General features: G+C 47.3%; 1 protein-coding gene across 4 annotated transcripts; it reads left to right on the top strand.

Moving 5' to 3' along the window:
* Window positions 1-612: 612 nt before the first annotated feature.
* Window positions 613-47,791, top strand: MICALL2 (MICAL like 2). Of its 4 annotated transcripts, none has more exons than XM_077918705.1 (17): window positions 615-1,386; window positions 14,409-14,457; window positions 22,889-23,030; window positions 23,912-24,090; window positions 24,684-24,805; window positions 25,503-26,183; window positions 29,207-29,475; window positions 30,887-30,965; window positions 31,856-31,995; window positions 33,714-33,866; window positions 35,985-36,049; window positions 36,981-37,104; window positions 37,916-38,006; window positions 39,842-39,915; window positions 41,537-41,651; window positions 44,087-44,133; window positions 44,850-47,791. In XM_077918705.1, the coding sequence occupies exons 1-17, from the start codon at window positions 1,244-1,246 to the stop codon at window positions 44,927-44,929; spliced, it is 2,553 nt and encodes an 850-aa protein (XP_077774831.1). In that variant the 5' UTR covers window positions 615-1,243; the 3' UTR covers window positions 44,930-47,791. The 4 variants fall into 4 exon arrangements, with proteins under 4 accessions (XP_077774832.1, XP_077774831.1, XP_077774830.1 ...); XM_077918704.1 differs by having other exon boundaries at window positions 29,204-29,475; XM_077918706.1 differs by lacking the exon at window positions 33,714-33,866 and having other exon boundaries at window positions 613-1,386; window positions 29,204-29,475.
* The last annotated feature ends 13,157 nt before the right edge of the window (window positions 47,792-60,948 follow it).

The raw sequence follows: 60,948 nt of genomic DNA, 5'->3' as shown, positions 1-60,948 counted from the left end.
CGCCAGAAGCGGCTTAGTCATGCTGGCCACATGATCCAGAAGCTGTACGCCGGCTCCCTCGGCCAGTAAAGCAAGATGAGCGCCGCAACCCCAGAGTCGTCCATGACTGGACCTGATGGTCAGGGGTCCCTTTACCTTTACCTAAGAAGCAGGAAGCCAAAAGTAGGAATAAATGGACAGCTCCCCCAAGCCGAGCCCTGTGTTTAAAAAAAACCAATCATAAATGATCTAGATCGTTTTCCTGTTGGAAAACAGGATTGGGCTGGACGTCCTACAGGACTCTAGGAGCTTACTTTTGAGAAAGTGCAATCAGGATCCGACCGCTCGCCCCACCATTGGGAATCCTTTGCAGGGACCCGATCCTCTCAACTGCGCCAAGCGCGCCTTACTCCAGAGTAAGCATGCATAGGATCAGGACAGGACACCCCACTGGACCACTCCGGAGAACACCGGAGAGTAATCACGCAGAAGATCGCCGCTGGAGGCCCGACAGCAGCGAGGAAGGGCAGAGCGGGGAGGTCCGGGAGGCGGAGTTCGGCTCGTCTCGTCCCGCTCCCCGCCCTCCTGCGCTCCAGGCTCGGCCATTGGCTCCCCGGCTCCCCCCGCCGCCGAAGTTTTCCTTTCCCTCCCCGCCTCCTCTTTCCCACAGATCCGGAGGCTGGAGTTTCTCCGGCTTTCCCGGCAGAGCCTCCCCGACGCGATCGCTCCTTACGGGGCTCCCTCCGCCCGGCCGCCCGCCCGCTCCTACGGGCGCCTCTGGGGTACTTTTTGGAGAGGTCGCGCGTCTTGGCGCACGTCGGAAGCGCCGCGGCCGCTTTCCGTTCCACCGATCGGGAGCGGGGCTGGATTTGCGCCGGCGCTGCTCTTCCCGGGCGCCGGATTTGGGGAGGGTCTCTCGCACAGAGTGCCCGCCCCGCGCCCCACAACAATTTGGCACATTTTGGAACGCGCGACGTGGCTGGCCACCAGACGTTGCCCCGCTGCTAGACACGTGTGCCTGGGATTTCAGACAGTTTCGCCTGCAGCTTTCCTCGCCTCGCCTCCTGCTATGGAAAAAGGAGGGCGCGGGGCGACTTGGGGGGCTGGATAGGGGCGGGGAGAGCTTTGGACGGCGGCGCGCTTCGGAAGACCGCCAGCGTCTCCAACCCTGCGCTGAGCAGCCCAGAAGCCAAGGCGAGCGGCTCTGAACCGCTCTCTCCTCCTTCTCCATCGCTTCCTCGTATTTTCATCGCCCCCCTCCAAGATGGCAGCTATCCAAGCTCTCCAGCAGTGGTGCAAGCAACAGTGCCAAGGATACAGGGATGTCAGCATCACCAACATGACCACTTCTTTCCGGGACGGCTTGGCCTTCTGTGCCATCCTTCATCGCCACAGGCCGGATCTCATGTGAGTTCTACAGAGAGAGAGAGAGCTGGGGAAGGGGTTGTCTTAGGGTCTCACCCCCTTGCAATTAAAGACTTGGTGTGTGTGCAAAGAACCCTTGCAACGCGCTGGGGGCGATGAGGGCAGGATGGCAAGTTTCTGGCAGGTAGAGCTTTCAGAGGGGGGTCTGCTGGAATAGCTAAGTGGAACACGGGTGGCGCTGTGGGTTAAACCACAGAGCCTAGGACTTGCCGATCAGATGGTCGGCGGTTCGAATCCCCACGACGGGGTGAGCTCCCGTTGCTCGGTCCCTGCTCCTGCCAACCTAGCAGTTCGAAAGCATGTCAAAGTGCAAGTAGATAAATAGGTACCACTCCGGCGGGAAGGTAAACGGCGTTTCCGTGAGCTGCTCTGGTTCGCCAGAAGAGGCTTAGTCATGCTGGCCACATGACCCGGAAGCTGTATGCCGGCTCCCTCGGCCAATAAAGCGAGATGAGCGCCGCAACCCCAGAGTCCGTCACGACTGGACCTAATGGTCAGGGGTCCCTTTACCTTGACCTTTACCTCCATGGACAGATGCAGTCTACCAGAGACTTAAGCCAGCATAGTGCAGTGGTTAGAGTGTTGGACAAAGGCCAAAGTGACCAGGGTTCCCTTGGCCATAAATCACAGAATCATAGAGTTGGAAGGGACCCTGAGGGACATCTAGTCTAACCCACTGCAATGCAGGAATACTCAGCTGTCCTATACAGGGATCAAACCTGCAACCTTGGCATTACCAACACCACACTCTAACCCACTCTCAACCTGGTCTACTTCACGGGGCTGTTGTGAGGATTAAATGAGGAGGCAGGGAGAACCATGCAAAGGCAGGATATTTAAAGCAAATAATAATAATAATAATAATAATAATAATAATAATAATAATAATAATATAGGTGGTGTCAGTTGGAGGCAACTTCTTCATGTCTCCAAAAGGCAGGATCAGCTGGGGTTTGTGGTCCAAAGTTGTTCCTACGTAAGATGAAATGTCAAAGTGCTCCGATCAGAAAATATGATGCAGGGATATCTCTCTCTAAGTAGTAGTAATTGCTGATGTTTTGGGGACCACAACTCCCATCACCCCCTGGCCATTTGCCATGCTGGCTGGGGCTGATGGGAGTTGGAGCCCAACACCTTATGGAGGGCAGCAGTTTGCAGGAGGCTGCTTTGGCCCATAGAGTTTCACATTCATTAACCTGTAAACATCCAGGTTGATCCAATAAGCTTCCTTATCAATCTGCCTTTGCTCTGAAATCATGTTCCAATGTCCACCTCTGTTTGTGCCTTCCCTTTTCAAGCGAAGTGGGTGGCGCTTAGTGAGAGAAGCTTTCTTCCTCTGTTATGGGATGCCGTCCCCTGAGGCTCACCTGGCAGCATCACGGCTTTCTTTTAGGCGCCAAGTAAAAAAACCCCACACCTTTTTGTTTGCTCAGCCTTTTAAAAAGTTCTTTTGCACTTTTAAAGTGTACTTGCCTGCTCCTTCCCCCTCAGTTTCGTCTTGTGTGCTTAAAAACAGACAGACAAACAAACAAGCCTGTATCCTGCCCTGGAGTCAATCCGGATGAAGGGAGGTTTTAAAAACATGCTCATTCATTTTGTCCTGACAATCCGTACAACAACCCTGCGAGGTAGGGGTGGTATTAGTGCTGGCTGAAGCCCACAGGGTGGCTTGCCAATTCAGGACAGAGGTGAGATCTGAACAAGTTTTTTCACCTAAAAGCAAAAGTGATAATACAGAGTTGTCATTGCTAGTCATTGCTGATTGCTTTTACCTTCATGGATTTCTGCAATCTTCTTTAAAAGCCTTCCAAGTTAGTGGCCGTTATCACATTTTGCAGTAGGGAACCTCACAATTTAACTATCCGCTATGTGGATAAATTATTTTTGTCTGTCCTGAACCTTCCAATGTTCAGTTTCTCTGGATATCCTCTAATATTCTGAGAGAGGGAGCAAAACTTTTATCTATCCACTTTCTTCATGCCATGCATAGTTTTTATAAACTTGTATCTTATCCCCTCTAACTTGCCTTTTCACTAAACCAAAAACTCCCAAATGCTGTGCCTTTCCTTGTAAGGTTGTTGATCCATCCCCTCGATCATCTGCATTGCCTTTTCCTGAGCTTTCTCCAACTCTTCCGTCTCCTTTTTGGGTTGAGGTGACCAGAACCCTACACGGTATTCCAAATGCAGTTGCACCTGAGATTTGCATCATGGTGTCACGATACCAGCATTTTTCTTTTAAGATCTTTTCCCTAATGATCCCTAGTGTGGAATATCGATAATTTTGGTTGCCCTTTTCTGAACCTCTACAATCCCCTGGTTGGCTCAGTCGGTAGAGCACGAGGCCCTTAATCTCCGGGTCATGGGTTCAAGGCACACGCTGGGCAAAATATTCTTGCATTTCAGGGGGTTGGACTAGATGACCCTCATGGCCCCTTCTAGCTGATGGTCCAATCAGCTGATTGGCAGTCACAGCAAGCCCTGGTGAGATCAGCTGCAATAGGGAGTGCCTGAGTGGGGGCTGCACAGCACAGCTTGCCTCTCCCATTTCAGCAAGTTCACCCCCCCTGTTTTGCCCTAGATTCACACTAGGGTTGCATGCATTCCCCCAAAGCTAAAAAGTTCACCGTTTGTCTCCCGAAGCTTCAAAATTAATTCAGATTGGCAGTTGCCGCCCACAAAAAGCAGGATGGAATTCCAAATAATAAATAACAAAATTCAGCCCCTCCTCCTCCATTTATTCCAAGTAAGTCCATTGCAGGAGCAAAAGGATTAAGAAGCAAAGGAAAAGGAACTTTCTTCTCTTGGGAGTTAAGAAAACTAAGAGGTTTTCCACAGGCCTGTCGGGGGTCCACTATATCACCCTCCACTCCTGCAAAACCAGGGCCAGACAAAGGAATCGCTCACAACCAAACTTCGCCCACCGGATGACGCTATCCCTGTTGAAACCCCAAACACACATGATGAATGAACTCAGAGGTTATGCATGACTGTCTGAGCCACTGTGGCATAATGTGCCCTTGTCCCACTTCCTTCCATGTGGCTGACTCTGACGAAGGAACTGGTGGGAAATGAGAAAGGAGACAGCTGAGCGGTTGAGCTGCATCGCTGCTTCTACTCAGCCCTCTCCTCTCTGCCTTCAGCACCAACAGGTCAAAGAATCGTAGAAATGTTGAGTTGGAAGTGTAATAAACAAAAATCTGCCCTTATTCCCTTATAGGGAACGCAAGAGCCCTTATAGAGTCCTTTGTAGGTTCTCCATAGGCCGGAGAAAAGAACAGAGGCCAGCCAGAGAATACTGAGAAGCAAAGCAGCTCGTAAGCCTGAGCTTTATTGATCTGTTGCAACAGGGTGCTCCCCTCACACGCAGGAGGACAGAGGAGGAACCCAGAACAAAGGTGTGCCCGCCCTTATATAGACAATTTAAATTGCCTTCCTGGAGCTCAAGACCACCCCTCCATACATCATACCTACATCACAGAAAAGGCGGTCTACAACAGAAATCGGAGTGTGTTGTTTATCTCCTGTCTGGCAGGTTATCTGATAATGCCTTATCTGGTTGCCTTTCCTGGTAGTCTGGCCATTCCTTTGAGATGGTGATTTCCCAATTCCTGAGACAATGGGAATGTTCTCTGATCCCCTCTCTCCTTGCAGAGAAAACATTTGGTCAGTTTGGGAGTCAAAATGGTTTCAGGACTGTCTTCCTGTGCTGATCTATGTACGTGCTTGGTTGGTACATTTATGAACATTTATTATATATATAAGACCTTAAAGTTTTTATTTCAGAAGGGACCCCCAAATGTCATCTAGTCCACCCCCCTGCAATGCAGGAATCTCAGCTAAAGCATCCAGGACAGATGGCCACCCAACCTCTGCTTAAAAACCTCCGAGGAAGGAGAGTTCATCACCTCCCGAGGGAGGTTCTGCAGTCAGACATCTCTCACTGTTTAAATCCGCAGATGGATTCAATAAGTTTTGCTCTGTTCTTAAGAGCCCATCTGATTCTGGACCTTTGCAATGGAGCCTTCCTGGAAAAAAGCCAGGATTCTTGTCCCATATCCTTTCTCTTGATTGCATCTGTGTTTAAACAGTGTTTATTTCTCAGCAAACAGACGCTAAACTTACCCCTTGGAATGTGGAGGCTAAAGCAAATAGTTTAGATGGAAAGCCTGCCCGCCTGTTATTGTTTTGACTTGCTTTGCTCACAGGTCTGACACATGTTTGGCTGTTTATACATCATCCACATCCTTCTCAGGAAAAGCAGGCGAGAGGGTGAGGGGTGGAGGAGTGAAACGGTGATTTGCACATAACATAATTAAAAACTGTTAAAAAAACACAACACGATTAAAATCCCAGTGAAGCATAGTGTAAAAGGCCCCTTTATCTATCTGTCGGATCAAAAGTGTCTTCAGCTGTTTCTGGAAAGTGCCTGTTGAATCTTGACAGGAATACTCTAGCCGAGTAAGATTGTCTTCCATAAACGCGGTTTTAACAGTGAGTCCGCAAGTGACTGTGGAGGCCAGTTCTGGATCCACATGTCCTTCCACAGTGGGGACATAGGTTTCCGGACAGGAGTTGATCACAGTGAGGGTTTGCCAAGCGTGCCTTCCTCTTAGCACGTTTCTCCCTTGCGTCCTGAGTTCCAGCATCTTCAAAGCCCATGACACCTTTGGTAAAGGCCGTTCTCCAATTGGAGCGCTCGCAGGCCAGTGTTTCCCAGTTGTCGGTGTTTATACTACATTTTTTTAGATTTGCATTGAGAGAGTCTTTAACCCTCTTTTGTTGACCACCAGCATTACGCTTTCCATTTTTAAGTTCGGAATAGAGGAGTTGCTTTGGAAGACGATAACCAGGCATCCGCACAACATGACCAGTCCAACGAAGTTGATGTTGAAGAATCATCGCTTCGACACTGGTGATCTTTGCTTCTTCCAGTACACTGGCATTAGTTCGCCTGTCTTCCCCAGTGATGTGTAAACTTTTTCGGAGACACCACTGATGGAATCTTTCGAGGAGTTGGAGATGGCGTTTATAAGTGGTCCGTGTTTCAAAAGCATGGGAACTGAGCGCTTCTCGCCTGTGTGGCTTCTCGCCTGTTCAATACGACCAGCAGAAGCTGAGTCAATTCTGCCCACTGGTCTGATTTGCATAATGGATATAGAGGGCAAGATATATATTTTTTGTGGGGAGGAGACTTTTGGGTGAACTTGAGCAGGATTTTGATGCACGCATATCTCTGGTGTTAATAGGGAGTGGGCTTTGGTGGGGCGGCTTCTGTGACCCTCTCTATGCTGTTTCTTAAGTTGCGGTAAAAGATCATTTGCCAGCTTGCTGCTCCCCCAAAAATCGTATTTTGTTCTGTTACCTCCCAAAAGCTCCAACAAGCACGGGGGGTGGGGTGGGGTGGGATTTGTGGTCCAGAGCACCAGGAGGGCACCAGGTTGATGAAGGCACCAGGTTGCTTTGTAAACAAGCATTTTGGTTTCCCTACGAATGTCCCAGTCCTCATACACTCTGCACTTCGATCGGAAGAAAGCTGTACTTGCATAGCTGAGGTGATCATAGAATCATAGAATCATAGAGTTGGAAGAGACCACAAGGGCCATCGAGTCCAACCCCCTGCCAAGCAGGAAACACCATCAGAGCACTCCTAACATATGGTTGTCAAGCCTCTGCTTAAAGACCTCCAAAGAAGGAGACTCCACCACACTCCTTGGCAGCAAATTCCACTGTCAAACAGCTCTTACTGTCAGGAAGTTCTTCCTAATGTTTAGGTGGAATCTTCTTTCTTGTAGTTTGGATCCATTGCTCCGTGTCCGCTTCTCTGGAGCAGCAGAAAACAACCTTTCTCCCTCCTCTATATGACATCCTTTTATATATTTGAACATGGCTATCATATTACCCCTTAACCTCCTCTTCTCCAGGCTAAACATGCCCAGCTCCCTTAGCCGTTCCTCATAAGGCATCGTTTCCAGGCCTTTGACCATTTTGGTTGCCCTCCTCTGGACACGTTCCAGTTTGTCAGTGTCCTTCTTGAACTGTGGTGCCCAGAACTGGACACAGTACTCCAGGTGAGGTCTGACCAGAGCAGAATACAGTGGCACTATTACTTCCCTTGATCTAGATGCTATACTCCTATTGATGCAGCCCAGAATTGCATTGGCTTTTTTAGCTGCCGCGTCACACTGTTGGTGATGCTGAGTTTCGTCATGAATGTCGGCCCTTGTGGAAAGTTAACTCCCCAGGCAGGAGAAGTGACTAACACTTTCCAACATTACACCATTGCGTTGGATTTGTGACACTGTGGAGGGGTTGTTTTGTGCTTGTTGGTGCAGCACTTTGGTTTTTGGATGTTGAGCAATAGGCCAAGATTTCCATAAGCTTCTGCGAAGATATTTAGGATGGTTTGGAGGTCATCCTCTGAGTGTGCACACACTACGTTGTCATCAGCATACTAAAGCTCTATGACGGAGGTTATGGTAACCTTATTCTTTGCTTTCAGCCTATTCAGCTTAAAGAGCTTTCCATCTGTTCAATATATTATTTCTACTCCGGTGGGGAGTTTCCATTTGACAAAGTGTAGGATCATGGCGATGAAAATAATAAATAGAGTTGGGGTGATAACACAGCCCTTTTTAACACCTGATGCCACCGTGAATGGTTCACTGAGAGCTACTGTTATCTGTGATTGCTGCTGTCATATTATCATGGACGAGCTGAAGTCATTGCCTCCAATGTTTGACATGCACACACTGCAAATCTACCTTAAGAGCGGAGTACTGGGAGCAATTCACATACTTTTTCCTGATAATCTTTACAGCGACCCTGCGAAGTAGACCAGTATGATTATTCCCATGTAGCAAGGGAGCTTTTTAAGATGCTCATCTTGCCAACAAAGATCCGTATAGTTAAAGCTATGGTTTTCCCAGTAGTGATGTATGGAAGTGAGAGCTGGACCATAAAGAAGGCTGATCGCCGAAGAATTGATGCTTTTGAATTATGGTGCTGGAGAAGACTCTTGAGAGTCCCATGGACTGCAAGAAGATCAAACCTATCCATTCTGAAGGAAATCAGCCCTGAGTGATCACTGGAAGGACAGATCCTGAAGCTGAGGCTCCAATACTTTGGCCACCTCATGAGAAGAGAAGACTCCCTGGAAAAGACCCTGATGTTGGGAAAGATGGAGGGCACAAGGAGAAGGGGACGACAGAGGACGAGATGGTGGGACAGTGTTCTCGAAGCTACCAGCAGGAGTTTGACCAAACTGCGGGAGGCAGTGGAAGACAGGAGTTCCTGGCGTTCTCTGGTCCATGGGGTCACGAAGAGTTGGACACGACTAAACAACAACAACAACAAAGCAAGGGAACTACAATTCCCAGATTTCCTTGGGAAGAGGGATTGGTTGTTGAACCACTCTGGGAACTGCTACTTCTTCTTTCTCCTTTGGCGATCACTCGTAGCCAATTAAGATTGTCTGCAGCTGTGCGAGGGCAATAGAGGGGTCTCCCAGCGACTCTCAGCACCCTAAAAAACCGCAGCTCCCAGGATTCTTTGAGGAGCTGACCTGAAGCCGATTTGTGAGCGGAGGAAATAAAAAATCTATTGTGCTGAGGATCTAGAAGAAAAGTGAGTCTTCACTGAAACCGTAGAGAAGGCAAAGAACTAAGTACTTTCCTGCCTCTGTCCTGGGTCAGCGGCGCCTGACCCAGGAGAGGCGGCTGAGCTCCTCTGTATCTCCATATCTTCATAACCTTCATTGGGGGTTTTTAATCAGAGGTTGGATAGCCATCTGTCCTATAAGATCGAGTTGAGATTCCTGCATTGCCGAGGGTTGGACTAGATGACCTTTGGGTTCCCTCCCCAGTTCTAGGATTCTATGAAACCACAGCTGTTTAAAGTGGCATCAGGTGCCAAGTGGCCTTTGTCTCTTCATTATTTACCCTCCTTTTCCCCTTCTCATGTATCTCTTCCTGCTTCCTGCCAGCCCCACCCACCTCCCTCAGGCATTTCCTTGAACTTCTCTCCCTCCTGTTCTCTTCCTGGCCAGGGAATCAACTTTCCTTTCAAACTGTGGCAGCGGGAATCCTTTTTTCACTGCCCTGATGTTGTTCTGAGGATACGGGATTCCCCTCCCTTCTCCCTGCTTTCCCTTCATTTCCACTCCAGTTTCATTACTAATTGCCTCTGTTAATCTAGCCAGTTCAATATACTCTAACAGTTTGTCTTGCCGTTCCTTTTTTGTTGGCACAATTTCTTTTTTCCAGTTTTTAGCAATTAGGATCCTTGCCGCTCCTGTGGCATAGAAGAATATTTTCTGATCTTCTCTTGCTATACCTGTTATCCCTGGTAGAAAAGCTTCTGTATTTTTCATAAAGTTTTACTTAAACATTTTTTTAAGCTTGTCATATACAGTGGTACCTCAGGTTAAGTACTTAATTCGTTCTAGAGGTCCGTACTTAACTTGAAACTGTTCTTAACCTGAAGCAGCACTTTAGCTAATGGGGCCTCCCTCTGCTGCCGCACTGCCGGAGCCTGATTTCTGTTCTCATCCTGAAGCAAAGTTCTTAACCTGAAGCACTATTTCTGGGTTAGCGGAGTCTGTAACCTGAAGCATATGTAACCTGAAGCGTATGTAACCCGAGGTACCACTGTACTATATTCCAGAAGCTTTTGATTTTTTTCACAGGTCCACCAAACATGTATAAGTGTCCCCTCTGTTTTACCACACCTCCAGCACAGATTTGTTTTTGTCTTACACATTTTAGCTATTTTGGTAGATGTTAAGGACCATCTATAAAACATCTTAGGGATGCAGGTGGTGCTGTGGGTTAAACCACAGAGCCTAGGACTTGCCGATCAGAAGGTCGGCGGTTTGAATCCCCGCAACGGGGTGAGCTCCTGTTGCTCAGTCCCGGCTCCTGCCAACCTAGCAGTTCGAAAGCACGTCAAAGTGCAAGCAGATAAATAGGTACCGCTCCGGCGGGAAGGTAAACGGTGTTTCCGTGCGCTGCTCTGGTTCGCCAGAAGCGGCTTAGTCATGCTGGCCACATGACCTGGAAGCTGTACGCCGGCTCCCTCGGCCAGTAAAGCGAGATGAGCACCACAACCCCAGAGTTGGTCACGACTGGACCTAATGGTCAGGGGTCCCTTTAACTTTACTTAAGGACCATCTATAAAATATCTTGATTAGATTTCCACTCCAGTTTCATTACTGCACCAGGCAGGTCTCTTTGAACTCCCGTGCCTTTAATAGTTGTGTAGAATTTGGAGGGGGCACTTTTATTATGTGCTGCTTCTCCCCTTTCCTACAGCGCTTGCAAAAATTTCCTTTTTTAAGCAGCTGTGAAATGATAGAGGAGACCGCATGCCCTTGAGGAAATCGCTTGGCTTCTACTGAGTGGGGCTTTTTGCATGACAGGCAGAAATCAACAGGTCAAGCCTTTCCCAGGATGTTGATATGGTGATGCTGGAAACTTGCCACAGGAATGTGGGGGTCAGTGACTCAGGGTCAGCCTCAGACCCCTTGTCCTTCCTTGCCCTGAGCTGAGATGCGAGTAGGGGCAGGATCCTTCGGGGAAGCGGAGGACAACCGAGCAACTGTTTCCAGCTTCTCTTCATCTGTGTTGTTTGCATGTACAGGAAAGGATAAACTCACATTCCAGCAAAGGGCAGTTCAGAAAACTGGAGAGCAACAGTAGCAATGTGCAAACGTCAAGTAAGATGGACTAGTGAATTCAGTTTGTGCTCTATGTGGGGCGACCTTTGAAGGTGACCTGGAAGCTACAACTCATCCAGAATGCGGCAGCTAGACTGGTGGCTGGGAGCAGCCGCTGAGACCACATAACACCGGTTTTGAAAGACCTACACTGGCTCCCAGTACATTTTTGAGCACAATTCAAAGTGTTGGTGCTGACCTTTAACACCCTAAACGGCCTTGGTCCAGCATACCTGAAGGAGTGTCTCCACCTCCATCGTTCTGCCCGGACACTGAGGTCCAGAGCAGAGGGCCTTCTGGTGGTTCCCTCGCTGCAAGAAGTGAGGTTACAGGGAACCAGGCAGAGGGCCTTCTTGGTAGTGGCACCCGCCCCGTGGAACGTCCTCCCAGCAGATGTCAAAGAGAACAACAACTACCAGACTTTTAGAAGACATCTGAAGGCAGCCCTGTTTAGGGAAGCTTTTAATGTTTAATAGACTATTGTGTTTTAATATTATGTTGAAAGCCACCCAGAGTGGCTGGGGAAACCCAGCCAAGTGGGTGGGGTATAAATAATAAATTATTATTATTATTATTATTATTATTATTATTATTATTATTACTATTATTAACATACTAGGACTGCTATTTGCTTGTCATTATGGTTTCATTTACTATATTTGTATCCCACTTTTCCTCTGGACCCTTCTCTGTTTTGTCCTCAACAACAGCCCTGTAAGGTAGGATAGGCTGTGACGGAGCAAATAGCCTGAGGCTAGTCAGTGAACTTTGTGGCTGAGTGGGGTTTTGAAGCAGGATTCAATCCTCTAACCCAGGCTTTCTTAACCTTGGCCCTCCAGATGTTTTTGGCCTACAACTCCCATGATCCCTAGCTAGCAGGACCAGTGGTCAGGGATGATGGGAATTGTAGTCTCAAAACATCTGGAGGGCCGAGGTTGAGGAAGTCTGCTCTAACCATTGCACAGCCGGTCAAACTATTGGAAAGGTCCTCCTGATTTCTGATTCTTCCGGTCATTTTAGCCATTTCGGCATAGTCCATCAACTTCATCCGCCATTCTTCTCTGGCAGGGACTTTATCTTCTTTCCATCTCTTCCACCTCTCCTTTTATCGCCCTACTATCCTGCTCTAGTGTGCTTATCTGTGGCTGGACACACAAGCCAGCAGGGGACTTTCCTCCCCTGCCCAACCTCTGTGTTTGCATGCCAAACTTTGCACCTGCCAGGTGGGTCTTAAGGTTAATGCCCAGGTAGAAATGAAAGAGAAAGCGAGGGCGCTGCCTCCAAATTGCAGCAGGATTATAAACTTAAAGCTCCGGTGGTGATGATTTCCTTTCAAGTCTTGAGCCGGAGTAATAAAGAGCAAAGATCAGCGTGGTTTTTTTGGCTGCTTTGCGGCGTCTGCGTTGCCCAACCAGCTATGCCTTCGGAGGAAATGTGTTCTCAAGCTGATTTTTGATGACTCATCGGTCCTGAGTCATGCCTCCCTAAAACCGCCGTGGAAAAGGCCTGCTAGCTCTCAGTGCCCAGTTCTTCCCAGTACAGTGGTACCTTGGTTCTCAAACCTAATCCGTTCCGGAAGTCCGTTCCAAAACCAAAGAGTTCCAAAACCAAGGCGGGCTTTCCCATAGAAAGTAATGCAAAACGGATTAATCCATTCCAGACTTTTAAAAACAACCCCTAAAGCAGCAATTTAACATGAATTTTACTATCTAACGAGACCATTGATCCATAAAATGAAAGCAATAAACCATGTATAGTGGTACCTCTAGTTATGAACTTAATTCATTCCGGAGGTCCGTTCTTAACCTGAAACTGTTCTCAACTAGAGGCGTGTGTTCACTAATGGGGCCTCTTGCTGTTGTTGCGCTGCTGGCACACGATTTCCATTCTCATCCTGAGGCAAAGTTCTCAACTTGAGGTAACTCTTCCAGGTTAGTGGAGTTTGTAACCTGAGGCGTTTGTAACCTGAAGTGTATGTAACCCAAGGTACCACTGTACTCAAAATGGAAGCGTAACCCTCAAAACAGAGCATGTTCAGCTTCTGAAAAAGGTTCGCAAACCAGAACACTTACTTCCGGGTTTGCAGTGTTTGGGTTCCAAGTTGTATGAGTGCCAAGGCATTTGAGAACCAAGGTATTCCTGTACAGAGTCACCCACCCGCTCAGTGGACAATTGGTTGCTTGTGGCTTGGTCTGAGATCAGAGGCGAGTGCAAGCCAGCATTCCTCAGGCTTAAGGGAGTTGTAGTTCAAGATCTCTGGAGATGCCTGGAGTTGGGGGTGGCGGTTATAGGATTTGGGGGCGGCTGCACCAGTTCATGTTCCTCAGCAAGTCTGGAAGGTGCTTTTAATAAACGTATCTACCTGCTTCTCTGGACACGCGTGGCGCTGTGGGTTTAACCGCAGAGCCTAGGACTTGCTGATCAGAAGGCCGGCAGTTCGAATCCCCGTGACGGGGTGAGCTCCCATTGCTCGGTCCCTGCTCCTGCCCACCTAGCAGTTTGAAAGCACGCCAAAGTGCAAGTAGATAAATAGGTACTGCTCCAGCTGGAAGGTAAACGGCGTTTCCGTGTGCTGCTCTGGTTCGCCAGAAGCGGCTTAGTCCTGCTGGCCACATGACCCAGAAGCTGTACGCCAGCTCCCTCGGACAATAAAGCGAGATGAGAGCCGCAACCCCAGAGTCTGTCACGACTGGACCTAATGGTCAGGGGTCCCTTTACCTTTACCTTTACCTTCTTCCTTGGCCACATTAACAGCATACATTTAAAACAGCACCATGCCGTTTTAAACAGGCATGGCTTCCCCCCTGCAAAGAATTCTGGGAGCTGTAGTTTGTTAAGGGTGCTGGGAATTCTTAGGAGGCCCCATTTCGTACCCTCCAGTGCATCAAAAGGGAAAAACCAGGACGCCATATTCTGGGGTGTCGTATTCCCTTTTTTTCCTAGCGAGAACATGAGGGCCATTTTGGGTGCTGTGATTTCACGCTGCAATCTCTCCCTGAAAAAGTGCTTTTCAGGCATGGCGCCTCAAAATGCACAAGATCGCAGCCGCGGGGAAAACGCTGAGGAAATAGTGCAAGATCACGGCGCCCTAAATGGTGAGCGGAGCTGGCGAGCTGAGGGTTCGATCCTGCTGGGTGCTGCTTTGCCTGCGACAATCCCTGCAGGGATTGAAACTCAGGTCCCTGCACCTGGCAGGATCGCAAGCTCCACTCTCCAGCTGAATAAAGTTCTCGGTGCCCGGTCTCACTTGTTTGGCTTAAACCTCCCTTCTCTTTGACCTTCTTTTCCAGAAACTTCGATGCTCTGAGCAAAGAAAACATCTACGAAAACAACCAGTTGGTAAGATTTTCCAGTTCTGCTTCCTGCTGTGACGTCATGTTTTCTGTGCCCTCAGGGTGCCTCTCTGCCCCTCCTCTCTGCCCCATGCTTTGGCCCTGGACAGATTAGATCAAAACAAACGGACCATAAATTAAGACAGCGTGCCAAGAAACTTAACCCTTCTTCCATTCTGCCTGCATCTGGCAGCCTTTGGGTCAATTCAAACACTCCTCCATCTGTACCTGTTTAATCGACGTTTGCCACTTTGTACAAAAGGCTTGGCAATGTGCCCTGAATCGAACCAAAGGCTGCCGCTCGTTTGCCATGTTGCCAGAGAAGAAAATCAGGAATTTGTTTGAGCCGTGGGCTAGTGTAGAAAATATCCTTTACTGTTCAGGACATAGAGTGCCGCCCTTTTCTGTCCGAGCTCTGAAAAACCAGTTCTGCAATATTTCCAACGTGGTCAAGTGCAGCGAGGGAAAAGCTAGACACCAGGGGTGTCTATTGGCCAATGCCTGTGCCGTCACCAACACTCATACACACCCAGATCCTCAAGGCGGTTTTGCAAGTTTATAATTTGTTTGAGGGGGAGAGGTGAAGGATTGAAGAATAAGCGTATCCACGTGGATTTGGGGAAATGTGTCTCTGTGAGGCAAGTGGAGAGGCCGGACTAGGACCTGGGAGAACAGGGTTCAAATCCCCACATGGCCATGAAGCTTCCTGAGTGACCTTGGGGTTCAGTCACTGCCTTTCAGCCTAACCTACCTCACAGGGATGTTTTGGGATTAAATGAGGAGGTGGAGAACCATGCATGATACTTTGAGCTCCTTGAAGAGAAAGGTGGGGTGGAAATGCAATAAACAAACAAATAAAAAAATACTACACACATACACCTTTTTCTGAGGACTGTGGAACAGCATAGATGGCCCTCCTTCCTGTTTTATCTTCACAGCGGCCCTGTGAGGTAAGTTAGCCATAGATTTGCCCAGTAGGCTTTGAAGACAGAGGTCCTTTGGCTGGGTCGGGACGATATGGGGGGCAACTACCATCTCTTGCGGGGGCGCAATTAGTGCCAACACCATCTGTTAAGAGTTTGGGTGTAATCTTCGACACCTCCCTTTCCATGGAGGCGCAGATTTCAGCTATACTATAACGAAGGCAGCATTTTTTCATCTCTGCCAAGCTAAGCAGTTGGCTCCTAACCTCTCTCGCCCTGACCTAGCCACTGTGATCCACGTGACGGTCACCTCCAGGCTTGATTATTGTAACTCGCTCTACGTGCGGCTGCCCTTGAGACTGACCCAGAAACTCCAGCAGTTGCAGAATGCCGCGGCGAAACTCCTTACGGGGTCCTCACCGCAGGATCACATTCACCCAGTGCTATACCAGCTGCACTGGCTCCCGATGGGATACAGGATCAGGTTTAAGGTGCTGGTTTTAACCAGCCCTATACGGCCTAGGACCCTCATACCTACGGGACCGCCTCTTCTGGTATGTCCCACAGAGGATCTTACGGTCTTCAAACAAAAACATATTGGAGGTCCCAGGCCACAGAGAGGTTAGGCTGGCCTCAACTAGAGCCAGAGCTTTTTCGGCTGTGGCCCCAATCTGGTGGAATGCTCTGTCACAAGAGACTAGGGCCCTCTGGGACTTGACATCTCTCTGCAGGGCCTGCAAGACAGAGCTGTTCCACCAGGCCTTTGGCCAAGGCACAGCCTGACCCCCTCCTTTGGTAATTCTTCACAGAACTCTAGCCCAATAGTTGCTATTAATTTGATTTGAACCAATTTTATAATGAATGGATTTTAGAATGCTGTGGACGCGGTCTGTTTAATGGGGGACGCGGGTGGCGCTGTGGGTAAAAGCCTCAGCGCCTAGGGCTTGCCGATCGAAAGGTCAGCGGTTCGAATCCCCGCGGCGGGGTGCGCTCCCGTTGCTCGCTCCCAGCGCCTGCCAACCTAGCAGTTCGAAAGCACCCCCAGGTGCAAGTAGATAAATAGGGACCGCTTACTGGCGGGAAGGTAAACGGCGTTTCCGTGTGCTGCGCTGGCTCGCCAGATGCAGCTTTGTCACGCTCGACACGTGACCCAGAAGTGTCTCCAGACAGCGCTGGCCCCTGGCCTCTTAAGTGAGATGGGCGCACAACCCCAGAGTCTGTCAAGACTGGCCCGTACAGGCAGGGGTACCTTTACCTTTACCTTTATTACTTTAATGTTGTTAGCCACTCTGAGCCTGGCTTCGGCTGGGGAGGGTGGGATATAAATAAATTATTATTATTATTATTATTATTATTGGCTTCATGACTGAATGGAGAGGGTAGGATTTGAACCTGGGTCACCCCGGTCTCAAACCTTTATTGCCATACAAACAAAATTCTGAAAGGTTCGGTACAACAGAATCACTCAGCAAAATCTGCATCTAACGATTAAAATACTGTTGTGCAACATTCGCGAATCCTCACTGCGTGTTGCAGAAACCTGGCTACTGTCTGCAAGATCACCCCAGTCTCCAATCTGACCCTGCTATCCTTGCACCTCGCTGGCTTCTATATTTTATTTTTTTGCAACCTCTCCCTAGACTCTGCCTTCCCATTTGGAAACTGGACCGTGCCCTGCTCATTCGCTTGTGTTTACCGAAAATTGCATTTCTGGATCACTGCATGCATGGTGGTGGGGGGAGGGAGCTGTTGTCTTGCACAGATGTTTCCCAACAGAGGCACGGCATTCGGACCACCCATCTGGCTCTGTGCTGGCTCCAGAAATCTGAATGTGGGCTGGCTGGATGAATGAATGAATGAATGCATTCAGAATGGAATGTGCCTTGTGAAGAAGACGGGCTTCAGATTTTGCAGCTTCTTCAAGGAGAGCTTCCTTGGCCTCAGCCCAGAATCAGTTCAGCACGAGCCTCAGAAGCCTCATCCTCAGCCTGCCCTTGCCAGAGAATATTTCCATGAGGACTAGTGACTTGACCCTCCGCTGAGCGCTGGGATGATGCCACAAAGAGGCCACTCTGACATCCCTTTGCCTCTGGGCTTGTTTTGCCTCTGATTCCTGAGCCCCGAAACCAGGCCTTAATTCAGCTAAGCATGGGGGTGCTTCATTCCCTTGTGGGAGACTTTTTGGGGGCCTCATGCTTGGACTGGGCTGGGCCAGAATAGGCAGAAAGGCATCTATACAAACAGACCCCATACTTCCTGCTGGCAAGGAAAATACATTATCATACTCCACAGCAGGGTGGATTTGTTTTAACTCAAATCGATTTAAATCAAGATTTAAATCACTAGTCAGTAAGGCTTGATTTAAATCACTAGTCAGTAATAATATAATAATTTATTATTTATACCCCGCCCATCTGGCTGAGTTTCCCCAGCCACTCTGGGCGGCTTCCAATCAAGTGTTAAAAACAATACAACATTAAATATTAAAAACTTCCCTAAACAGTAAGGTAAGACTTGATTTAAATCTCTCTTTTTTTTACAGAAAGACTCATTCTTGCTGGTATTATCTTAATATTCACAACCAGATGAAGGTTTCATTTTTGAAATAATAAATTTTCAGAGTAGTTTTTACAGTTATAACAAAAATTGCTGATTTGGTTATAATACATAGATAATTATGAAATTATTTATAGGTAGGTAGCCGTGTTGGTCTGCCGTAGTGGAAACAAAATAAAAAAATTCCTTCCAGTAGCACCTTAGAGACCAACTAAGTTTGTTATTGGTATGAGCTTTCGTGTTCATGCACACTTCTTCAGGCTTGTTTGCCTCGATTGACTACCATCTCCAATTTTGTTCATACAATATTCATTTATTTTATTAGCTGTATCTCCACCATATGTTTCTATTCAAGAACTTTGAAATAATACAGGTTTTATACACACACACACAGAGCATATTTTTCACTCTATATGATGCACCAGAACATAAGATGCACCTAGTTTTGGGAGGAGGAAAACAAGAAAAAAAATATTCTGAATCTCAGTAGCCAGAACAGCAAGAGGGATCACTGCGCAGCGAAAGCAGCAATCCCTCTTGCTGTTCTGGCTTCTGGGATAGCTGCGCAGCCTGCATTCACTCCATAAGACGCACACACATTTCCCCTTACTTTTTAGGAGGGAAAAAGTGAGTCTTATAGAGCAAAAAATACGGTATATATGTTGTTAGAACATTATTAGCCATACGTTGCCTCTTACTGCTTAAGTTGGTCTGTGTTTGCAACACAGGGTATTTTTTTTGTTACATGCAACCTTGACCAGCAGATCTCTTCATTGCCTCCTGCGGTTTCCTTCATCCTGACACCCTCCAGCTGTTGTTGAATTCCAGCCCCCATCAGCCTAAGCCAACATCTGGAGAACATCAAGCTGGGCTGGGCTAGCCCACTTGCAGTATAGCCATTAAGGGACGCCTCTCATCCGTCCGTACCTGACCCTGCTGAACCACAGCAAGACGTGGTTGCCGGGGCTGTGGGAGGTCTCTCTTCTCACCCAAAGTTCTTATTTTCTGCCCCCCAAAACATGGTGGTCACCCCATTGCCGTAAGCCCTGTATATTTACATTTTGTTCTTTAAAGCAGTTGGGTGAAAGCAAGCTGCTGTATCTGTGACTTGCCATTAAAGCCTTAAAAAGAAAAAGAATGCAATAAGAGATAAACCTAAAAAGATGGTGAAAGAAGAATGGGAATGTTTAAATAATGACCTAGGGGGTAAGGGTTCATCAATAAAGACCTGGTTATGTTTAGAATGATACCGCATAGGGAAATGTTCCCTGATACCAAGATGAGGGATTCTTTGGAATGCAGATAGAGAGAATTGATAATAATAATGATCTGTTGTGACCTTGACGGAAGCGTACAATAGACGAGCCTTCTTGTGTTTTGGCTCATTTTCCTCTTCCCCCCTTTTTTTTCTTTCATTTTTTCCCTTCCTCCTTCTTCTCCTCCTTTCCTTTTTCCTTTCCCATAATAGCTTATGTTTTATGCCATGTACAGTGGTACCTCTGGTTATGGGACGCAGGTGGCTCTGTGGGTTAAACCACAGGGCCTAGGACTTGCCGATCAGAAGGTCAGCGGTTCGAATCCCTACAATGGAGTGAGCTCCCATTGCTCGGTCCCTGCTCCTGCCCACCTAGCAGTTCGAAAGCATGCCAAAGTGCAAGTAGATAAATAGGTACCGCTCCGGTGGGAAGGTAAACGGCGTTTCTGTGTGCTGCTCTGGTTCGCCAGAAGCGGCTTAGTCCTGCTGGCCACATGACCCGGAAGCTGTACGTTGGCTCCCTCGGCCAATAAAGCCAGATGAGCGCCGCAACCCCAGAGTCGGTCATGGCTGGACCTAATGGTCAGGGGTTCCTTTACCTTTACCTACCTCTGGTTATGTACTTAATTCATTCTGGAGTTCCATTCTTAACCTGAAACTGTTCTTAACCTGAAGCACTAGTTTAGCTAATGGGGCCTCCCGCTGCCATCGGAGCACGATTTCTGCTCCCATCCTGAAGCAAAGGTACTATTTCTGGGTTAGCGGTAACCTGAAGCGTATGTAACCTGAAGCGTATGTAACCCGAGGTACCACTGTAGATTTTTTTAGCTTTCCATTATTATTATTATTAAGGGTTTTTCTTTTGTAATTTTGGTTGTTTATATTTATATGTATTTGTTTAAAGCAAAATAAAAGTATAAAAAAAGAAAGAAAGAAAAAGAAAAAGTCAGATATTGTTCTCTGGGAAAACGAGGGGAGGGGGAGTCTAGAACAGGCCAAGCATTAATACAAATCGGGAGGGGGGTGGACGCAACCAGGAAGCTGATTTTAAGATCTCTCTGCTCAGCTGTGTAAAACTGTAATGGATTCAAGATGGTGGAGCTTCGTGGAAAGTCGCCAGTTGAGACCCAGGAGGACCACCTCCCACCAGCCTTGGCTGCAGTGGACAGATGGAAACAATGGTCTTTGACTTAGTGATGTTGTTGCTTTTGCTGTTGTCATTTATTTAAAACCTTGCTCTTTCATCCCAGAGTTGCCTTTACTAACAACAGCAGGCAGGCAGCCCCTGCTTCTCAGGCTGGCAAACTTACCGTCCTTTTCCGTGTAAAAGATTAGGTTCATTTTTACTTTAAAATCATGCTAAAAAGTGAGGGTCGTCTTATACATGGATAGTGCATAGGGTGGACGTTTGATTGGCTCTTAGCAGCTATTGTGCATGTGATTGGTCGCTGCATCAACGGGTTGTGTTGATTGGCTGACGTGGCGAGGGGACAGACGGGAGGCGGATTTTGCGACACGCGCAGGTGACCGATTTTCTGCATTCCCCCCTTAAAAAAAGTTCAACAACCCTTGGTAAACCCCACTCCCAAGGAAAGCTCAACGACTCTGGGCAATCGTCCCCCCAAAAAGCTCAACAACTTTTTGCCATCTCCCCCCATTTTCCGAAAATCCAGTCCCCCAAATAAGGGGCGTCTTATACATGGAGGCGTCTTACAGACAGAAAAGTACGGCAAATGGTAGGGCACACAAGGAAAAAAGAGGAGGAAGGGAGAGGAAAACTTTCCCAGTGAGCTCCAGAATCAAGCAAATTTATTTCTTTGATTTTAAAAGAATTTTAGGGCCAGGCACCCTCGCCAAAGGGGGGGATTCCACGCAGATGCACAGATGTAGGGGTGCAAATATCCAGAGTGTGGGGGTCAGGTAGGATTGCTATGAGGAATTATGAAATATGGAGCAAGCCATTTGTGTCAGCAATGAAAGCATTGCCTTGACTGGGTTTGATTCATTGACAATAGTTTCTGCTTGAATCCCACAAGCCTCTCCACCTCTGCCATTTGCTTTCTCTACACCCGACAGGCACGTATAAGCATTCCAAATACAGTGGTGCCCCGCAAGACGAATGCCTCGCAAGACGGAAAACTCGCTAGACGAAAGGGTTTTCCGTTTTTTGAGTCATTCCGCAAGACGAATTTCCCTATGGGCTTGCTTCGCAAGACGAAACGTCTTGCGAGTTCTTGCGAGTTTGTTTCCTTTTTCTTAAAGCCGCTAAGCCGTTAATAGCCGCTAAGCCGCTAATAGCCGTGCTTCGCAAGACGAAAAAACCGCAAGACAAAGAGACTCGCGGAACGGATTAATTTCGTCTTGCGAGGCACCACTGTACACAGATCAGTTGCCGTTGCTTCATTAGGCATCCTGAGTCATAAAGATGATAGTTAGCTTTGATGTAGCTATTGTTAGTTTTGTTAATCTAAGGGCCGGGAAGAGAGCTCACAAGGAGATGGTAAATCCTGCCTCTCCTGTTTATGATCTCCAGGGCTTCCTAAAAGCATTCCTCCTTGTTTCCTCTTTTATTTTCTCTGGACTACTGTGCATGCTCAAATTAGCTCAAATTAGGTAATGCAAATAAATACAATATCTTAATCTCACACATTTTTACAGCAAAAGTAATGTAAAAAACCACAAACAGCTGTACATACCATATGTAATATTACAGGATAGTGGATCTTATAGCATAATAATAATAATAATAATAATAATAATTTATCATTTGTACCCCGCCCATCTGGCTGGGCTTCCCCAGCCATTCTGGGCGGCTTCCAAAAAAAAATATTAAAATACTCCAATACATCAAACATTAAAAGCTTCCCTGAACATAGTATAGTAGTGGTTGCAGTAAGCAGCGACTGTTACAAAACAGGATTAGATGGACAAGCACAATATTGGTTTGAGTAACAGGTGTTGGCAATCTACAGATACAAAATTTATTTCCTAAAGTGACCCATATGGCACAAGAGAAGTAAAGCAGTCCATGCTCAGATGTTATACGTGTAAACTCATACATAAATGTATTCAATTTTCAGCTCTAAAGTAATAGTAAAGGTAAAGGGACCCCTGACCATTAGGTCCAGTCGTGGCTGACTCTGGGGTTGCGGCGCTCATCTTGCTTTACTGGCCGAGGGAGCCGGCGTACAGCTTCCGGGTCATGTGGCCAGCATGACTAAGCCGCTTCTGGCCAACCAGAGCAGCGCACGGAAACGCCGTTTACCTTCCCGCTGGAGCGGTACCTATTTATCTACTTGTACTTTGTGCTTTCGAACTGCTAGGTTGGCAGGAGCTGGGACCGAACAATGGGAGCTCACCCCGTTGCGGGGATTCGAACCGCCGACCTTCTGATCAGCAAACCCTAGGCTCTGTGGTTTAACCCACAGCGCCACCAGCACAAATTCAAAATTTGTTTTTCAAAGTAATCCACTTGGCCCACAGAGGTAAAATAAACTCCCATCAGCAGGATCAGTGGTCAGGGATGATGGGAATGGTAGTCCAAAAACAGCTGGAGACCCAAGTTTTGGAGCTCTGCTTTAGATCTTGTAGCAAACCATAGTTCAGCTTTGTAAACCGTGGCTTGGCCTGGCCTCTCATTGGTTTGGGATTTCAAAACAAAGCAACAATCAGGTCTCCTTATCTCCTCTGTTTGCGACCGATAGGCTTTCAAAGTTGCCGAAATGGAACTGGGCATCCCGGCCTTGTTGGACGCTGAGGACATGGTCGCTCTCAAAGTGCCCGACAGACTGAGCATCCTCACCTACGTCTCCCAATATTATAACTATTTCCACGGACGGTCGCCAAGTAAGTAACTTTCCCTAACCCCTTCCTTTTCTCCTGCAGATCTTTTGTCTGAAAATAGATCCGCAGCTGGCATGAACGCTTCAAAAAACAACAACTAGATGGAACTAGATGGAAGTGACAGCTTTCAATCGCTGTGTTAGTCATGGCTGGGTGTTAGGAAACCCCTGTTTCCCCTCACAGAACTAGTTTCCAGAGTGGTTTAACCATTGACCCCTCTTCCCAATGAACTCTGGGAACTGTAGCTCCGTGAGGGGAAACGGGGGTCTCCTAACAATGCTCTGCACCCTCAAAAAACTACAACTCCCAGGGTTCTTTGGGGGAAGTCATGATGTTTTAAAGTGGTACCCATTGTGCTTTAAAAGTATGGCGGGAGGAATGTGGTATTCATTGCATCTGGGCTACTTATTCCCCTGACAGCCCAGTGAGATCCATTAAGCCAGTCTTCCCCAAACTGGGGTTGATGGGAGTTGCTCTCCAAAACATTTGGAGCTCCCAGGTTTGCAAAGGCGGTTGTGTTACACTGAAAGATTGCAGCCCCCTGCTTATTAGATCTATTAGTTTTCTGCTGACATTTTCTCAGTTTAGGGCATTCATCTATAATAATAATAATAATAATAATAATAATAATAATAATAATAATAATAATAATAATAATAATTTATTTATACCCCGCCCTCCCTGGGCGGCTAACTACAGTAAAATTACAGTAAAAACATAATGGGGGGGGGGAGCAATTTAAAATACAGGTTAAAATGCAATTTAAAATGCAGCCTCTTCAAAACCATAAGGGGAGGGAAATATAAGGGTCAGACTAACCACTTTAGGTCACTCCTGCTTCCTGCTTCCGTCCTGAGACTTTTTTTGCCTTCCTTTCCCAACAGTTGGAGGAATGTCTGGCATAAAACGCTCTTCTTCCGTGCCCAGCGAGGAGCCGACGGGGAAGAAGGTTGTTTCTGAACCGGTGGCCCCCAGCAAGCCCCCGCGAGTCCTGCCGCCATCCGAACCCAAGACCGTTCCAGCCTCTCGCAATCTGGCGAAGGAGAACTCACCGGTGGCAGCGGTATGGACCCGCCATCTTTTGCCCTAGAAGCTAAATGGAGGGGCAGGGGGCCTGTCGACAACAATTGGATGTGATGTGGGTGGTGCTGTGGGTTAAACCACAGAGCCTAGGGCTTGCCAATCAGAAGGTCAGCGGTTTGAATCCCTGCGACGGGGTGAGCTCCCATTGCTCGGTCTCTGCTCCTGCCAACCTAGCAGTTCGAAAGCACACCAGTGCAAGTAGATAAATAGGTACCACTCCGGCAGGAAGGTAAACGGTGTTTCCATGCACTGCTCTTGTTCGCCAGAAGCGGCTTAGTCATGCTGCCAACATGACCCAGAAGCTGTACGCCGGCTCCCTCGGTCAATAAAGCGAGATGAGCACCGCAACCCCAGAGTCAGCCACAACTGGACCTAATGGTCAGGGGTCCCTTTACCTTTACCTAGCCAAGAATGGAGCTTTCACGTCTAGGGGCAGTGTATCTCTGGAAACCAGTGGCTTGTCCACTTCCTGGAGGCACCTGATTGGCTGCGGTGCGAAACGGGAGGCGGGATTAAATGGACCCTTTGAGTCGGGTCTCAGGTTCACTTCTCTCTTGCCTTTTTCTCCCCCAGAGACGTGTCTTAGCAGAGAGAAGCAACATGCGAAGCAGCAACTGCGCCACCTGCGGAAACCACGTCCACCTGGTACAGCGCCTCCTGGTGGAAGGGAAGCTTTATCACAGGAACTGCTTCAGGTACTGTTCAGGTGTGGCATTCGCACCTTGTTTCCACCTTTTCTCTGTTTGGGTTGCTGCTGCTGCTGCTGCTGTTTTTGGGTTGTTTTTTGTTTTTTAAACAAAATTTTATTAGTTTTCCAATTTTTAAAAAAAATATTCTCATTCGAATATAAAAAAAAACACCCCTCCCACCCCCACAGACTTCCCTCAGCTCCTCCCTCTGGTTTCTCAGCACATATTCTTCTCTGCATATTATAAAATTGTAAACATCCTTAATGAATCTCTCAATATGTTACCAGTAAAAAAATTGTGTATGTTTATTCCAAACCTGCCAAGGAGTCCAGTTCATTTTGTTGTTTCTTTAAATACAGTGGTACCTCGGGTTAAGTACTTAACTCGTTCTGGAGGTCTGTTCTCAACCTGAAACTGTTCTTAACCTGAAGCACCACTTTAGCTAATGGGGCCTCCCGCTGCCGCCGCACTACCACCACGCGATTTCTGTCTCATCCTGAAGCAAAGTTCTTAACCTGAAGCACTGTTTCTGGGTTAGCGGAGTCTGTAACCTGAAGCGTCTGTAACCTGAAGCGTCTGTAACCCGAGGTACCACTGTACTTTGTAAAAGGTTCCCATTCTTCTTTATTTGTTGTTTTACAAGGATCATTCTATTTCTGCCAGGAGATATTTGTTATTGTAATGCTGCCCTTTTTCGCCCCAGGTGCAAAGAGTGTTCTAGCACCCTGCAGTCGGGAAACTACAAAGCTGGGAGCCACGCCGGCACTTTTGTCTGTACCCGGCACGAGCAACCAACGCCCCTCCGGGATTCCTTGTCTTCCGGCGCGAGGGGTTTCCCCAGGGAGGATAAACCTCCCGCTCCTGCCTCCGCCGCACAGAACTACTTGAAGGGACTCGAATCCAAGACGCCGTCCGTGAAAATGAGCAGTGCCGTTAAATCGGCAGCTTCTGAGCCACCGAACCCTGGGAATTACAAAGGCAGCTCTGCGTCCGCAAGCTCAAGTCCGCACTGGTCAGACCTTACCGGGAACAAACCGGATTCTCTAGCTGTTTCCAGCCCTTCTCCGTCCCCACCGCGCTGGACACCATCGTCCGCCAAAACACAGCAGGCACGGGAGAATTTTTTCCAGGCCGGATCCGGGAGCTCGGGACTTCCTCCGAGCAAAACGGAGCCGGTTAAAAACCAAAGTTCTCTTCTGAATCCTCCTCGGGTCTCCGGGAGAACATCCTTTTCCGGGACCCACACGTCGGGGACCGGTCCGGATGTCGGCGAGAAGGACAGAGCACGGAACATCCTGATGCAGGCTTTGCCGGGGCTCCAGCCTTCCTCCAACAGGACTAGTGGCTTTGGCAGTGATTCGCCCAGCTCGACGGCATCCAGCGCGTAAGTGCATTTTTAAAAAATACATTTTTATTGATTTTTTAACATATTAATTCCAACGTTCATGCAACATAATTTCTCATCTTATACAATATTTTTAGATTTCCGTCAACATCTCCGATGATTTTCCGTTCTTTTATCCCTTATTATGCATTTCTTAATTTCCTATTACCTTTAATTATCCTTAACTATTAATTCTCCTCATTGTCTTTCTTGCATTATTTCAAAGAATTCACCTTACAAAACTTCTTGCAAACCTACTAGCGTAATCTGTTCAACACAGTTGCTTTTCAAATAGTCCATAAATTTACTCCAGTCTTCCGAGAATCTCTGGTCCCGAAGGTTTTGAATCCTTCCTGTTAATTTATCTAATTCTGCATAGTCCATCAATTTCATCCTCTATTCTTCTTTTGTCGGTAGTTCTTCTTGCTTCCACTTTTGTGCCAATAATATTCTTGCTGCTGTCATTGCATATAAAAACAACTTACCATCCTTTTTATTTATATCATCTCCTATAATGTCAAGTAAAAATGCTTCTGCTTTCTTAATAAATGTATATTTCAACATCTTTTTCATCTCATTATATATCATTTCCCAGAAGTTTTTCACTTTTTTACATTCCCACCACATGTGATAAAATGTTCCCTCTTTTTCTTTACATTTCCAACATTTATTACTTACTTTATACATTTTAGCCAGTTTCATAGGAGTAATGTACCACCTATATATCATTTTCTTCATGTACCACCTATATATCATCTTCTTATACTTATCATTTATATATAAATGATATACTTTTAAGGCATTGCATGCAGAAAATTTTAATCCTTCTTTCCACAATTTCCCCCAATCTCTAGCACACTTCGTATTTTTTGTTCCATAAGACGCACCTAACCATTAGACGCCCCTAGTTTTTAGAGGAGGAAAACGAAAAAAATATTCTGAACGAAACAGTGGATATATGATTTTTGTGGTTCATGCTGCAATGAAAAAATATATACAGTTTTACTTCCGCTTACGTATTCCTCCGGTTACGTAAACTTCGAGATAAGTAAGTGGCAAACCCGGAAGCACCGTATTTTTCGCTCCATAAGACACACCTGACCATAAGACACACCTAGTTTTTAGAGGAGGAAAACAAGAAAAAAATATTCTGAACGAAACAGTGGATATATGATCTTTGTGGTTCATGCTGTGGCCACAGACATGATATGTGATTTGACAGTGAGTTTGGGGTAGCCCAATGCAAAATCCTAAGAATCCATGTGGATCCGTGCTTTGTAACCATGTTTTAGCAGCATTGTGGCACCACAAACAGTGGATGCGTTATTTTTTGGTGCAGGCTATAGCCGTGGACATGCTATGTGATCTGATGGTGAATTTGGGGTGACCCAATGCAAAAATCATGAGGATCCATCATGGGCTTTTACCTCCCCTCTCCCAGGCAGCCTCCTTTAACCCTAGAGTCCCTTATCTCCCTCCCGATCGCTTGCCGATCAGCTGCTCAGCGGCTTTGTTTCAACACCCCCTTCCCTCTTTCTAAAAAAAAATGCAACTGGAAAAACGCTTGCCTCTCTGATTTGGGATCCTATACACTAGCAAGGCAAATGCGTGCATGTTTTACTGCGGTTGTAGAAATTTTAATTTGAACAAATTTCTTCTCTACTTCCCTCATGTTAAAAAAGAACTAAATAAATCACAGACTAGGTTTGGAAATTGGGGATGGAAGTTTCAGCCTTGCAATATACATTGTGGAAATTTTATGAATGCAAGTTTTTCTCTCTCTTTTTTTGCCAATTATTTTTATTGATTTTCCGTGATTTTTAACAAATGGTCACCAAATTAATACAAATTCAATTCAAATTTAAAAGCTGACTTCCCACCCCCTCTATTTTCCTTCCTCCTTCGCTGCTCTCAACAAAACAACTTTTCCAACTCTCATTTCAGAATACATCCATCCCCTTCTCCCTACGCATCACCAATTTCTGCTATGGCTTTTATACATTGTTATAACCTGTCCTCAGAATAGTTGAGTGGAGTAAATCCTCTTCTATCTATCTATAATAGCCGTTCATCAATTTTCAAACATTTCCTTCTGATACCTCTTGAGTAACACTTTGCCTGAGAAAAATAGATCTTGCTTCCTCCCAGACAAGTTCTTACCCAACGCGACTTAGTGGGCAGCTAGACTGGTGACTGGGAATGGCTGCCAAGCCAAGACCACATAGCATTGGTCCTGAAAGACCTACATTGGCTCCCAGTACGGTTCCGAGCACAATTCAAAGTGTTGGTGGTGACCTTGAAAGCCCTAGACGGCCTTGGTCCAGTATACCTGAAGGAGTATACCCCCGTTGTTCTGCCTGGACATTGAGGTCCACCTCCGAGGGCCTTCTGGCAGTTCCCTCACTGTGAGGTTACAGGGAACCAGGCAGAGGGCCTTCTCGGTGGTGGCACCTGCCCTGTAGAACACCCTCCCACCAGATGTCAAGGAAATACAGTGGTACCTCTGGTTGCGAACGGGATCCATTCCGGAGGCCCGTTCGCAACATGAAAAGAATGCAACCTGCAGCGGTGCTTCTGCGCACGCATGGGTTGCGATTCGCCGCTTCTGCGCATGCGTGTGACGTCATTTTGCGCTTATGCGCGAGCAGCGAAACCTGGAAGTAATCCTTTCTGGTACTTCTGGGTCACCACGGGACGTAACCTGAAAGAAGGTAACATGAAGTGGACGTAACATGAGGTATGACTGTAGACAACTATCTAATGTTTAGAAGACATCTGAAGGATGCCCTGTTTAGGGAAGTTTTTAATGACTGATATTTTAATGTATTTTTAATCTTTTGTTGGAAGCCGCCCGGAGTGGCTGGGGAAACCCAGCTAGATGGGTGGGGTATAAATAATAAATTATTATTATTATTATTATTATTATTATTATTAGCCCTGGGAGGGGTTGGTGGTCAGCTGGATGTTGTCCGTTGTCCATCCCACTGGTCAAAGGGCTAATCTCCTCCTCTTGCCCTCAGCAGCAAGCCATCTCCAGCCACCTCTGGCACACAGCATATTGAGATGAAAAGCATCTCGGACTGGAAGCCTTCCAGGCCTGTCAGCATGCCAGCTGCCACGGAAGATCCACGGAAAGGACCCCGGGCTCTTTCACCCGCCCTTGAACGTTCACCCAAGGATCTGGGTGGCAAAGCGGGCGTCGGGGTGGCCCCCCAGAGCAGGCTCAAGGATCAGCCCCCCAGCAGACCTGCAGCTGATTCTGGGCATAAACTGGACGTTAAGGTCTCCAAAGGTAAAAAGTGGCCCTTGCTTTATTTACTCATTGCAGTGCATTTTTGTCCATTTATTTATTCATTTCATGAAATCCATACATCGCCTGAAGTGTATCTGAAGAAGTGTGCATGCACACGAAAGCTCATACCAATAACAAACTTTGTTAGTCTCTAAGGTGCTACTGGACGGAATTTTTTTATTCTATTCTGTCTGTGCTGCCCACATGGAGGGTCAATGTTCTGTGTGAGAGGTTTATAGCTTAGGGTTACCAGATGTCCCCGGTTCCCGGGGATAGTCCACGGATTTGCAAATCTGTCCCCGGACAAATTCCGTCCCCGGAATGTCCCCAGATTTGCAAATCTGTCCCTGGGAAACGTGGCAGTGGCAGCCTCAGAAGCCTGGAGCCAGCCTGGCAGCACAGTTGGCTCTGGCTGGCTTCAGGAGCTGCCCGCTGCCGTGGTGCCCGCCATTTTTCCTGTGCCACGGCAGTGAGCAGCTCCTGAAGCCAGCCAGAGCCAACTGCACTGCCAGGCTGGCCCCTCCTGGGCAGCGGCTGCCCGCCCGTGACTCCCAAGTCTCCCCTGATCCATCAAAACGAAGGGGGAAGGAGATTGGGGAAGGAGATTGGGGAAGACTCGGGAATGACAGGCGGACGGCACACAGTTGCCCAGTTTTTTCAAAAAACTGCACAGGGTGCGAAAGAAGGGCTTTGCACCTTTATACAATATGCATGTGTGCTTGGGCCCAGGGTCTTTTATAATAAATAATAAATTTTTATTTACACCCCGCCCTTCCCGGTTCAAAAACTGGGCTCAGGGGGGCTAACAACAAATTTAAAACACTTTAAAACACTTAATTATAAAAGCAGCATAAAATACAGCATAAAAACATGAATAACAATAAAATTCAAAAATAAAAAATCAATTAGATAATCCCCAGGGCTAGCTGGCTGAATTGGTCCTACTTGGGCCAGCGTGGAGGCCAGGGGAGAATTAGCTGTGGGGTCTCAGACCGGGTGATCTTCATAAAAGGGGAGGGGGAAGGAAGAGAAGGGAAATAAAAGGGTGAATTCAAATTAAAGGCCAGGCTTAATAGCTCTGTCTTACAGGCCCGACGGAAGGAGGTTAAATCCTGAAGGGCCCTGGTCTCATGGGACAGAGCATTCCAGGTCGGAGCCATCACTGAGAAGGCCCTGGCCCTGGTGGAGCATAGTCTGACTTCCTTAAGACCTGGACCCTCTAAACTATGGTTATTCATGGACCTTAAGGTCCTCTGCAGGGCATACCAGGAGAGGCGGTCCTGTAGATACGAGGGCCTCACCATCCCCACTACTGCCTCCCTGTTGCTACTCAGATTCATTGAAAAAAATCTGGTAACCATATTATAGCTGCCTTCTTATAGTCTCATTCGTGGATGAATTCTTTCTCCAGCGGGAGCTGCAAGCGTTGCGGAAGAGAAATCAGAAATGCCAGCGGACTGGAGGTCTCTGCTGAAGCCGGTGGCAAACAGGTGAGTAGGGCAGGAGAAGAGGGGATTTTGGTTGTGTGGAGAACATAATATTGTGTTTGTAGACACACACAATGGCGGACACACACAACAAAAGTGTGCCATAGGCAATATATGGCAAAACAATTGGTCGAGCAACCAGGATGGAATATTCCAGCAGTCAGGTTTGGAGCTTCAATGTCCCACGGAATAAATTGTTGAAAATTGAGGAAATGTATGCACAACTTAGTCTGCATAAATTGCATGGGTAAAATTCTGCTTTTATTGGCATGGAAAGTTGGTTGAATGAATGAATTTTTTTATGACGGCCACAGACCAGTTCCGTCTCACTTACAATATCAGGAAAATCATGAAACACACCAGGAATACATTGAATTGCAATTGGGTATGACAGAGACAATACAGATATAGTGGCAGTTAAAAAAATATATTAAATCTTGATCACTAAAATATAACCTAAAATTGTCGTTTAAAACCTTAATCAGCTTGTTCCCTAAGTTTTATGGCAGTCGCACAGAATTTGGCCACCCTTAGCGTGATCTCTAGATCCTTGTCCTCTACCAGGAGTTTTAGACATTGAAGTTCAGACCCATTTGGAGATTTTTGTATAACAGGAGTGATAAATACCGAGCATATATCCCCGTAGAAACAAGACACGAGAGACAATTTCTACCTCCATTAAGCCGCAGGGGCAGACTTGTTCCACGTATGGTTTACCCTCGAATCTGCCCTGCAATAAGGCAGATGGCAGAAAGTTGGTTTGTATTAGAGTAGGGTTTGCATTATTTGTCTAGCGCAGGATATAAACGGCTCTGTCAAAAGCCCTTTTAGGGTTGTTGGGTTTAGAGGACCCTGGGCTCCTTCTCTCAATGCTTGCTTCCCTCCTTTTGCAGAGTCCCTGGCCACGGTGACCCCAGAACCGCTCACAAACCTGCGGATGTTCACAAGACAGCTATTGACATAACTCTGAGTCCGGGACAGAAAGACAAAAAGCCAGTTCATTCAACAACCTCCCCGTCGAATCAGGAAACTGGTATGATAGCATTGTAAAGGCAGTGAGTGCAGCAGCAGGGCAGTTTGTATAGAATTTGGCATAGAAACTGTGATTTGAACTGCCTCAGCAAGTCTCCAGTCCTCATTGAGGCTGTCAAAAAACCTAAAAATGGGGGGTTTGTCCCTGTAGAAAGCCCAGACCCCACCCCCAGACCCCTGCTAATGCAGATTTAAGAACATAAGGAGAATTTGCTGGATCAGTGGCCATCTTGTTTTCACAGTGGCCAACCCAGTGTCTACAGAAAACCCTCAAGCAGGATTCAAACACAAGAGCCCTTTCTCCTCCTGTGGTATTCTCCTAGCCAGTAGCCACTGATAACAATCTCCTCCATGCATTTGCCTAATCCTCTTTCAAAGCCATCCCAGTTAGTGGCAGGGAGTTCCACAGGTTAACAGTGCACGGCATGAATAAGCATTTTCTTTCATCTGAAGCAATTTCATAGCTCACCAGTCATCTGCTAGACAGAACGTTATGCTTAGAAATATTTGGCCAGTCAACCAGCAGCATCTAAGGATGCTTAAATTGATCAGCTCCATATTTTAGACATTCAGATTCATAAAAGTGGGAAGAACTGGTTTGCTGCAGTAGCCCTGGGTGCTATCAGTGTGTCCATAGTGGAGAATTTGTGTGGTCGGGGTCTCAGAGGTAACTCTTGGCAGAATTAAGCAGTGTTGTGCCTGTTTTTCTTCCTTCATGTTTCACCCCTGGTTTTGGGATAGTTATTTTTAAAGGAAAAAAACAACCCATGTTATGCTTGTCTATTTGTTTTAATTCTGTTGTGTTCTTAACTTTTGGAAGTCACCCTGAGAAAGCTTTTGAAGGTTGGCATTTGAGTTACTCAAAATATGTAAACCTTAGGTTGGATGGACAAATGGGCAAGATTTTTTAGGAGGTGGGATTTCCACACCGGAAGACAGCTTGAAAAACTAATTGAGGAAACCGTTTTTCAAGATGTCTTCAAAGGAGCCCATTTCCTGCAGGTCTACCACTTCTGTGCATGAGCGTGCGGCAAAATCCCGGAAATATACCGTATTTTTCACTCCATAAGACGCACCCCTTTCCTCCTAAAAAGTAAGGGGAAATGTCTGTGCGTCTTATGGAGCGAAGGCGTGGTCCCTGGAGCCGAATTGCCCAGGGGCAAAAAGCAGATTGTGCTTTATTTTTTAGAAAGAGGGAAGGGGGTGTTGAAACAAAGCCGCTGAGCAGCTGATCGGCAAGCAATCGGGAGGGAGATAAGGGACTCTAGAGATAAAGGAGGCTGCCTGGGAGGGGGGAGGTAAAAGACCATGGATCCTCAGGATTTTTGCATTGGGTCACCCCAAATTCACCATCAGATCACATAGCATGTCCATGGCTACAGCCTGCACCAAAAAAATATCACACACCCACTTTTTCGTGGTGCAAAAACATGGTTACAAAGCACGGATCCACATGGAATCTCAGGATTTTTGCATTGGGCTACCCCAAATTCACCGTCAAATCACATATCATGTCTGTGGCCACAGCATGAACCACAAAAATCATACACCCACTGTTTCGTTCAGAATATTTTTTTTCTTGTTTTCCTCCTCTAAAAACTAGGTGCGTCTTATGGAGTGAAAAAATACTTCTGGGTTTGCCGCTCACGTATCCCAAAGTTTACATAAGCAGAGGGATACGTAAGCGGAGGTACGACTGTATATATTTTTTCATTGCAGCTTCATCAGCTGATCAGCCGCCAAAGAAAAAACTGCTGGTGCCTCCCGTGGATATTTCCAGTGGCTGGAGGTCCCCCAAGCAGCAGTGGGAGGATATTGCCACAACTAAGAAGGCCGAGGGGCTGAGCCCCTCCAGGAAGGCCGTTGCGCCCGGTAGGTTTCTGCCTCCTCGCTGGACTGGCTTGTGTGCCATGCTAAGCCACAGTTTAGCCTCGCTGTGGAGAACCTCTGACCTGTGGTCCAAATGTCGTCTCCAGGACTCCTTTATATGGCCCTTAGTGTCATGGAATTCTACTCAGTATTGATCCAGAGTAGATTCCAATGACAGCAGCCACGAAATTAAAAGACGCCTGCTTCTTGGGAGAAGGGCAATGACAGGCCTAGACAGCATCTTGAGAAGTAGAGACGTCACCTTGCCAACAAAGGTCCGTATAGTTAAAGCCATGGTTTTCCCAGTAGTGATGTATGGAAGTGAGAGCTGGACCATAAAGAAGGCTGATCGCCGAAGAATTGATGCTTTTGAATTATGGTGCTGGAGAAGACTCTTGAGAGTCCCATGGACTGCAAGAAGATCAAACGCATCCATTCTGAAGGAAATCAGCCCTGAGTGCTCACTGGAAGGACAGATCCTGAAGCTGAGGCTCCAATACTTTGGCCACCTCATGAGAAGAGAAGACTCCCTGGAAAAGACCCTGATGCTGGGAAAGATGGAGGGCACAAGGAGAAGGGGGCGACAGAGGACGAGATGGTTGGACAGTGTTCTCGAAGCTACCAGCATGAGTTTGACCAAACTGCGGGAGGCAGTGAAAGACAGAAGTGCCTGGCGTGCTCTGGTCCATGGGGTCAAGAAGAGTCGGACATGACTAAACAACAGCAACAGATTCCAATGTATAGTTAGCAGAGAAACCACTTTAACACATTGCAGGATTCCCCCAAATAGACCAGAGGCAATTTAGGGAAGTTTTTAATGTTTGAAGTTTTATTCTGTTTTTAGTGTTCTGTTGGGAGCCGCCCAGAGTGGTTGGGGAAACCCAGGCAGATGGGCGGGGTATAAATAATAAAATTATTATTATTATTATGTTATTAATATTTATATTTCATCCAGCAGAGCATTACTGCTACTAATGGCAAATGAGCATAATAGTCACAAATCCAATACATTCAGGATTGGCACTGTCCGTAAGAAATCCAGACATAACTTAAACTTACAGTAACTTATAATAGGTCTAAACCTTAACACTCTATACAGAACACCACACCAGAAGGAAAAAAGAGATAGAAAGAGAAAGTGAAAGCCAGGCTCCTTCTGACCTTTTATAGTCAGCATGACCTTGACAGAAAGACAGGACCAGTTTAAGCCAGCTGTACTCTGGCTTCTCTGAAGGAATAACCCAAACATCAGGAACCTTCTGCTTGTTTCTTTCACACAGAGAGGCTTCCAGAACCCTCTTGAATTAAGTAGAATAGGAAAGATCTCTACACATCAGATCAATACTTTCTGTACTAAGAAATGCAAACTGACGCTTGGGGCCAGTGGAGTCTTTCTCAGCCTTACCAAGAGACTCCAAAGTTTGGACCCTCTGCATGCTAACTGAGATACAGTGGTGCCTTGGTTCTCAAACGCCTTGGTTCTCAAACACCGAAAACCCGGAAGTTACGGTTTTCAAACATTTTTCAGAAGCCGAACGTCTGATGCAGCTGTCAGCTATTGTTTCTGGGGCACCTGCACCAATCAGAAGCTGCACCTTGGTTTTCAAACATTTCGGAAGTCAAACAGGCTTCTGGAACAGATTAAGTTTGGCGCTCTTGTTTTTGCTATTTATTTTGTGTTTTTGAGGCTTTTTCGGTTCCTTTGTTTTTGTGACTGTGTGGAACCCAATTCAGCTACTGATGGATTGATTGTGTGACTGTGGAAATCGATAAAAGTCCACCATCCAAACAACTACTATCATCAGTGCAGGGAATAATTTTTTAAAAATTCATAATAAAATTCATGGTAAATTGCTGTTTTAGGGGTTGTTTTTAAAAGTCTGGAACGGATTCATCTGTTTTGCATTACTTTCTATGGGAAAGCGTGCCTAGGTTTTGGAACGGACTTCCGGAACGGATTAAGTTTGAGAACCAAGGTACCATTGTACAGCCCTGCAGTTCTGCATTTCCTTACCTGGTAGCAAGCCCTATCGAACGTGGTGGGGCTTGCTTCTGAGTAGACATGAACTGGGTGGTGCTGCCCGTTCATCTAAGAGGCTTTCCTTTTCCCTCTCTTCCCAGTGAGGCCGTCTCCTCCTAGAGTCCTCCAGAAGTCTCCGACCGGTCAAGCACTGCCTCCCTCAAAGGTATGGCCAGGAGTGCAGAAAGGCAGTTTTGTGCAGGGATGGGGAGACCTCTAGCCCTCATCTAGGAGCAGCGGGACTCAGAATCCCATCCGCACCTGCCGGCATGGCCAGCGGTCATGGGTGATGGAGTCTACCAGCAGGCCTTCTGCAGGCATCCCATCTCTGATGTTAGAGGTGAAGAGGCTCAGATTTGCTCTAGGCCATTGGTGTGGGCCAATATTCTCTCTCTCTCTCTCTATATATATATATAATTAGTTTTTTAACGTATCATTTTCAACAATTATTAAACATACTTGTATAACTTATACAACTTTTTTTGACTTCCATCAATCACATCTGAAAATTTTCCAATCTTTTCACTTAATTTACATTTCTTACTTTCACTATTACATTTAAATATAATAACTAATGTTCCTCTTCTTTGCAATATTTCATATATTTCTCCTTAGAAAACTTCTTGTAGTCCTACTAGCGTAATTTGTTGATTACAGTTGCTCTTCAAATAGTTCGTATATTTCTTCCAATCTTCTGTAAATCTCTGGTCCCGCAGGTTTTGAATCCTTCCTGTCATTTTATCCAATTCTGCGTAGTCCATTAATTTTGTTGGCCATTCTTCTTTCGTCGGTACTGCTTCTCAGCCTGACCTGCCTTACAGGGTCGTTGTGCGGAACAGAAGGTGGCGGACTCTCCTTTACTGGAGGTTTTCGAACACAGGACAGGTGGCCAACTGCCGGGGATTCTTGAGCTGTGATTCTTGCAGTGGGGTTGGTCTAGATTTCCCTTGGGGGTCCCTTACAGCTCTGCAATTCTGTGAGGATAATGTGGAGGAAGAGAACCGGATGATTGTGCTCCGAGGTCCCTCCTTAACGGTAAGGATTATATTGTTGTATGACGTGCCTGATAAAGTACGGCTGTTTTTTTTCCATTTCAGCGCCACCCAGACTATATCCCTGAGGAGGAAATCCAGAAGGAAGTCCGGCAGATTGAGAAGGATTTGGACAAGCTGGAGCTCAAAGGGGTGGAGATGGAGAAGCAGCTGAGGAACTGCGAGGGAGGTGAGGCGGGTCCAGATGTCTTCAGGGCGGAGAGGCGACTGCGGTCCCCCGCTGTGGGATTAGTTATTCTTAGTATGGGATACAATGGTACCTTGGTTCTCAAACGCCTTGGTACTCAAACAACTTGGAACCCAAACACTGCAAACCCGGAAGTAAGTATTCCGGTTTGCGAACTTTTTCCGGAAGCCGAACATGCTCCGTTTTGAGTGTTACACTTCCGATTTGAGTACCACACTTCTGTTTTGAGTGTCTGTCTGTTTTTGCTATTTATTTGGTTTTTGGTTTTTGTGGCTTTGTGTGTGTGTGTGTGTGTGTGTGTGTGTGAGAGAGAGAGAGAGAGAGAGAGAGAGAGAGAGAGACTGTGTGGAACCCAGTTCAGCTGCTGATTGATTGTGTGACTGCTGTACAAAAGTTTATTGCTTTCGTTGTACAGATCAATGGTCTCGTTTGATAGTAAAATTCATGTTAAATTGCTGTTTTGGGGTTTTTTAAAGTCTGGAACGGATTAATCCATTTTGCATTGCTCTCCGTGGGAAAGCGCGCCTTGGTTTTGGAACGCTTTGGTTTTGGAACGGACTTGCAGAACGGATTAAGTTTGAGAACCAAGGCACCACTGTATATGAAATGTTGGAAGCTTTTCCTTCGGGACACTGCCCATGGTTTGCTTGGCGGGGTCCGAGATGTCTTCCCCATTCAAGCCCCAATTGCCTTAGTTCTAAGATTTCTATATTCCCGGAAGTCAGAGTTTATCAAACCTCTGGCAGCCTCCGAAGCAAAGAGCTCAGAGGTTTCTTTGGTCTTGCGTCTGCAGATGAGAGTGAGGATGCCCTGATGGTGGAATGGTTCAAGCTGATCCACGAGAAGCAGCTGCTGCTGCGGCGGGAGTCTGAGCTGATGCACAAGTAAGTGAAACTGGAGAATTGCAGAATCGTGGAGGGGCACCCAGGGGTCTGTCAGGAGTTCAGACTACACTCGAGTAGGACCCTGGCAGAGACACATGCCCGACTGGCATGTTCCCTCTCTCCTGGTCTTTCGTTTGGGAGCTTCATCAGCTTTCTTCTGCACGAACATCACAGCGACCGATGTCGACCGACACCGGCACACATAGGGATCTGCAGAGTTTGCGCATCATGCGCATGACAGACCTCAGCAACTCAGCATTTGGGCTAATCTACTTTATTTACACACGGAGCACTGCAACATGGCTCCCTCTCTCTCTAGCATCAGACAGCAAAGAGAAAATGAACAAAGGACAATAGTCCCACTTCACAGAACACAGTAACACAAACAGGATGTCTCTGTCACTTCCCACTCTGTGGAGTCAAAACATACACCATCATGTGATAGACAACAATCCCATGACTGCAATCACGGAGCAGGAATGCTAACAGGCCCATCCAGTCCAGCCCCCTGCAAAGCAGGATCGCACCTAAGGTCTGGAAAAGTTTGCCCATTTCTCAGCAGGGGCGGGGTGGGGGGGTGATGGGAAAGTGGCTGCAGAGATGGTATTCGGCCTGTCAGTTGATATCCTCCTCTCTGCTGGATTTTTCAAATCCGGCAGATTATTTATGTGTTTACAGTGGTGCCCCGCAAGACGAATGCCTCGCAAGACGAAAAACCCGCTAGACGAAAGGGTTTTCCGTTTTTGAGTTGCTTCGCAAGACGATTTTCCCTATGGGCTTGCTTCGCAAAACGAAAACGTCTTGCGAGTCTTGCGATTTCCCCCCGCTTTCCCCCCCTTTTTCTAAGCTGCTAAACCGCTAATAGCCTTTTAGCCGCTAAGCCTTTAATAGGCGCTAAGCCGCTAAACCTCTAATAGCGCTAATCTGCTACGCCGCTAATAGGGTTGCTTCGCAAGACGAAAAAACCGCTAGACGAAGAGACTCGCGGAACGGATTATTTTCGTCTTGTGAGGCACCACTGTATAACCATATTCACATACAATGGTGCCTCGCAAGACGAAATTAATTTGTTCCGCGAGTTTTGTCGTCTTGCGATTTTTTTCGTCTTGCGAAGCACGGTGTCGGGAAAGTTTTGGAAAAGCTTCAAAAATCACCAAAGTCTTCAAAAACCTCAAAAAAGGCTACCACACCGCGTTCTATGAGTTGCTCCTCGAAGTCAAGTCGCAACTGTATTAACGGTGTTAAGAAAAAGGAAACAAACTTGCAAGACGTTTCCGTCTTGCAAAGCAAGCCCATAGGGAAAATCGTCTTGCGAAGCAGCTAAAAAAAAAAAAAAACCCTTTCGTCTAGCGAGTTTTTTGTCTTGCGAGGCATTCGTCTTGCGAGGTACCACTGTACCGCTCTTCACTAAATAAATGAAAACAAGAAGGACTAGAGTGGCTTAGAACAATTGCACATTCAAAACCATACAATGGAAAGCACAAAAAGAAATTTAAAGAGCCATTGTGCTGTTAGTGGCTTAAGTGTTGGGCTAAGACCAGGAAGAGACCAGGGTTCAAATCCTCCAGTCGTGAAGGGACTCACTTTGGTGGGCAGTCTCTGCCTCTCAGCCTAACCCACCTCACAGGGTTGCTGTGAGGATAAAATGAGGAGGGGGAGAACTTGAGGGGGAGGCGGATGCTAGGTGACGCAGATAGGGTGCAAGAGAGTCGAAATGGGAAGGTGGAAAATAGTCATACCATGGGCAAAATTTCCTGATCGTGGCCAGGTTGTTTTGATGCATGATATCATTTCTCGCTAACCTTCCTCCCTCTCCTTTCTTTGGAAACCGACAGGATGAACCAACAGAAGCTGGAGGAAAAGCAGTGGGACATTGAGAGTGAGCTAAGGAGCCTCATGAGCAAATCTGGTGGGTCCTCCGCCTTTCTCTAGAGACTCTTTTTAAAGGAAGTGTTTTCCCCTCCCCTTTCCCTTTGCTCTGATCCAGTACAGGTGACTCGCGTCTTGTGCTGCTTTCACTTTGTGCAGGTGAAAAATACATACATGCATACAGTGGTGCCCCGCAAGACGAATGCCTCGCAAGACGAAAAACCCACAAGACGAAAGGGTTTTCCGTCGCGGAGGCGCTTCGCAAGACGAAGTTCCCTATGGGCTTGCTTCGCAAGACGAAAACGTCTCGCCATTTCCCCCCCGCTTTCCCCCCCTTTTTCAAAGCCGCTAAGCCGTTAATAGGCTTTTAACAGCTTAGCCGCTAAGCCCGCTAAGCTGCTAATAGCGCTAAATCGCTAATAGCGCTAATCCGCTTAGCCGCCAATGGGGTTGCTTCGCAAGACGAAAAAACCGCTAGACGAAAAGAATCGCGGAACGGATTCTTTTCGTCTTGCGAGGCACCATACATACATACATCTTCTTCTTCTTTGGTGATCACTCGTAGCCAAGTCATATTGTCTTCCATGAACACAATCTTAACAATGAGTCCGTAAGTGACTGTGGAGGCCGATTCTGGATCCGCACGTCCGTCCACAGTGGAGACATAGGTTTCCGTGCGGGAGTTGATCATGGTGAGGGTTTGCCAAATGTGCCTTCCTCTTAGCACGTTTCTCCCTTGCGTTCTGAGTTCGGGTGTCTTCAAAGCCCACAACACCTTTGGTAAAGGCTGTTCTCCGACAGGAGCACTCGCAGGCCAGTTTTTCCCAACTGTCGATATTTATTCTACATTTTTTTAGATTTGCCTTGAGACAGTCTTTAAACCTCTTTTATTATTTATTACAACTAATTTATTAACCTCCTTCTAAAGCACCACCTCAAGGCAATTTACACATAAAGTAAAAAATAAAAAATAAAGTTCCAAACACAGCAGCAGCAAATGCATTTAAAGCATGACTGGAACTCTAACAAGCGGACACTCATGGTAGAGATCTACTGGGTGAATAAGGGGCAAGACCATCCGCGGCTTCCTCTGCACTCCCACGTCTTCCTCCATTCCTTCCCTGCTTCATCTCATTCTGTTCCTTTTGCCACTCCTCCGATGGAAGGCACATTCGTCCTTTCAGTTTTCTTTTCCATTCTCCTGCCGTCACTGTCGCCACTCGAATCCAGGACACGGGGATGGACTTTTGCATGCCTTCCCAGTGTGGTGTAGTGGTTAAGAGCGGTGGACTCGTAATCTGGTGAACCGGGTTTGCTTCCCCGGTCTTTCACATGCAGCTGCTGGGTGACCTTGGGCTAGTCACACTTCTCTGAAGTCTCTCAGCCCCACTCACCTCACAGAGTGTTTGTTGTGGGGGAGGAAGGGAAAGGAGATTGTGAGCCGCCTTGAGACTCCTTCGGGATATCAAATCCAAACTCCTCCTCCTCCTCCTCCTCCTCCTCTTCTTCTTCTTCTTCTTCTTCTTCTTCTTGGCAAGCCCTGCCAGCCACCTCCCCGCCCCCCCCCCCACTGCCACTGCCCCACTCACAGCTGTGTGGATGTTTTGTGAGCCAATTAATGGTAATGGCCTGTCCCGTTTTCCCTTCCCCCTGTTGCTCAGAGTTCTCGAAGACGCCCAGGGAGAAGGCCCGCGAGGAGGAGCTGCTGGCGTTGTACGTGGCCACGGTCAATGACCGGAATAAAATCGTGGAGGACCTGGATGAAGACCGACTCAGGTGCGCAAAGGCCTTTCAGGCAGGGGGTGGGGGAGAAGGCTGTGGCTGTGCATTGCCTTGACTCTGTTGCCTATCCCTCACCATCCTGGAGAAAAAGGACAAGTGAGGTACTGTAGGGTCCTGGACCCATTGTTGTTCAACTGTCAGACTTCAGGGAATCGGCTTTCTCCCTGCCCGCTGCCCACCCGGCAGCAGATAAGCAGAACAAAGGAAAAGGAGTCTTCTAACCAGTTAGAACCTTTAATGATCATAGTGAGAGAACAAAGGACCCATCTCCTAGAATGGCGGTGCTCCCAATTAAGGGTTACACCCCCTTTATCTACGTTACTCCTACGTCTTGTAATCTGAGTTTGTCCCCTCTGCTTTCTGTTCTGCCGCTGTCTCAGTCCTTCTTGACCTTGGGGAGAGCAGATGAATGCTTTCCAGAGACAGTGAATCTGTTAACTCTCTATTGGCGCAGGGTCGTCCGTGTTCTGCAACGTAACCGTATGCAAAGAGAGTAAGTAGATGCATGGCTTGGTTTGCATCTGTGCCGGCTGCAAAAACTGACTTTTACTGGCACAGAAAAGTTGTTGACCTTAAGGACAGGTGAGGCAGTGGAATAATAATAATAATAATAATAATAATAATAATAATAATAATAATAATAATAATAATTTATTTGTACCCCGCCCATGTGGCTGAGTTTCCCCAGCCACTCTGGGCAGCTTCCACAGAGACCAAAAATACACTAAAATGTCACACATTAAAAACTTCCCTGAACAGGGCTGCCTTAAGATGTATTCTGAATGTCAGGTAGTTGTTTATCACTTTGACATCTGGTGGGAGGGCATTCCACAGGGCGGGGGCCACTACTGAGAAGGCCCTCTGCCTGGTTCCCTGTAGCTTTGCTTCTCACAGGGAGGGAACTGCCAGAAGGCCCTCAGTGCTGGACCTCAGTGTCCGGGCAGAACAATGGGGGTGGAGACGCTCCTTCAGGTCTACTGGGCCGAGGCCGTTTAGGGCTTTAAAGGTCAACACCAACACTTTGAATTGTGCTTGGAAACGTACTGGGAGCCAATATAGCTCTTTCAGGACTGGTGTTATATGGTCTCGGCGGCTGCTCCCAGTCACCAGTCTAGCTGCCGCATTCTGGATTAGTTGTAGAAGAAGACCCCTGGAGGGTCACTGCCAGTCAGTGAAGACAGACCTGAGCTAGATATGGCCCCAAGACTCAGTGCAAGGCGTCTTGCCGTCCTAAGGAAGATGCCTCCTCACATGTGAGAAGGCAGGAACTGAACTCGGGACCTTTGACATGCGAAGGTGACGCTCTGCTGCTGAACTCAGACCCCTCCCATCCTCTCCAGTCTTGGCGCTTCAGGGCTCTGTCGGTTCCTCCCTTCCCTGTGTAGGAGTGGAACAGGCTGCAAAGTTGGGCTGGCCTCCTCTTCTTTCCGTTTTTGCCTCCCTGTTCCTGGTTTTCCTGTTTCTCAAGAGGAAGCCCCTTCAGGAAAAGGAGGCAGGACTTCTTAATAGAGGGCCCTGCGTTGAGGAAGCCCTCTTGGCCTCAGCATTTTCTGAGAACGGCCAACAAGCTCCCACGGTGGGTCTTTACTGGCTCCTTCTGCCAATCGAGGTTCATAGGGTCCGGCTCCTTGGCAAGCCTTTTGGAGTAATTAGGAACCGTCTTAGTTTCTGGCTGCTGTTTCCTTGTCGGTCCAGGTCTTTTTTCTCCAAGCTCTGAAAGGACTTGCTGACTCAGCAGGTGGGGAAGAGACTGCGTTGCCAGCCTGGTATTTCTCTCCCCTGCTGCCCCCCCCAACCCCCCCCAAAACTTTCTGTGAACCAAATCAAAACTTTGCCGAGTTAAACCGAAGGGCTTGCTTCAATTGAAAAAGACTTGCAAATGAGTGTCAGGGAGGAGGCTCTCTGCTTGAGTCTCTGCTCGCCTCTTTGGACGAATGAGCAGAACAGGAACTCCTGCAGGATGACAACGGGCAGCCTCCTCTGGGAAACAAATCATCCTTTGCCTCCGATAGAAGAATGATCTGATGATGTGCGCCACAGAGACGTGGCAGAATTAGCCAATCCTGGCAACAGTTGATTGGAAAGGGGCACAATTGCTGTAGGGAATCATGCAGAGAGGCGGTAGACAACCTCCTGACTTTTCTTTGCCTCCCCCTCGATTAGTTTTTTGAGGAGATTGCTTCCTTGATAGAAACAGGGGAGAGGGAAGGAGCTGGAATGGTAGAATGCACTCTGCTCCTTTGAAAGGTAGGGTCTGGCTTGGCTGAGCTGAGCCAAGGGTCATTCCTGACCTTTATGAAGCCAAGAGTCCTCATCTATCTAAGTTGCATAATTCAGTGCTCTGTTCTCCATAGCGTTCCAGCTGCTGAAACATCTGGAGTGCATTCTCTCTCCCCCCCCCCTTCAACTGTCTGTCTTTCCTTCCTCAGGGAAATTGAAGAAGATGAAGTGATAGCGGCCATGATCCAGAAGCTTGGTAAGCCTGATCTGCGATATTTTTTTTGGGGGGGGGAAGTCTCATCCTTGGATAAGACCAGGTGTGCTGGGTCAGATCTGGACCACATTCACAACACACATTTAAAGCAATATCAATCAGTCATTTTATCTGCATGCTGCCTTTCCAAAGTTCAAACCATGCTCAAGGCGCAGCTTACAATATATATATATATAATCACATAACTACACACAGAGCAAAAGTAGTCATGACCGATAAACAAAGCATCAAAAGGTACACAGCCTGCTTAAACAATCTCCACATAAATCGTGAGATCCAAAAGAAAGATGCAAAAAATTAGCAGCGAGAACAGCAACAACTTCCCCAAAGCAATAATCTGTTCGGCAGCCTCAACTTTTGCAGCTGGAGTCAGTCCCAGCCCTAGGAGGAAACTGCAGGCAGAGGACATCCCAGACCAATAGAAGCCCAGATGGTGTTCTCCATGTGGTGTTGCTGGACTCCAGCTCCCATCAGCCCCCAGCCAGCGGTGATGGGAGTTATAGCAGGCCACCATAAGGCCTGTCCCTCCCATACATAACAACCTTCCTGGTCTGAGGAGTCGGGTGATCTTGGGAAACCAGTCTTGAGCCCTTTCCTGCATTTACACTCCATAATCTATCGCACCCCTTGATCGCAACCGCATCTGCACTCTTGTTCAGTTATGCAAAGGTGCGTATCGTTTTTCTCACCCTATGCAGATGTGCCCCGTAACACCCAAGAAAGCGAAAAGAAGAAAACGAAATTCGGCTTATTCCATATGTTGAAGATAAAGAACTAGGCGGAAGAGTGAAGTATCTTTGGAGAGACGGAGAGTCTGTTTGCCGTCGTTGATGGAGTAGCCATTCCGTTTCTGTTTTCTGCTTTAGGAGAGTAAAGGCCATTTGGCTAAAAAAAGAAAAGAAAAAAGAAAAGAGGAAGCTGAAGAATCGAACAAGGGGTTTATTCAAAACCTGGAAAGTGGACAGTCAGGGATGGAGTGTCCCTGGTCCAGATCGGCAAACTGAGCAGGCCTTGAAAGCAAACTTGATGGACTCACTGGCATCATTTGGAGAGCAAATGTGATCATTGGCTGGTGTTTCTCTGTACGCTAGTCTGTCTGGAGAATCCCAGTCCAGTCTAGAGCAATTCAGGAACTCTGTTTAGGACCAGTTTCTCCCTCCTCTGAACCAAGCAAGTACAGTGGCGCCTTGGTTCTCAAACTTAATCCGTTCCAGAAGCCCGTTCCAAAACCAAAGTGTTCCAAAGCTCAAGGCTTGCTTTCCCAAAGAAAGTAATGCAAAACGGATTAATCCATTCCAGACGTTTAAAAACAACCTCTAACATGAATTTTACTATCTAACGAGACTATATTGATTCATAAAATGAAAGCAATAAACAATGTACTGCAGTCACACAATCAATCAATCAATCAATCAATCAATCAGTAGCTGAACTGGGTTCCAAACAGTCACAAAACAAAAAAGCCGCAAAAACAAAAACCCAAATAAATAGCAAAAACAGACAGACCTCAGTGTGGCACTCAAAACAAAAGTGTGGCACTTAATTTGGAAGCGTAACACTCAAAATGGAGCATGTTCGGCTTCCAAACTAAGTTTGCAAACTGGAGCGCTTACTTCTGGGTTTGGAGTGTTTGAGTTCCAAGTTGTTTGAGTACCAAGGCGTTTGAGAACCAAGGTACCACTGTAATTGGGCATGGAGCTGCCAGAAACCTTATGGCTTCCCCAAAGAATTCTGGGAAGTGTAGTTTGTTAAGGGTGCTGAAGGCTCTTAGGAGGCCCCTATTCCCCTCACAGGGCTACAATCAAGAGGATTGCAAAACCACTCGGAGCCAGGTCCACACCACACAGTTAAAGCACTATCTTACCTCTTTAAACAGTCGTGGCTTCCCCCAAAGGATTATGGGAGCTGTGGGTTTGTTGAGGGGTGCTGAGAGTTCTTAGGAGCCCCCCACGCTACATTTCCCAGAGTGGTTCAACAACGGTCACCATACATTTAAAACACTGTCATAGACCCTTACATTTTTAATCTTCCCCCAAAGAAATCTGGGCATTGTAGTTTGTTCAGGATGCTGGGAGTCCTTCCCAGAACTACAAGTCCCAGAGTTCCATGGGAAGAGGGAGACACTCTGGGAATTGTAGCTCTGGGAGGGGCAGTGCCGGATTTACGTATAAGCTAAACAAGCTATAGCTTAGGGCCCCACTCTCTTGGGCCCCCCAAAAAAATTAAAGGGGGAAAAACTGGATGTACATTTCCAAAATATAAGATAAAAACAAATAAAATAAAACCTACATCCAGCAACAGTGTTTTGTGTTGTGTGGGCTCCTATGATGTAAGTCATGGGCCCCGCCTGCTAGCCTGCTCCCTAAAATATCACTGGTTTGCTCCTTTCTATATATAGGGTTCCTACATTCTGCATGGACTGGTTGCAGGGCAACGTGTGCAAATGGCTTGAGATTTCTATTAAAGGTAAAGGTAAAGGTACCCCTGACCGTTAGGTCCAGTCGCAGACGACTCTGGGGCTGTGCACTCTTCTTACTCTATAGACCGAGGAAGCTGGCGTTTGCCCTCAGACAGTTTTTCTGGGTCATGTGGTCAGCATGACTAAGCCGCTTCTGGCGAAACAGAGCAGCGCACGGAAACGCCGTTTACCTTCCCACTGGGGCGGTACCTATTTATCTCCTTGCACTTTGACGTGTTTTCGAACTGCTAGGTTGGCAGGAGCAGGGACTGAGCAACGGGAGCTCACCCTGTCACGGGGATTCAAACTGCCGACCTTCCAATCGACAAGCCCTAGGCACTGTGGTTTAGACCACAGCACCACCCGTGTCCCATAAGATACCTGTTAGGTCCATAAATTACCATATAGCATATATTCAGCACAAAAAACAGCGACGATTTGTTTTTGACAAAGGACAGCTCGACATATAAAAGGCCCCATTACCTTCAATAGCTTAGGGCCACATCAGACTTAAATCCGGCCCTGGGGAGGGGAATAGAAGCCTCCTGACAACTCTCGGCACCCACAGCAAACCACACAGTTCCCAGAATTCCTTGAGGCGGGGGAAGCCATGGCTGTTTTAATGCCCTGTCCTTATGCCAGACCCCTTCATGTATCGAGCAGAGGAGGGTGGCTTTAACTCGGGGGGGGGGGGCGGCTGCTGAATTGGGCTTGGCTGTGCATACCAGGCGCAGAGCACCCATGTAGAAGCAGCTCCCCCCACCCCACCATTTAGAACGGGAAGGGGGCCTGCTTGTTGGACTAGATGACCTTTGGTGTCCCTTTCAATTCTACAATTCTATGATTCAGTGTGTGGAGAGACCAACATTTCCTTCTCACCACTAGGTGGCAGCGCAGCTCTCAGCAAGCCGGTTTGCCCAAAGCATCACGGACCACTTGACTTTTCCTTCTTTTCAAAATAAACCTCAGGAAGTTGTATTAAAGACAGAAGGGAGGGGTGGGAAAAACAAATAAGGGAAATTTGTTCTTTTCATATATATATATATATATATATATATATATATATATATATATATGAATGACAACATCCAAACATGCGCGCCCGTGTAGCTAGCCGGTTGCTCCCGCAATGGGCTTCCTTTTTGCACTTGTTTGTATTAAATCGAGAATGATTTAAACGGTGCCGGTTTATATAACGTGGCTTTGCTTTGGTGGCTCGGGGGAAGAAATGGCCTTTTCCCTCATCGGAATTTCACCTGGTGTTTATACTGGCAGCCAAGGGAGAGGACTTTGGGCAAGTAAATAATATTAATAAAAAAGGGGACAGGCGGATGCTGTTGTTTTTTAAAGTGGGGGACCTTTGATTGTCCGTCTTTCTTTTTAAAAAGTAATTCTGTGGCCAGTTCAGGTACGCTGGTGGGGTGATGCCCTCATAATCCAGTTAAATATTTTGAATAGGACCACGTAGCATTTTTCATGGGAGTGCCTGCTAAGGTTTTCCCTGCCTATTCTTAGCCACAGGATCCTTCTCCAGACCAGGAGTTTGCAGACCTATTCCCATTTTATTTTTTTTAGTGAGGTGGGCTGGGAATTGTGCAGATTTAATTCTCAAAGTCCTATGAAAGGCTCCCATCTCCTTTTGACACCAGGCCTTTAAAGTGCTGCGGGACCATTTCAAACAGTCATGGCTCCCCCCACCCCAGAGAATTCTCCATCAAATTTGTGCGTACAGAAATTGGGAGGATCATTTCAACCCATTTCTCCGGGAAAGATTGTCCCAACAGTTTCTGAAATACTTGATTGTCACTTGTACAACTTGTATACTGTGAGATTACACAAGCACCCCCACTCAGCTCTCTTAGTCTTAATTCCCCTTGTTTACTGACACACACCCATCAAACCCGAAAGTCAGTTGCCCTGTTGTTATCTTTTCATTCAGCAGCCTAACAGCCCACGGACAGAAGCTGTTCTTTACCCTGTTGGTGCGACTAATCATGCTTCTATATCTTCTGCCAGAGGGCAGGAGATCAAGAAAGTGCTGGTCAGGGTGTGAATCATCCCTGAGAATTTTCCTCACTCTCCTGAGGCAACGTTCTTCTGCAATGTCATCCAGTGGATTCACAGGACAGCCCATAATATCTGGGGAGTGGGGCTCACCATTTGCAGAAGCAGAGCTTCTCCCCCCGCAAAAAAAAAAGGGTTTGGGAGGTTTTTGTGTGCCATAGCTGCAAGGAGGGTCAGAAATTGTTGACTGCCCAACTGCACTTTTGCAACTGGATGGAACCATGGTGGGGTGGGTGAGAGTGGGAATGCTGGATATACCATAAAAGAATATTCAGAAGAGATTCTGCAAAGTGGCCTTAATCTTTGACAGGCATGGGCAACTGTGAGATAGACCCAACCAGAAGAGTTAGCTAGGACTATGCGCTCAGGCCTTGGCACATCAAGAGATGACAAGGGGCATCATCTATGTGGTTGGCACACAAGACAAAGCCTCCAGATTGGCCAGGCCTTGCAGGATCAGGCCAATGGCCCAGCTAGTCCAGCATCCTGTTCTCACAGTGGCCAACCAGATGCCCACTGTGGAAAGCCTGCCAGCAAGACCTGGGTGCAATAATGCTGTCCACACTTGGGAATCCTAGCAACTTGTATTCAGAGGCATAGCAGAGGAAGAACACTGAGCCATCACAGCCATTGATAGTTTTCTCCAGGCTAAGGGTGTTCTCTGCTGTCTCCACCCTGCAATGAAGTAGAGAAGCAGAGATGCAACATGGCCAATGATGCAAAGGCGTTTGTCCTGGCGAGGTTGTGGCAGGAGAAGGCCTTGATCCGCTGCGTGATGCTCCTGGGAAGTTTCGTAGACCCTTCAGACAACAGCCCAGGACTGATGTGAGTCTGAAACTGACAAGGCTTAACTGGGCGTCTCATCTTGAAACTCCCGATTTCTGGGCCGGTTGGAGGAGCTTACTGGATGCATATCAAAGCCTTCACGCAAATTGTGGCGGCGTGATGGAGGTCTAGAGTGAAAGTGATAAGACCCATATCAAGGGAATAACTTAATTAACCGGTCTTGATCAAAGAACTGCATGGATTCAATAGCCCAGTTTCGAGAGCTAAATGAGGACATTTAAAGAAACTCTACTTGACTGCATTATCAATTTTCCTGGCCAAAGAGCTTTGAAGTAGAATTAAGCAGGGACAGAAAAGTGTCCCTCCCCCACCCCAGCTCCCTCGGCTGCCAAGTGGCTCTGTGTTTCACTAGCAAAGGGATACTTGAGATCATCAGAGGCGCAATTCAATGGGCAAACAGATTTCTTCCTCAGCCTCACCAGTATGGACCATGAGAGCCAGCAGTCTCTTATCATCATTTGTCACCAAAGAAAACCAACGTTTATAGAAAGCCACCCACCTGGGCACCTGCGAAAGTCATATGTGCTCATCCCAGGCGAGTTGCTAATTGCAAGGGGGCATTGGCACCAGTGCTGGAAGGATTCATGGATTCAGAAGGACCAGTGCTTGGCAAATCCACTTAGGAGCAAAAGAAACTCCCTTGTACAAAGACAGACACTTGTTCTGGCAAGCTTAGTACTGCCTGTCTGCATTGTTTCAGGGCTGCATGGAGACCCAGAAGTTGAATCTGGGATCTTTGGCAAATGGAGCATGTGGTCTGCCACTGAGCTAGGCAAAGATCTCTGGCTGCAGGACTTGGAAAGATGGGCGACTCAGGTTGCGGCGCTCATCTCGCTTTCAGGCCGAGGGAGCCGGCGTTTGTCCACAGACAGCTTTTTCGGGTCATGTGGCCAGCATGGCTAAACAACTTCTGGTGCAACAGAACACCGTGATGGAAACCAGAGCGCATGGAAACACTGTTTTCCTTCCCATAGCGGTACCTATTTATCTACTTCCACTGGTGTGCTTTCAAACTGCTAGGTTGGCAGGAGCTGGGACCAAGCAACGGGAGTTCACCCCATCGTGGGGATTCGAACTGCCAACCTTTCGATCAGCAAGCCCAAGAGGCTCGGTGGTTTAGACCACAGAGCCACCCGCGTCCCTACTTGGAAAGAGACTTGTTATGTAAGTAGACCAGCCTTCTTCGGCCTAATGCTATTGACCTGATGTTGTGGAGCTCCAACTCTCACCAGTCCCTGAGGTCAGGGATGATGGGACTTGTAGTCCAAAACGTCAAGAGGGCCCGAAGCTGGGGAAGGTTGGAAGAGGCAGTTCTGAGTTAGCCGGACGAACGATCTGACTCGGCTGGAAGCAGCGTCCTTTGCACAAACGGTGGGATCCTATTCCGCTTCTTCCTAAGCTGTATGTTCTTGGACCTATTAATTGCTTGTGAACTTTCCACCATCATCTCAGCAGCTGAGCTTGGGGGTCTAGGCGAGGGTCTCGTGTCAGTCAGCTGAAACCAGAGCCAAGCAGAACCAACGGGAATGGAAGTTTGCAAAATCTGCAGGATGCCTTTTCTCCACACAGCACATTGTTAAACGCTCAGCCAGGAGGCAGTGATGGCCGCCAATCTAGATGGCTTTAAAAGAGGATTTGACAAATTCATAGAAGAGAAGAATATCAAGGTCTACTAAGCATGATGGCGAAGGCTCTGCCCGAGTTGCTGGAAACCACAGAAGAGGAAAGTATCCTTTTGCTATATTTATTTATTTATTCATTCTGCGAACCGCCCTGAGACCCCCTGGTATAGGGCGGTATATACATTCAATAAATAATAAATAATAATCTGGTTCACCACTGTGAGGACAGGGTGTTGGACTGGACGGGTCACTGGCCTGACCCAGCAGGGTGTGATGGCCTGGGACTTGGGCTCAGGCTTGGAACCAGAGGCGTCTCAGTCCACACCGGATCCTTTGCCTCAGGCATCATCTGAACCAAGTCTGGGTCCTGATCCTGAAGAGTCCCAGTCTGCACAGGTTCCCCTGCAACAAGCACCACCTGCGCCAAGTCAGGGACCTGAGCCTGCCCTCGCTCCAGATGTGGGGATTACCGTACCTCATTGCCTTCAGCTGGGCCATCACTTACAGCTGCTCCACTACCGGTTGGGTCAGGGGAGGCTGAGGTGGCCTCTGGGTCTAGTAACCCACCGACGTCTCCTGAGCAGCAGAGACTGAGGTCTGAGAGAAGGAGAGACCTGAGTACTCGCAGGAGGAGGGCTTGCCTTCGGGCAAGACAGGGAGGTGAGTCACCAGGGGATCAGGACCGGCTGTTACCTCAACAAAGATAAAAGGCGGTTGGACCAGTTTGTGGGAGCAACATTGCTGTTTGCTACAACCTGCCTGAGATCCTGTGCCTGACCTTGCCTGGTTTCCTGCCTTGTGTCCTGCCTTGGCCCTCTTGGACTCTCTCCTCGTGGAACCCTTGGATTCAGGACCAGACCTGGACTGTGTTGCTTGGGTTAACCCCCAGGCCCAGCACACAGGTTCCCCTTATGTTCTTGTCTAGCCTGCAGATCTCTCTCTGTGCTGCCCTTTAATCTGACATATCCTTCCAAACCATTGTCTGGGCTCCCGCAGATGATCCAAACCATGGCTTGGGTTTCGAAACCAGACGTGCAGCCGTACCTCCCCGTCCTTCTGCAACGGTTGAACTTGCAGTTTCCATTGACGATTTGGAGAGTGGAAGGGTCAGGGGGCAACTCTCCCTCTCTCTCCTCCCCACCCCACCCTACCCCACCCCCCAAGTTGTATTTTCCTGCTGCCATTCTGAAGGTGATAATATAATTCACGTCGGAAGAGTTAGTGGGCTGAAAATGAATTGGTGGAATCAATCCAGAGGGTATAAATGAATTAGCATGTAAATGAGGACACTTGCTCTACATACTTTCATATCGCCTGCAGCTGTAAATAATTCCAGGGATGGAATCAAACACTGCAAACAACTTCATTTTGATGCTCTTCCCCCCCTCCCTCCCATCCTCTCCATCTTCCACTCTGGAGTACTTGCAGCTGCAGGCACTGGATTCTACCTTCCGTGAGGGTGGGGGAGGCTGGCAGAGAGATGCGTCTCATGTGGATTAAAGGGGGATCCGTTTCTTGCATTTTCCCATATCCCCCTTCCTGCCTGATCACGCATTTTTTTTTTTTTACAAAACGGGCCGGCTAATCATTTGTTTTTTTATTTTTATTTCTTTTTTGCATTCCTGCTTAGCACTCGTACAGTGGTACCTCGGCTTAAGAACTTAATTCGTTCCGGAGGTCCGTTCTTAACCTAAAACTGCTTACCCTGAGGTACCACTTTAGCTAATGGGGCCTCCCACTGCCGCCACGTGATTTCTGTTCTCATCCTGAAGCAAAGTTCTTAACCCGAGGTACTATTTCTGGGTTAGCGGAGTCTGTAACCTGAAGTGTTGTAACCCAAGGTTAAGTCATCCAAACGGGTCAGGGGAGTGTCTTGCTAGCAACCCAGTCAGATGGGCAGGCTACAAATAATAAAATTATTACTATTATTATTATTATTATTATTATTATTACTATTACTATTACTATTATTTATTATTATTAGCACCCTAGGCAGTGATCATAATCTCCTCCTGAAGTGTGGAAACCCTTTAGACATAGATGGGCAAGTATCTAAGAACTGCCATTTCACAGGGTTACAGTATCTGGTGGTTAATTTCTAAAGCAGGAGTGATGAACCTGTGGCCCCACAGATACATATTTTTATTTGTAAAAATATCTTTATACCACGATTTATTTATTTTTTTAAAAAAGAGTGGTGCACAATTTTATGTACATACAATCAGTACTTTTCCCCCCTGGGGGGGACGCAGGGGTACGCATACCCCTAAACATTTTGTGAATCTATGCTTGGCCTCATTGAGGAGCAGTATTTCAATATGTGTAGGAAAATGAGAGTACCCCGAAACTTTTTTTTAAAAAAAGAAAAAAAGCACTGCATACAATGAAAACAATATAAATATGTTAAAAACAGAAATCAGCTAGCTAGTTTGCTAAGATGCCTTCCTCTTGCCTGCGCAGGACTGATGGAATAGAAAAGTTTTCAGCAGGCATTTAAAAGTTAAAGCAGCACATTCTGAATCTCTCTTGGCAGAGCATTCCCCAAGATGGAAGGGCCGGTTCCTTGTTGTTCTCAAATGAGCCTCGCCGACTTGGGAATGACCAGTGGTGCCTCTGCGGGTTATCTCAGTGATCAAGCTGAAATAGAAGGGTTCCTACAATTCTGTGGTTCTAAGTTGTTCTGTTTGGCCAACTCCCATAAGTCCCAGCCAGCGTGATCAACAGGAAGGATGATGGGAGGTGTAGTCTAATATCATTTAGAGAGCCACAGGTTTCCCATCCCTGTTATAAAGAGGTGGTGGGATACAAGGTTGCTTATGAGCTACACCCTTTGAATGGCCCATCCTGCCACCTAATCCCAGATTACAAAATTATTGTGCTGATTTTGTGATTGGGGGATTGGGGGATTGGGGGCGGAGGGGAGACATTGCATAGGCTTACAGATAAAGGTAAAGGGACCTCTGACCATTAGGTCCAGTCGTGGCCGACTCTGGGGTTGTGGCGCTCATCTCGCTTTACTGACCGAGGGAGCCGGCGTACAGCTTCCGGGTCATGTGGCCAGCATGACTAAGCCGCTTCTGGCGAACCAGAGGAGCGCATGGAAACGCTGTTTACCTTCCTGCCGGAGCAGTACCTATTTATCTATTTGCACTTTGATGTGCTTTCGAACTGCTAGGTTGGCAGGAGCAGGGACCGAGCAACGGCAGCTCACCCCGTTGTGGGGATTCGAACCGCCGACCTTCTGATCGGCAAGTCCTAGGCTCTGTGGTTTAACCCACAGCGCCACCCGTATTACAGGTACAGTCTCCTTTATTATTACACCGTATTCTCCTGCGCGGAGCCTTGGCACAAATGTATGCAATGATGACTATGAGGATATGAAGGTGCCTTACTCTGAGCCAGGCCATTGAGGAACCCTCTGCATGCCAGGCACAAGAGCAATGATCCCTCTTGTTTATTTGGGCTGTGGGTGCAGTGAGGAAGAATCTGAAGAGACCAGCTTGGAGCAAGAAGACATCTAAGACCTGGTAGCAAGCTGCTTTTATGAGCATCCAGTATCTCTCGCTTGGACTACTGCAATGCGCTCTATGTGGGGCTACCTTTGAAGGTGACCCGGAAACTACAACTAATCCAGAATGTGGCAGCTAGACTGGTGACTGGGGGCGGCCGCCGAGAACACATAACACTGATCTTGAAAGACCTACACTGGCTCCCAGTACGTTTCCGAGCACAATTCAAAGTGTTGGTGCTGACCTTGAAAACCCTAAATGGCCTCGGTCCAGTATAGCTGAAGGAGCGTCTCCGCCCCCATTGTTCTGCCCAGACACTGAGGTCCAGCGCCGATGAACTTCTGGCGGTTCCCTCACTGTGAGAAGCCAAGTTACAGGGAACCAGGCAGAGGGCCTTCTCGGTAGTGGCACCTGCCCTGTGGAACACCCTCCCACCAGATGTCAAAAAGAAAAACAATTACCAGACTTTTAGAAGACATCTGAAGGCAGCCCTGTTTAGGGAAGCTTTTAGTGTTTAATAGACTATTGTATTTTAATATTCAAAGTGGCTGGGGAAACCCAGCCAGATGGGCAGGGTATAAATAAATTATTATTATTATTATTATTATTATTATTATTATTATTATTATTATTATTATTATTATTATTATTATTATAGCAGCACAGTAGTAGATGGGGAGGAAAGAGAGCTTCAGGACCCAGGACAGCTCCAAGTTTGCATAGATGTTGTTCCAGCAAGAGATGGAAGTCAACCAAGCCTTTGTATCCTGAGGCAGGTCCAGTGACTGTCTAAGCCTTACCCCTCTGTTGAGAGTGGACAGGAGCTTGAAGGAGCAGCCCACTGTCCTGGATTCTTACTCTTATTTGACACTCAATACTCTCTAGCTGTGTCTCTTCAGGGCTGGAGTTGTGGGGAAGATGATGCCTCCTTCATCCATATAAAGAAGCCAGCCAGACTGGCAGCTGAATCTTACATCAACACTGGTGACTGAGGAGTCACTGGTGACTGAAGGCTGCAAAACAGGCCACACAATACCCTCAGTCCTTTCCTCCACCGCCACACTGTTCCTCAGCATCTACAGCCTGAGAAAGCTGCCTCACCTTGTCTAATGGTAGTGCTGGCCCCGGGGAGGGGGAAATAAACAAACCAAGCAGGACATCTTATGGTTTGTTGAACAAGCCTATGGCTTCTTCGTGTCGTGTGCAAATGAAACTAGCTGGTATGAGCATTTGCGAGGGGCTCATGTTTCCCTTTTGAGGATGCCCTACCCGACTCAAAGTCTGGGAGCAGATAGGCCCTGACGCCCGCTGGAGGTTTGATTCCGAATACTCGCAACCGTCTCCCCTCAGCTGCCCTGCCTTTCCGCTCTCCTTCATCTTGGCTTTCTCACTTTGACACTGACGGATTGTTGTCTTGCCTCCTTCATCAGGCCGGCGTTTTGGGTTCCATGCAAACTCGATCTCCCAGGTGGACTGGAATCGCTGATTAAGACAGATTGAGTCGAAGCGAGTCCATTAAATTGTTAATAAAGGATATTACACCCCTGCCTTAATCGCCAGCGAGGCTGACACCTTATAAAAGTACATTAGGGCCTAATCCAATTGCCAGCCCCGCTATCCGAGGCGCCTCCTCCCCGCCCCAAATTGAAATTATATCATATTCCTCATTTCTTAAATTAAAAAGCTAAAACCTTTTAGTTTGTTCTCATATGCTTGTGTAAAACTTAATCAGAGGCTTTAACAACGTTATTCACCCCTCCCCAAGATGGGCCATTTCAGCTCTCATTTATTTACAAGGGAGAACTTCCTGGTAGGCGAAGTGATTCAATTTGCGGGCGGATACATCAAGCACTTAAGGATTTCGCTCGGGATTGATTGATTATTTATCGTGTTATCTTGCCTGAAGACGTCTGATATGGCTTTCCTCTTGCTATCTCTTTTTCCACCTAATGCTCCGCTTCTTCGTAGTTTTCTCCCTGCCAAGCGCTCCGAGGCCTTTTTTCTTCTCTGTGGCAGCAGGAAAAAGCTGTCGGGAAACCCAGCATTCCTCAGCCCGTGTGGGAACGGAGACCCTGACCTGCCATAGCACATCAGTTTAATGACTGAGCGCATTGGCTGCATCCCTGGCAGTTTGAAGCACAGGGACGCTATTCCGTATTTATGAATTTACAGCCCACTTTTCCCCCTCCAAGGAGTGTACGTGTCTCTCCCTTGCTCCTCATTCTGTCCCCACAACAACCCTGTGAGGGAGGCCCGTTGCAAATCCTGAGGCGCCAGGCGAAAAAGTGTCTCTTCAACAAGGCATTTGGTTTTTTGACGTTCTATGACTTCTTAAATGTGTTTGTTTTGCTTTTGTTTTACAGTGGTACCTCGGGTTACATACGCTTCAGGTTACAGACTTCGCTAACCCAGAAATAGTGCTTCAGGTTAAGAACTTTGCTTCAGGATAAGAACAGAAATCGGGCTCCGGCAGCACGGCGGCAGCAGGAGGCCCCATTAGCTAAAGTGGTGCTTCAGGTTAAGAACAGTTTCAGGTTAAGAACGGACCTCTTGGAACGAATTAAGTACTTAACCCGAGGTACCACTGTATTATGTATTTTGTCCTCTCCTTTTGTGAGATCTTTGGATGAAGGGCGGTGTGCAGACTTAATAAATAATAATAATAATAATAATAATAATAATAATAATAATAATAATAGGTTAGGCCAAAAGGCAGTGACTGCTTTCAAGCTCACTTACATGTCTGAGTGTGAGATTCGAACCCTGATCTCCAGGGTACTACTCTGACAATCTAACCACTGCACTAAGCTGTCTCTCAAGATGACCATGAGGAGGTCACTGGGCTCTCTCTCGTAGGGATGGACCTGTGGACTTCTGGATCTTTGTGGACTCCAGCTCCCATCACCCCTGACCATTGGACATGCTGGCTGAGGGAGATGGAAGTCTGATAGCATTCAGAGGGCCCCAGGTTGGTCATTCCTGTTGTATGTCCAGCCCCGTTAAAGCACGGATGAATTCAACACCACATTTAGACTATCTAAGTATTAAATAACACTGCCATAGAACCATACACATTTCTTTGGTAATGTCTCCAGATTTCCCTTCCACACAGACCCCCTTCTCTTCTTCCCCTTTTTAGCTTTGGGGACCCACTCTGTGCTAATAGCCGTTCCATATTTCTAATTAAAGATGCGCTTAAAAAAAAAAAAAAGCCACAGCAAATCTTGCCAGCTGCAGAGAGACCCGACGATTAATCAAATTCATTCAGCAGAATGCAAGAGAACTGGGAAGAGACCAGCGTCTTCCAACAGAGATGTCAAGCAAAACATTTGGGCACCGGAACTCTGTGGCGCAGTGCAGCCAAATGGATGGTTAATGCCATTCTGGTTGGGGAAACGGTAGCCAAACTAAATGCGCCAGGTGGAGGTCAAAACGGCAAGCCTGGGCTCGTGGTGGAGGGCCTGTTTGGCATGCACAGGGTCCCGAGTTCAAATCCTGAAATTCCCAGGTAGGGCTGGGAATGACCCTTGCTTGACTCCCAACTCTAGAATTCTATGCTACTGTGCAATGCTAGAGAGATGCTGTCAGTCAGTGCAGACAGCACTGGGATCGATGAACCACTGATCTGATTTGGTGTAAGGCAGATTCCTCTGTTTCTCACATCATTTCCCTCCAACCTGTCCCGATTTGACTGGGACAGCCCAGAATTACAGAAGCCGTTACGGCTTCCGATTGGATCCCTGAACGTCCTGTTTCTTGGTCCCGCACTCTATCGTGGGAGTCAGCTGGCCTGTCGACCTGTCAATCCTATGATTTTGGGGAATATCACCAGCTTATCTCTGTTCCATCTTAAAAAGTAGAGACATCACCTTGCCAACAAAGGTCCGTATAGTAAAAGCCATGGCTTCCCCAGTAGTGATGTATGGAAATGAGAGCTGGACCATAAAGAAGGCTGGTTGCCAAAGAATGGATGCTTTTGAATTGTGGCGCTGGAGGAGACTCTTGAGAGTCCCATGGACTGCAAGAAGATCAAACCGATCCATTCTTAAGGAAATCAGTCCTGAGTGCTCACTGGAAGGACAGATCCTGAAGCTGAGGCTCCAATACTTTGGCCACCTCATGAGAAGAGAAGACTCCTTGGAAAAGACCCTGATGTTGGGAAAGATGGAGGGCACAAGGAGAAGGGGACGACAGAGGACGAGATGGTTGGACAGTGTTCTCAAAGCTACCAGCATGAGTTTGACCAAACCGCGGGAGGCAGTGGAAGACAGAAGTGCTTGGTGTGCTCTGGTCCATGGGGTCACGAAGAGTCAGACACGACTAAACGACTAAACAACAACATCTCTGTTCCTGGTGAAATGTGGTTGCTTTTCCTGTTTCCTTCCAGAAACACGGAATGCAAACAAAAGCAAATCATCAATATTTATTAATTTGCCATTATACGGGAATGCGAGTGAAAAGAAAATTATCCCCTGGCCTATGATTTGTTGACGGCTGCTAAAATTGCAATCACAGGCGACGCGACGCGTTAAAAATACCTTCTGTAAAAGAGTGGATTACTAAGGTTTAGCATGCTGCTCAGAACTGACAGAATTTGGGGAGTTGAGAGACGGGAGACAAAAGGCGGCTGGGGGGGGGAATGTTAATAAGAGGCATCCATTTATCGACTTGTGGAGGCCTCTGCACAACATTTGCTATCAATATTTAGCAGTGGCATAAATAGTTGTGCTTTCAGTTCCATAACTCCGACTCCAGTCCATTTTGATTCCTTGCGATTGTAATGGAAAGCGTTGCTGGCAATTGTAAAGACAGGCATAACCTCCCCTCCCCATCTCTTCGTTTTGCATATATTTTGCATACATACCCACACATAAGGAGCAATCCGACCTGACAGTTATGCCAGGGAGCTGGGTAGACTCTGTTTTCCAAACCTGCCTGACTCAAGAGAGGAAAGATGAACCACATGACCAGAAAACCAGGAAGTGGCGCTGAAGAGAGAAGCCACGCCCCAAACAGTCATGGGAATGCCCGCCCCCAAGGCCAACCAATCAGGGATTGTAGTGGTGCCCACATGCCACCCAGACATAGAGCCAATGATGATGATGATAATTAATATATTGATCGCCTTCCAAACCACTGTCTCAAGTTGATATGAGAACTATATTGAAATATCTCACAGAAGATGAAGCAAGCTTGTTTTCTCCTGCTCTGGAGGGTCGGACTCTAGCCAATGTCTTCAAGTTGCATATGTTTCCGAGCACAATTCAAAGTGTTGGTGCTGAGCTTGAAAGCCCTAAACAGCCTCGGCCCAGTAGACCTGAAGGAGCATCTCCACAGATTAAGTTCGAGAACCAAGGTACCACTGTACCATGACTTGCTACAGGGCTTGCTACACCAATTCAATAGGTTTGAGACATCTTCAGCACCCGTAAAGTTTGTTGGCACAGGGCTGAGCCAATGTTGTGATCAGGAAAACCGACACAATATTCGCTATGTCTGAATATTGTGTCCCGGGGCCTCTGTTTCATTTGCAGCCAGATGGGCGGGGTATAAATACGGTAATAAAATATCATCATTATTACTACCATGTCTTCATAGCCCAATAGAATCACAAAGTTGGAAGGGACACAAGAGTCATCTAGTCCAAGTTCCTGCAATGCCGGAATCTCTTGCCCAACATGGGGCTCGGACCCACAACCCTATGATTAAGAGTCCCATGCTCTCCAGACTAAGCTATCCACCTGATAGAAGCTTACTCTGATAAGCGTCTGTGAATCAGGTGATTTCCGTGTTGGGGAATCATTGCAGCATTTCTGATCCTCTCCAGCGCAGTGCATATCAGTCTGTCTGTCTGTCTTCCTGCTCATCTCTCTTTTAAATCATTTATTTCATTTCGACAGGCATATAGCATCAGATAAGAGGAAAAAGGAGGCAGGATAAACAGGAGCTACAAAGCGAGGTGAGAAAGAAAGCAAGTTACGTAGCGGAAAGGTACGCAGGACCATAGAACTGTGGAGATGGAAGGGACCTCATGTGCCATCTAGTCCACCCCCTGCAATGGAAGCAGCCAGGTTAAATGTCAGAGGGCTTCCCGGATGAAGCCATACTTAGCAGGGACCCTATTATGTTGTGGGTAACTGGCGGCCTGTGTCACGGAAGCAGCAGCAGAATCCTCTGAGATATTGACTGAATTTTCTGTAAGTATAACATCTCCTGCTTTTTAAAGTCACTTACCTATTGTAATGTGGTACGCGGGTGGCGCTGTGGTCCAAACTACCGAGCCTCTTGGGCTTGCCGA

This window comes from Podarcis muralis, chromosome 14, assembly GCF_964188315.1.
Source record: "Podarcis muralis chromosome 14, rPodMur119.hap1.1, whole genome shotgun sequence".
Taxonomy (NCBI): domain Eukaryota; kingdom Metazoa; phylum Chordata; class Lepidosauria; order Squamata; family Lacertidae; genus Podarcis; species Podarcis muralis.
The sequence above is the reverse complement of the archived record's forward strand: the minus strand, read 5'-3'. Positions and strand labels throughout refer to the sequence as shown.

Coding starts and splice junctions, on each gene's coding strand:
- MICALL2 (XM_077918704.1), top strand. CDS start 1,244: ATGGCAGCTATCCAAGCTCTCCAGCAGTGGTGCAAGCAACAGTGCCAA. Junction 14,458..22,888: donor TCTACGAAAACAACCAGTTG/GTAAGATTTTCC, acceptor TGCGACCGATAG/GCTTTCAAAGTTGCCGAAAT. Junction 24,091..24,683: donor AGAACTCACCGGTGGCAGCG/GTATGGACCCGC, acceptor TTTCTCCCCCAG/AGACGTGTCTTAGCAGAGAG.